This window comes from Alnus glutinosa, chromosome 12, assembly GCF_958979055.1.
Source record: "Alnus glutinosa chromosome 12, dhAlnGlut1.1, whole genome shotgun sequence".
Lineage (NCBI taxonomy): Eukaryota > Viridiplantae > Streptophyta > Magnoliopsida > Fagales > Betulaceae > Alnus > Alnus glutinosa.
In genome coordinates, this window is record NC_084897.1 from 13,972,475 (window position 1) to 14,044,563 (window position 72,089).

At 36.2% G+C, this 72,089-nt stretch overlaps 4 protein-coding genes across 5 annotated transcripts; 1 reads left to right on the forward strand and 3 right to left on the reverse strand.

Moving 5' to 3' along the window:
* The first annotated feature begins 10,758 nt into the window (after nucleotides 1–10,758).
* Nucleotides 10,759–13,445, forward strand: LOC133851542 (receptor-like protein CLAVATA2). The gene has a single exon (XM_062287982.1). It carries the CDS (start codon nucleotides 11,167–11,169, stop codon nucleotides 13,363–13,365), a length of 2,199 nt encoding a protein of 732 aa, XP_062143966.1. The 5' UTR covers nucleotides 10,759–11,166; the 3' UTR covers nucleotides 13,366–13,445.
* Nucleotides 13,446–20,265: 6,820 nt separating this feature from the next.
* On the reverse strand, nucleotides 20,266–34,582 carry LOC133851546 (protein TRIGALACTOSYLDIACYLGLYCEROL 3, chloroplastic). 2 transcript variants are annotated; one of them, XM_062287985.1, is made up of 11 exons: nucleotides 34,360–34,580; nucleotides 33,585–33,955; nucleotides 32,798–32,926; nucleotides 30,531–30,626; nucleotides 30,318–30,395; nucleotides 30,151–30,212; nucleotides 29,933–30,008; nucleotides 29,433–29,540; nucleotides 21,412–21,587; nucleotides 21,236–21,320; nucleotides 20,266–20,766 (listed from the first exon to the last, which is right to left on the reverse strand). In XM_062287985.1, exons 2-11 carry the CDS (start codon nucleotides 33,786–33,788, stop codon nucleotides 20,728–20,730), a joined length of 1,053 nt encoding a protein of 350 aa, XP_062143969.1. In that variant the 5' UTR covers nucleotides 33,789–33,955; nucleotides 34,360–34,580; the 3' UTR covers nucleotides 20,266–20,727. The 2 variants fall into 2 exon arrangements, with proteins under 2 accessions (XP_062143969.1, XP_062143970.1); XM_062287986.1 differs by lacking the exon at nucleotides 32,798–32,926 and having other exon boundaries at nucleotides 34,360–34,582.
* Nucleotides 34,583–56,989: 22,407 nt separating this feature from the next.
* On the reverse strand, nucleotides 56,990–61,204 carry LOC133851543 (probable glycosyltransferase At5g20260). The gene is made up of 4 exons (XM_062287983.1): nucleotides 60,877–61,204; nucleotides 60,612–60,769; nucleotides 58,839–59,193; nucleotides 56,990–57,744 (listed from the first exon to the last, which is right to left on the reverse strand). Exons 1-4 carry the CDS (start codon nucleotides 61,138–61,140, stop codon nucleotides 57,064–57,066), a joined length of 1,458 nt encoding a protein of 485 aa, XP_062143967.1. The 5' UTR covers nucleotides 61,141–61,204; the 3' UTR covers nucleotides 56,990–57,063.
* Nucleotides 61,205–65,477: 4,273 nt separating this feature from the next.
* On the reverse strand, nucleotides 65,478–69,122 carry LOC133851544 (probable glycosyltransferase At5g20260). The gene is made up of 4 exons (XM_062287984.1): nucleotides 68,839–69,122; nucleotides 68,558–68,709; nucleotides 66,966–67,314; nucleotides 65,478–66,273 (listed from the first exon to the last, which is right to left on the reverse strand). The coding sequence occupies exons 1-4, from the start codon at nucleotides 69,097–69,099 to the stop codon at nucleotides 65,593–65,595; spliced, it is 1,443 nt and encodes a 480-aa protein (XP_062143968.1). The 5' UTR covers nucleotides 69,100–69,122; the 3' UTR covers nucleotides 65,478–65,592.
* Between the last annotated feature and the right edge of the window lie 2,967 nt (nucleotides 69,123–72,089).

Sequence of the window (72,089 nt, forward strand, 5' to 3'; positions counted from 1 at the left end):
TCGCCTACCGACGCATGCCTTTTGGGTTATGCAATGCACCCGCTACCTTTCATCAGTGCATGATCATCATCTTTTCTGACATAGTGGAGTGTTTTCTTGAGATATTCATGGACGACTTCTCGGTCTTCGGTTCAACTTTTGAGGAGTGTTTGCACCACCTCACTTTGGTCTTAGTGAGGTGCAAAGAGAAGAACCTAGTGCTCAACTGGGAGAAGTGCCATTTTATGGTGAAGCAAGGGATTGTACTTGGGCACGTTATTTCTCATCGGGGGATAGAGGTTGACAAGGCAAAGGTGGATCTGATATCCAACCTTCCACCCCCACGTACGGTCAAAGAGGTTCGCTCTTTTCTGGGCCATGCAGGATTCTATCGGCGATTCATCCAGTACTTCAGCAAAATCGCCCTGCCCTTGTGCAAGTTGTTGGTAAAGGAGGCCCCATTTATTTTTGATGAGGACTTCAAGAAGGTATTTGGGGCCTTGAAGAAGATTTTGACGTCCACACCTATCATTCGGCCCCCCAGCTGGGGTACACCTTTTGAAATCATGTGTGACGCATCAGACTACGTGGTTGGAGCTGTTTTCGGGCAGCGCATTGATAAACTCCCCCATGTCATCTACTATGCGAGTCGAACTCTGAACGATGCCCCAGCTGAATTATTCAACCACTAAGAAGGAGCTGATGGCAGTCGTTTTTACTTTGGATAAGTTTCGATCCTACTTGTTGGGATCAAAAGTCATCATCTACTCGGATCATGCGGCATTGAAGTATCTTTTCTCCAAAAAGGATGCTAAATCTCGCCTCATTCGGTGGATTTTGCTTTTACAAGAGATCGACATTGAGATTCGGGACAAGAAAGGTTCCGAAAATGTGGTGGCCGACCATCTCTCGAGGATTACTGTAGATTTCACTCAAGAGGCCACCCCCATCTCTGAGTCCTTCCCTGATGAGCAATTGATGCATATTGCTCATATTCACTCACCGTGGTTCGCTGACATAGTAAACTATCTTGTCACCAGCCAAATGCCTTGGCATTGGGGGCGGCAAGATAAGTCCAAATTCATGGCCATGGTGAAGAATTTTTTCTGGGACGATCCTTATTTGTTCAAGTATTGTCCCGATCAGATCATTAGGAGATGTGTCCCCGAGCCCGACAAATCTAGTGTCATCTCCTTTTGTCACGATCATGCTTGTGGAGACCACTTCAGCACGAAGAAGACCGCTGCAAAGATTTTGCAGTGCGGATTTTATTAGCCGAACATCTTTCAAGACGTTCACACTTATTGTGTTTCATGCGAGCGCTGTCAGAAGCTAGGGAGTATTTCACGCCGAAATATGATGCCCCTCAACCCCATTCTTATTGTCGAGATCTTTGATGTGTGGGGCATCGATTTCATGGGACCTTTCCCACTCTCCTTCGGCTATCTGTACATTCTGGTTGCAGTGGACTATGTGTCCAAATGGGTGCAGGCTGCTGCTTGCAAGACCAATGACCACAAAGTTGTGGTCCAGTTTTTAAAAGACACTATCTTTGCTCGTTTTGGTACTCCTCGAGCAATTATTAGTGATGGAGGAAAGCATTTCTGCAACCGGATCTTCAAGCAGCTAATGAAGAAGTATTGCATCACGCACAAGGTTGCCACTCCCTATCACCCTCAGACAAGCGGTCAAGTGGAGGTTTCAAACAGAGAGATCAAGAGGATTTTGGAGAAGACGGTGAACCCGTCAAGGAAAGATTGGTCTCTTCGTTTGAACGATGCATTATGGGCGTACCGGATAGCCTTCAAGACCCCAATTAGCATGTCACCCTACCGTATTGTATACGGAAAAGCATGTCATCTGCCAGTGGAGTTGGAGCATAGAGCCTACTGGGCCATTAAGCAGCTGAATTTCGATCTCACAAAGGCTGGCTCACTGAGGAAGTTTCAACTCAACGAATTGGAAGAGCTGAGGAACGATGCTTATGATTGTGCTAGGTTGTACAAAGCACGGATGAAAAAGGTTCATGACCAGAACATATTGAGACGATCTTTTGAACCTGGTCAAAAAGTCCTTCTTTACAATTCACGTCTGCATCTGTTTCCAGGGAAGCTCCGATCTCGATGGACAGGCCCATTCATTGTTCGTTCAGTATTTTCTTATGGGACCACTGAGATTGAGGATCCAAAGAATGGCAGTACTTTCAAGGTGAACGGGCAAAGACTGAAGCCATTTTTGGAGTTGCAAAGCCCAGAGGTTGAGATGACCCTTTTGGAGGATCCGAGTTACTCGGAGTGATTGTTGTCAGGATAGAGAGTCTGGCTAAAAACTGAAAACTTAGCGCTTATGGGAGGCTACCATCATTATTTTTCCTTATCATTTGATCTTGTTTCTTTTGTTTTAGTTTTGATTTTCAGGACAGTGTCTGCCATTCAAGTTTGGGGGAGCATTCTCTTGCAGTGTGCCCAACTCACATCACCATTTTGGTATTTGTCTTCCAAAGAAGACTGTGAAGAAGAGGTAGGGGCTTGAGTAGGGGATTGGTATGATGGTGCTGGCTGGGATGGACGGCTTTGATGGTGAACCTAAGATGCACAAACTCTATCATGGAGTGAGAAAGGAAATAGCCTAAGATGCACAGACTCTTCAGAAAAATTTTGAAATTTGAAGGTGGCACAGATGTCTTTGAATTTCTTCACATGGCTATAAGGATTTTCGAGGTCCAAGCCATGGAATGCGGGTAGGAGTTGGATGACATGAGGCTTGAGGTCAAAGTGAGTGGCATTGGTTGGGGGTAACACTATACATGAAGGAGAATTTGTTGCAACGGGTGCAAACAAATCCCTAAGTGTCCTAGTATGATCAACGTTTTCTCCCCGATTCCTCTCATTCTCATTCGCATGCATGTTATCTCCCATCTCAACAGAATTTCTAAACCTTCTTCTAAGAGTTCTTTCAATTTCGGGATCTAAAGATGTCAAGTCTAGGTTCAATGATCTTCTACCAAGCATACACCAAGCATACACAAATGTTCAACCAAAAGACAATCAAAAATAAAGAAAAGAATTTGCTAATGGGGAACAAAGTTCTCCAAAGTACAATCTAGGCTAGTTCCCAGGTAGGTGAGGGGGGTCACACTGGACACACTTAAATCCCAAGACCTTTCCTTGCCAGAATTTACCTTGTCATTGCCTTTAGATAGCTAAGTAGACCCACACTAGCAAAAAATGTTTTTTTTTAAAAAAAAAAAATCAAAGAAAAATAACACAACTAAGATAAAATGTAAAGACTAACAAAAATGCATACAATTTACACAAAGATAGCAGCAAAAGTAAAAATAAGAATACTTACAAATTGGGACCAAAAAAGAAGTTTTGGTAAAAATTTCTGCTACTGATCTTATCCAGGAGCTGTCTTCTGAGTTGAGGTCGATCGATCGAATATAAAGTCGATCGATCGAAAGTGTAGTAGATCGATCGAATATTTGAAATTGTGCAGGAAAAGAAACAGGAACAAAAACAGAACATAAACTCTCTTTTTTTTTCTTTTTTTTTTTTATCTTTTGTTAGAACAAAATAAAACAAATTGAGGGTAATATGAAACACAAACTACACATAATTTGAACTAAAAGAAAATTAAACAAACAGCAAAATACTATTAAACAGAAACAAATTATGAACAAAAATCAACAAAATGGACTAAAAGAAGTACTGGAACAGAGATACTTACCTAGTTCTGAGCTGCTGCAGTGCAGAAAGTTCGTTCGATCGAAGTATATTTCGATCGATCGAAACTCGATCAATCGAATATATTTTCGATCGATCGACTTTATATTAGGCAGATGCTAACTCGACCGATCGAAACTCGATCGATCGAATTTATTTTCGATCGATCGATTCTTCAGGGCACCCAGTAAGTTGCAGAAGCTGCAGAACAGATCTGGGAAAAACAAAGAAAGAACTTCGAATGCAGAACAAAAGCTAAACAACAGTAAAATGAAACAAAAATCTATCTAACTAGTAGAAAAACAAAATCAATTAAACAAAAACCAATTTTTGAACCGATTTCCCCGGCAACGGCGCCAAAAACTTAATGTGTGTTTTAATGAGTACTCGCAAGCGCACAAATCGTTTGCAATATAGTGTGTGCAAGTGCGAGGTCGAATCCACAGGAAAATGGTTAAATGTTGGTGTCTAGTTTAATAAACCTCATTTTAACCTAGTTCCAAAGGTTTGAGGATTGATTCAAGAGCAAAAGGCTAAATAAAATAGATGGAATGAAATATGCAAATTAAAAGGAACTAAGGCTAAGGAATCTACCAAACCAAATCCAACAACTCACACTTCTTGGTTTCTACTTGAACACCCAAAGAACATTAAGCTTAGGATGTCATTCAAGTTTCTCAACCACATATTCTAGAACTATTAAATGAATCTAACTCAAAGATAAATCACAAAGAGTACCCATTTGAAATCAAATCATCCAATGTATCCATTCAATGAACAAATCACAATGGATATCATCATTCAAACCGATAAAACAATGTATCCATCGGTTGAAACACATTAAATGTCCTATATTTACCAACAACCACATTCATTGCAAAAGATAAAGCATTTAAATGAATGGAACTTGAATAAAAAATATGATATATCATCAAATGTGCAAGTATTATAACAAGAGTGTGAGTGTCATCAATGGAAAGGTTTCATCCTCAACCTTAGTTGAGGTTACTAACCTTCCATGACTAAGAACACCACAAGAAAATGAAGAACAACCATGGAAATAAAATGAAAGCTTTACAAAAAGAAAGTGTCTAAGAACAAAAGCTACTGGAATACACTACAAAATGCACGAAATTAAACCTAGCTACTGTTCTCTGAACTCTCTCAACAAGGAGGTATGGCTATGGCTTTTATAGAAGGAAATTACGGCTAGAAACCCATGTAAAATGACTCCTCTAACCTCCTCTAGGGTTCCTCTCTTGCTAGAGACAACCAAGGTCATGCAACCAGCGTGTTCTGCTGCGAAAATCAGAGGGAGAACTGCTTTTTGTCATGGAGAAGCTCCTGATTGGGTGTTCTGGCGCGTTTCTGCAAAAGTAAGTTCTGAAAAATTTCGATTGATTGACTTTTATTCGATCGATCGATCGAGTTCTTCAGAACTTCCGAATTTTCCAAGCAATTCGACATGAATTTTGTCATTCCTCACTTATTAACCTACAAAACATAAAAACACAAAAACTAACCAAAGCATCAGAAAATAACAAGGCTAAAGGTCTAACTTATGTAAATCAAGGGGTCCAAATACACAATATTTGGCACTCATCAGTATTGTATCTCTAGTCACATTGGGGACAATGTGTTCTTTTAGTTTGGGGGTGGGTAGACATTTCTGTCTGTTATCATTTATTGTATTTTTGTCTGTTATCATTGATTGTTTTTGTTTGATATTTTGTTTTGTTTTGTTTAAAAAAAAAAAAAAAAAAAAAAAAAAAAAAAAAAAAAAAAAAAAAAAAAAACCTTATTGTTAGTTGAGCATGGTTACATTTTACTATGGTGTACATATCATTGGTTTGTCTAACATGTTGAATTTTGCATGTCATTAAAATCTGAAATCTTTTGACTTATCTGTTGGATTATAGAGACTTGACATGTTTAAATCATTTATCACAAGCACTGTAGCATAGGATCTATGAGGCATGAAATTTGATTTGAAAATGTGTGTCTTGAGACTTGTAGGATGACTTGTTGATGAAACCTTGACTTATTATCAAAAAAAAAAAAAAAGGCTTAGAATAATATCACCAATTTGAGTTCTCATTGAGTAACCGGACCCCTTGCCTCACTAAGCATTGGGTGTTCATGTAAAAAGATGAGAATTTCAGGTTGGTTGTTTGTTTGGCTAGTTTGACTTCGTAGCCTTTTTGACTTGAGTAATTAAGCCCATAGGGATTTTTTACATCTAGTGCCCTAAAACCATCTGGTTTGGGAGTCACTAGCCCAACACTTGTTACATGGGTCAACTAGAAAGCTTAAGGGAGTCAAGCATTGCACAGCCGACACAAAAATAATGAATAAAAGTAATTGCCCATTTAAGCCTTGGTTATATTCATTTGAGGGAACTCCTGTGAGTTTTTGGATACACATGCTTTGAGAAAAATTGAAACCTCATGATTCTATGTTATTATCACCTTACACTTTTGAACATGTGCTGTCTCAATTTTCCAACTATGAGTCGATCGATTTTTGATAACATGATGATGTGATATTCATTTTGTTAAATATGTTCATGATGTGTGAACCATATGTTTGAATGTGGATTTTTGCTCAATTGATAATACAACATTTCAATGTTTGTGGGTATCATTTCTGAAAAACCCTCACGAGACTTCACTCTTCCAATAGGGAGTCCTAGGGGTTTAAAAGGCTTGCTGCATATGCTAAATGTAATCGTTTCTCCCACGAAAGAGGATTTATGTTTCATGCTTTAATTTTGTTTTTCATTTTGTTTTGCTAAGGGACTAGCAAAATGTAAGTTTGGGGGTATTTGATGAGTGCCAAATATTGTGTATTTGGACCCCTTGATTTGCATTAGTTAGACCTTTGGCCTTGTTGTTTTCTGATGTTTTGGTTAGTTTTTGTGTTTTTGTGTTTTGTAGGTCAATAAGAGAGGAATGGCAAATTTCATAAGGAAATACTTGGAAATTCGGAAGTCCTGAAAAGTCGATCGATCGAAATTTTGCCCCAAGTCGATCGATCAAAATTTCCCAGAACTGACTTTTGCAGACGCGCACCAGAACACCCAATCAAGGGCTTCTCCATGACAAAAAGCATTTCTCCCTCTGATTTTCGCAGGAGAACACGCTGGTTTCGTGACTTTGGTTGTCTCTAGCAAGAGAGGAACCCTAGAGAGGGTAGAGGAGTCATTTTACATGGGTTTCTAACCCTAATTTCCTTCTATAAAGCCATAGCCATGCCTCCTTGTTGAGCAGAGGAATTTTCAAAGAACAGTAGCTAGGTTTAAATTCGTGCATTTTGTAGTTTATTTCAGTAGCTATTTTCTTTAGACATTTGTCTTTGTAAAGCTTTTCTTCTATTTTCATGTTTGTTCTTCAAGTTTTTGTGATGTTCTTAGTTATGGGAGGCTAGAACTCTCAACTAAGGTTGAGGATGAAACCTCTCCATTGATGACACTCACACTCTTGTAGTACTACTTGCACATTTAATGTTATATCATTATGTTGTTCAAGTTCCATTCATTTAATGCTTTATCTTTTGTAATGAATGTGGTTGGTGGTAGAAATAGGACATTTGATGTGTTTCAACCGATGGATACATTTTTTTATCGGTTTGAAAGATGATATCCATTGTGATTTATTCTTTGAATAGATACAATGGATGATTTGATTTCAAATGGGTACTCTTTGTGATTTATCTTTGAGTTGGATTCATTTAATGGTTCTAAGGTTTATGGTTGAGAAACTTAAATGACACCATAAGCTTAATGTTCTTTGGGTGTTCAAATGGAAACCAAGAGTGTGAGTTGTTAGATTTGGTTTGGTGAATTCCTTAGCCTTAGTCCCTTTTTACATATTTCATTTCTTCCTCTTTAACTTAGCATTTTTGGTGCATGTTTAACCCTTAAAACTCTTGGAACTAGGTTAGAATAAGGTTGATTAAGCAAAACACTAACTTTCGACCATTTCCCTGTGGATTCGACCTCGCACTTGCACACACTATATTACAAACAATTCGTGCGCTTGCGAGTACTCTTTTAAACTCACATCAAATATCGAAGCCTTAACTTATTTTCTCATTATTTCAAGTCTAGTTTCAGAGCAAATATTAAAGCATCATAACATAGATAATCACCAAATGTCTGGGTCAAAAGACAAGTCTCCAAGATTACTAAATATTACAACTTAATACTGATAGTCATAAAATAACATCAAAGAAGTTAAGGCCTAGTCTTAACAAGGTAAAGCAGGTGGATGACCTTAATCATGCTATCACAGGTCTCTGTCTTCATCCCACATAAACTTAAGCCAAACCAGATCCAATTCTTGAAAAATCACCCGAATCACATCCTCCAGACAAACCATCCCGTTTTCTGTTGGCGGCATCTAAAAAGCTAACTACAAAACAACACATGTTTCATAAGTGGAAAAGATACAAGCATAAGTCCACAACTTAGTGAACAATAATACACATGATGAACATGTTATCATGTGAACTCAGAAGTTAAGGTATAAGTCACATACATAAATGTACAATTATAATTATTCATTTGATAAATTGAGCATGAATGCAGTATAGATATAACACACGTCATAACAAGAGAATCGTGTCATAGTTCAATTCCGTATGGTTTACCTAGAATTTTAATCCCTTCCCAGCACATTGGCTCTGTCCTGAGAGACCTGTAATACAGCACCAGTACCTGGATATTGTACACTACCGTCCATCATTAGCAACCTAACCAAGTTCGACTTCGGGTGACCACGGCGCTAATGACATTCGTCTATAGTGGCCACCACTAAAGTATGGTTGTGCCGGTCACAAAAACCATTGGATCCAATGTCAAACATAACAATAAACCTTTGACCATAAAGAACAACTTGTATAATAGTAAGTCCATTGCCGTATCCCACACATATTGGTGTACCATGACATATGATGCAATTTAATGTTCACCATCTTTTACATGCATACTTTTCAGAAACTCATCATTTTCATTATCTTGTTATTAATCACTCATTTTCACAAAATAGAGTTTACAGTAATCAAAAATATATTTCATGTGAATTGTAAACACGAATGTTTTGGTACACAAAATAATTATGATATGCGAAGTAAATAATAACAAGTATCCATGTGAGTTTTTACTCGCTTGAGTCATAGTTTTTCACTTGGTAATCAATTCTCCAAATACTCTCCATCCTCCAAATCTGACAGAAGATCAGTCATCAGCCTCTAAACCCGAGCTATACAAACTTTAAAACTGAAAACAAGCTTTCTGCCCAAGGGTCGAACGTTCAGACAAGAAGGTCGAATGTTCGGCCTCGACATCGAGCGTTCGCCCAGTACAAGGTTGAATGTTTGGTGCTATGGCAGAATCCCATTTCTGAACCTAAAAGCCACCAAACTACTTCTAAGCAAATCCAAAGGTCTCAACATGATCCCAAACTTTAATAACACGTTCATGCAACACTTGGTATGTTAAACTATCATCAAAACATTAATCCAATACTAAACTAATATTAAGGTCAAAACCAAGCAAAGATGCACAAGTAGCTAAAGATATGGCCTAAATAGTAAGCAAGAAGCATAACAACTATACTGAGAACAAACTAGGTTGTGAAGGCTACCTCCTTAGAATGAAAGGGCTCATTCCTTCTCCAAGAGACCACACACACACACACACAAGGGTTAGGCTAAGCCAAAGAGGGTGAAAGTGAGCTGAAGGGGCGTAGGTGTGGGTATTTATAGAGTTGGATTGCCTAAAGATAAGGATGACCTGGTTATTACACAACACAACAGATCACCGAACACTCGGTGTACTATATTACTCAGCAGTTTGGGTTTGATAGAACATTGGTGATCCTTGGTCGAAAGTTCAGTGTAACTTCTAACACAAAGCTGATGCCTAAACAGTAGCTTACATCAGGTTGTCGAACATTCGTTGATTGAGGATCCAAATTTTCGATGTAATGTGGTATTGAACGTTCAGTGTTGGACAAAAAAAAAAAAAAAATACCTCTTTAACCAATCCTAACCACATGTTAACACTTATTATGGCTTACTTAACCCTAATTAATGTTCGGAGTACTATAAACATAACCACCCTCAGTGCCATTGTGGCCTCAGCAATAACCAAATCAATGATGTGTTGTTTGGGAGCTATCAACGTCGCTAATACCTCCCACTCATAGTCTCGTATAGTCACCCTAATGCCCATCTTTCGGTTTTCCTTATCCACCACACCATCCCAATTAACCTTTACAAAGTTCATTGTAAGCGTCAACCACTTTTGATTCATAATAGTACCACTTTCTTTGTTTTCATACGGCCTTTCATTAGCCCTTTTGAACTCGCTAAGGGATTCCGAAACTTTCTGTACAAGTTGAGACAGGTGATTAAACACACCCCCTTAGATGAGAATTTCTTCTAAACCACAAATTGCGAGCTACTACCACCATATGTTTAAGATCTGCATCGTCTAATTTGTTTCACAACATCTCCACAATGTAGTCAGGATCAACAAATTTGGCGATGTACATGGAATGAAGAATTCTCAGTAAAAAGTACATACCACCTCAGTAAGATGCTCGTAGAAAAAAACTGCAGTGAATGCTCTTATGCTAGGAGCCAAGGCTCAGCTTGAAAACAACTTTAGAAGATGAAAGGTTCCTAATGCAGTGAATGTATTTATTTGGAGGGTGTGCAAAAATGCACTGCCTATAAAAGTAAATATTGATGAAAAAGATAATTGTTGAGGATCCTCTTTACCCTATATGTAGGTTAGATGCTAAAACAACGAAACATATTTTATGGAGTTGTCCATCGACTCGAGGTACATGAAAGTGTGGAGGAAGGAAATTAGAAATGAGGCTATCAAAATTAATAAGTCACTGAGATACGATCGATTGTAAACCATACAAGATAGATAGGTAGATAGATAGGGATTAAATTATTATTATTATGCGTGACAATCACGCGCCTTGAGAGGAAAGTCATTTGATACCATAAAGAGATGTTCTGAAAAGAAACGCATCCATGGGTCGCTCATTCGCTAAGAGTGGGAAAAGTAAAAGGAATAGAAAACCAGAGAGCTTTCTTTTTCACTTTATTAATTCCAACTTCCAAGCCCAAAGAATCTCACTTCTAATGGCAATACAGGAATAAAGAATGTCTGTTCCTCACTGTCTCAGAGGCCAGAACACTAGTGCAGTCACCCACATAGTTGCTGTCTTGCTTCTTCCTTAGCTGTAAGTCTCTCTCTCTGCCTCTTTTTGTGTCTCTGTGCGTGTTTTCACATTCTTGTACGAGAATTCCGTTCTTTTGGTAGTGATTTATATTTCTGCTTGCTCTTGCACCCAACCCATTTTCCAGTCATACGAAAATATGGGTTTCATCTTTTCATCCCTGTAGTATCCCCAAATAACACATTCGCCTCTTTTAGCTCATGGAGACGAAATGGGTTTCGGCTTTTTCCCCCGGGAAAACCCTTGGATTACGCGCACTGCTACTCCTGTTGTGGCTGCTGTTGTGTTCAAACCCTTGCCAGTGTGTTGTTGTTGATCTTGACCCAGGAGACAAAGCCTCGCTTCTAGCATTCAAGACATTGGTCGACCACCCTAACCAGAGCTTGTCCAGCTGGGTCGGGTCTAACTGCACCAGCTGGACCGGGCTCACCTGTGAGAACCGGACCGGCCGGGTGGTTTCGGTCATCTTGACCAACATGAACCTGTCAGGCCAACTTCATCCCAACTTGTGTGCACTTTCATTTCTTGAGTACTTGAACTTGTCCCACAACAACTTTAGCTGCCCAATCCCATCATGTTTTGGTAATTTGACTAGTCTCAAAGCCCTTGATCTTAGTCACAATAGGTTTCTTGGTGTTGTGCCTGACGCACTCATGAGGCTAGGAAATTTGAAAGAACTTGTTTTGAGTGGGAATCAAGATTTGGGAGGGCTTTTTCCTGGGTGGCTTGGTAATTTCTCAACAAATTTGGAAAAAATAGACCTTAGTTTCAATTCTTTTTCTGGGGAAATTCCTGAGAGCTTGTTGTATTTGAAATCTTTAAACCATTTGGATCTTGGGAACAATTACTTATCAGGTTATCTTCACGATTTTCACCAATCTTTGGTTTTTCTTAACCTTGGGTCTAATCAGTTTTCGGGTACTTTGCCTTGTCTTTCTGCTTCTGCTCAGTCCCTCAATATTTTGAATATAGCTAACAATTCTATCGTTGGAGGAATACCCACATGTATTGCTTCACTTCGAGCTTTGACACATCTGAACCTATCATTCAATCACTTAAACTATGAGATATCTCCTAGACTTGTGTTTTCGGAGAAGCTTCTTGTGTTGGATTTCAGTAACAATGATTTGTCGGGTCCTCTACCACGCAAGATTGCAGAGACGACTGAGAAATCAGGGCTTGTTCTTCTTGACTTATCTCACAATCACTTCTCGAGCGAAGTCCCATTGAGGATAACGGAACTGAAAAGCTTGCAGGCATTGTTTCTTTCACACAATCTTCTTACAGGGGAAATTCCTTCAAGGATTGGAAATTTGACTTATCTCCAAGTGATTGATCTCTCACACAACTTTTTATCGGGTTCAATTCCTTTAAACATTGTTGGTTGCTTTCAGCTACTTGCATTGATACTCAATAATAACAATCTTTCTGGTGAAATTCATCCGGAGCTTGATGCGTTGGATAGCTTGAAGATACTAGATGTTAGCAACAACATGATTTCCGGTGAGATCCCACAAACTTTGGCAGGATGTAAATCTCTGGAGTTTGTAGATTTTAGCTCCAACAATCTCTCTGGAATTTTGAATGATGCAATAACCAAATGGTCAAACATAAGGTTTCTCTCCTTGGCTCAGAACAAGTTCAATGGGAATCTACCCAATTGGCTCTTTACCTTCGAAGCAATCCAGACAATAGATTTCTCAGGCAATAAATTCTCTGGCTTCATAGCGGATGGTAACTTCAACATTAGTTTAAACTTTAACACTGGAGACATTGGTAGAATGCCTAAAGAGCCATTTTTTATAATACCGAATGTGAACATCAAAGTTTCAGTGGTTGTCTCCGACAGCAATGAATCAAGCTTCAATTACCATCTATATTCAACAGTTGGAATTGATTTATCCAACAATTTGTTACATGGAGAGATTCCAGAGGGTCTATTTGGGCTACAGGGCTTGGAATACCTGAATTTGTCCCACAATTTTCTTGACGGTCAAGTTCCAGGTTTGGAGAAGATGCGCAGTTTAAAGGCCTTGGATTTGTCGCATAATTCTTTATCAGGTCAGGTCCCAGGAAACATTTCCAGTCTTCAAGATCTGACACTGTTGAACTTGTCTTATAATTGTTTCTCCGGATTTGTTCCTAAGAAACAAGGGTATTGGAGGTTTCAAGGTGCATTTGCTGGAAATCCAGACTTGTGCGTGGAGAATTCCAGTGGCAGGTGTGACTCAGCGAGCCTTCCAGCAGCTCCTGGGAAGACTTTTCAGGATGCAATGGTGGAAGGGCCAATTTCTGTATGGGTGTTCTGTCTAAGCTTTTTTGTTAGTTTCTACTTTGGTGTTGTTGCTCTCTTCTGTTCAGCTCGAACAAGAAATTACATTCTCCATACTAAAGTTTAATGCAATGTATGTGAAAGTCAGAACTTTATCTTGTATATTCTTGTTGCTAGATCTATTTTATTTGCCAAGTTTACTTGTTATGATTGGATTGATCTTAATCAATCACTTCTCCATTTTAACTAATCTTGATTCGATATGCCCGAATGAATTCTTAGTTGCCATTTTTCCCGAGTTATCTGGAATAAATCTTTCGGGCCTCTGGATGCATTGGCCATGGGAGCATATCTTCATAGCAGAAGGGGTGTCCATCATTACTAACCCGGCAGCCCCCCTCAACATCCCCCCAATGAAGCCCATCACTTCCAGATTTTTGCATCTGTTGCCTGTGGCGTTATTTGGTTTACTTGCAACAGAGTCATCCACCAAAACTTCATCCCTGATGCCATGTCTCTATCTGGCCAGATCAAAAAGGTCTCACTGGAACACTTTTATGCCTGAAAGGTCATGGCTTCTGGCCCCTCACTACACTCGTGGACTCCTGCTCAGGTTTTTAGACTTGTGTCTCATTTGTTTCGACATAAAATGGTTTCCGTCACCAAATGGTTTCAAGAAAGTAATTTTTCAAGAAAATGTTTTTCGCCGAAAGTATTTTTCGGTATTTGGCGCGTACAAAAAATCATAAATATTTTTTATATTTTCATTAGATCATATTAACTTATAAAAATTAATTTTATTCACAACATATAAATATTAATGTAAAATAATATAAAAATCACCGATGACGAAATTTCGTCACTGACTGGTAGGATTCCGGCCACTTTCACCGGATTCCAATGAAATAAAGGTCAGGATCCAGATAGTTTCGTCGGAATTTGGTTGGCCTGATTTTGGCAAAAGTGGCCGGAATCTGGCCATTTATGCTGGAATTCGGCCAATAGCCAGAAGATATATATATATATACAGTTGCCCTCCTTACTGTCAATCATCCAAACATCTAACATCTTTCAAGTGAAGCTACTCTCTTTCTCATCTCCATGCTGGTATAGCCTAAAGATTTAGATATTTTAGTAGTTGTTGCTCTAGTTTCTATATTTTATATCTACTAGAAGTCATAATAACATCTGTGTCCAAAGATTTTCTGTTAAACATACACAATTTACTTTTCACAAAAATGTTGTGCTACACCATGTTTTCTATCAATAAAATTCAGCCAAGAGCTACACTATTTTCTATCGCATCTATTTCAAGGATAGGCCTGTAAATAAAATTAAGCGAGAGGGAGGGAGGGAGGGAGGGAGAGGATTTGAATCTGGAGAATAAGGTGTGAGCCTGTGCCTGCAAGGTGGCATGGCAACAACGTGGTCTTTAGTTCGGATCAAGATTTCTTATAATTTTAAAAAAAAAAAAAATCAAATTATGTGAATTTAAATCGTTTCATGCATCGAACGGCATGAAAAATGTTATATATTAAAAATGTGACATGTTAACAACGAAAATTGAGTATATTTTTATCAGGTTTTTATATTTTATGTCATTTAAAAGCTTTGAACAAAAAACTGTTTTTTGGTTTAGTAAAGAAGAAGCATTTCTTCAAAAGTGAAGAAAAAGTCTTTTGGAATGATTTTTTTTTTTGTCGCCTCAATAACCTATCATATCTTTAATATGTAATATTTTTCACGTCATTCGAGGTAAAACATGTCTTAAATTCACATAATTTAAGAATTTTAAATTTCTTTAAAATTGTAGAGGATCTAACCCCTTTAGTTCACTGATCACGGCAAGGGAAGAGTGGAAGTTTGAAGAAAAGAGATATGAGCAAAAGAGTAGGAGAGATGAACGATTCAAATGTGAGAGTTGAGATTGTGGGTTTTTTCTTTTCTTTTTTGGGGTTTAATATTTTAATGGAAAAAAAAATTGGAAGAAAGAAATGTTTTAATTTGTACGAATTATGCAGGTCACCCATGGATTAAGCAAGTTGACCTAAAATTGACCCACTTATTAATCGTGTCTAATCAGATCGATCCATTTTGATCCAAATTCTATTTTTTACTAATTTCGTATTAAATTCGTGTCAAATTCACAAATGTTACTTTATTTTCTTTATTATTTGGGTGACTTTAAGTCTTATCGAGCAACAAAAATCATCACCCTTTTCTTATGTCGTAAATGCGACCTAAAAGGAAAAGAGTAATATATATTAGGAAAAGAGTTTTATGTGTGATGCTTTTTGCGAAAATTTATAGCAAAACACACTTTGGTTTGGCCAATCTTATCATTATAGTTACTTTTAAAGCCGGCCCTAGAAGGCGATTTTTTCCTCTGAAGGCAAAAATATCTTTTCAGCGTGTTCATGGAGGAGGGAAGCCTTACGCTTCCCTTCTCCCTAGTGGTTTGTGGTAGTTTTGTTTATCAATAAATTTCTTTCTCTCTTCGGGCTTTGCCGGCTCTTTAGAGGTGAAGGGGTGGTGTTTTCTCGTCCTTTTCGAGATGGAGAAGTGGTTTTTTCTCGTCCTTTTCTGAATGGAGAAGTGGTTTTTTTCTTTCGATTTCTGGGGTCTAACGGCAGATGATTTTCCCCGTTTCCAAGTTTTGGTTCTCTTCCTTGGGCATCCGGTCTGATTCGTGGCGCCAGGGGTTTTTGGGCTTCGAATAGGTGTTTCTGAAGTGGTGATGCTGGATTGGAACGCCACGTCGGAGCCGAATTCTTACAGGAGTCTTTGTGACGGCACTGCTGGTCGGGATGGCCACGCCGGGGTTGTTTTCGTTCAAAGGTTTTTGTGGTTGATTGCAACAGCGGCGGCTTAGGGTTTCTACTGGAACGGCGGTTTAGTGCGCGGAGGGGCTTGGTTTTGGGCGGATCTACTTCTCCGGTAAACCGATCCATTCCTCGCCCGACACCTCCGGCCTCACTTGAAAAGAGCGCCCAAATTTCCGGTTCAAATCCGGAATTAGCGAACGAACCGTCGAGTCAAAAGGGGGAAGTGGGGAAATTGGTCCGCCAGTGCATTTGTAGTTGTTTTTTCTTTGTCTTTGTTTAGTTGTTGGTGAATGCAGCTGCTGAGTTGTCTTTGTAAGATCAAAATCTAGTACTTCAAAGCTATTTGATAGCTTAGTTTGTGTGTCCTCTCCCGGTTCAAGTAGGGTTTTATGGTGATGTAGAGGCATATTTCTGTTGTCTAGGTTTTTGAGCAACTGCATTATGTAATGGTCTTAATCTACTTTGCCTGGGTGGAGAAAACTCTCATCGCTGTGCCGTGACTTTGTGTATTAGGGATTCTTTAGAACCCTGGACATTTGACCAGTTGGTCTCTTTTATATATGAAAAGGGATTTTTTTTTTTTTTTAAAAAAAAAAAAAAAAAATCTTATCATTATAGTAGCAGTGACTAGCACTATTGGAATCAGTAAGGATTGGGCATTGTATGGGCTTCACTTGCAAATTTTAATAATAATAATAATAGAAATAAAAGTTTTAATGTAAAACATTTTTTCTGACAATATTTTTGGATAAATCACTAATTTTCTATTACTTAATTCAAATTCTAAAAATGATGTCAAATACATTTTCAACTATTTGACTCGTACCAAATATCATTATCCACTCTCTCACCAAAAATAACCTAAAACCATGGGAGTACACTTAGAACCGATTAAATACCCTCACATCCCTTGAACATAACTTGCAAAAACCACAATTTCATTCAAATTTCTACATCCCCATAACCGAACTTTGTGAGCAGCCTTTTATTACTATCATATCCGTCCTACCAAATCATTTTTAGGTTACGTTTGGTACATCAAATAAACCCTAGAATGGAATAACTATTCCGTTATTTGGTTAGTTTATTATTCCGCGGGAACAATTATTTATCAAAATAAGAAATAACTATTCTTCTAAAAAATGAGAAGAATAGCTATTCCGTTTCTCTTGAAAATAACACAACGATTATAATTCGCACAAAAGCCCTCAAGGACTGTCTCTCTCTCTCTCTCTATATGTATGCATGGGTTAATGAAATTTTCTAGGTTGTTCGATTGTTATTTTGATGTGGGTGTATTTTATCTCTAATGGGTATTTGTTCATTGTTTCTACTGTTAATTTCTGAGAAGTCGGTGAAAGTAAATGGATTGAGTAATGGACTCCATTTAATTTCCGAGAAAAAGTGAGGAAAGTGAATTAATTAGGATAGTCAAATCTAAATTTTTTTGGTCTTTTGGACTCGAAAAAGCAAAACCCTTTTCAAAGTGCACCTACTACAATTGTTTGGCTTATGTTGGGCCATTAATCCCAAATTTTCAAAAGTTTCTATTTTGTATGAATGAAAACTTATTGGAGTATGTTCATTTATTCAACAGTGATGATAAAGAATCTTCACCATGAGTATATGCATAAACTACCACTTCATACCTTTAATTTGTGATGAGCATCCCTAAAAGCTTACAACAGCTCAGTCTTTTTGACTAAGGCTTATAGCCTTTTTTACTAAGTTAAAAACAAGACAAGCTATCCTTAGTCTTTTGACCAACGGGAATTTTCTTGCTAGTTGGCAGGTTTTTCTGTCTCTTTTTTACAAATAATGTGACTTGACAGATTCTCATTTACCTTCGGCGGAAATGTTTATTGCAACGGTGTCGAATATATCCACCATCCCCTGCAAGAGCGATATTCTCCAACACACTGCAGCTCTCTCTCTCTCTCTCTCTCTCTCTCTCTCTTCAAAGATGCTTTGCTGTGATCGACCATTTCAATCATTACCTATTTGTTTGATGTTAATCCAGGAGATATTGCCCTTAGCAGATGGATCTATAAATGGATCTTAATGTATAGATTGTTCCTGCGATTTGCACTGTTAGAACTTAGAACCTATTTGTTGATTGCACTTATTTCTGGCTTATTGCCCACAAAAGTGATTGATTATATAATAGTGGATTCAGATTGTAAATAGGGTGGTGCGTGTAAAAAGGTTGGGCATTTCTCATTTCTAGTTTTTTCTGATCTTATGTTTGGGTTTTGGATGCAGATCTACTGCAAGTCTGCAATCCATCCACCTACACCAGCCACACGCCTCTTCATCACTGTCGGTCCCCGCTCCCATGCACCGCCGTGGTGTAAGTGGGCTGCACGCGCCATCCAGCATCTCTAAAGGTCCTGCTGCTCTGGCTCTCTTCTAGTGGAACCATTTTAGTGCAAAGAACATTCTAGATTCAGATCCAAACAACAAAAAACAATCATTCTTGTTATTTCCACCCTTTTAGTTACATCTGGTAGATCTAAAGGTTCTCTACCCTTGCTTCTCTGGCTCTCTTCGTCTTTGTTATTTGTCTTACAGTCCTTGAAGGAGACTCCTTTACTGCTTGTTTAGATCATCTCTTTGTCTGACCAGTTCCTTTAGAAGTTAGTCTAAAACTAAGAAACTTTTGAGTGCCTTCAACAGCACCCACATCTTCCACCATGGGCACTACAACCAGAATTGCTGCCAGCTTTCTCACTTGATTCTTGGCTCCTGTTTATTGTTGTAGTTCTTGTTTCATCTTATATATATATATATAAAAAAAAAAAAAAAAAGAAGAAGTTGAACCAACATACAAAGTGGTCAAGTTGAACCTGCCTCAACAAAAGAATCCGAAGTTCTAGAGACAGCATGACAAGTCACGCATGTTGCATTGAATAATTCTTGACTATTATTCTTGTCAACAGCAATGACCCAAATGACAACATGAATCTGGGAGGCCATACATTTAATATAATTGTTTGAACAGGAAGATAGAGTCAGCAAGCCACTGCAGGCTACCCCATTCCCAAAAACCTTAAACTCTGATCGAAAACCACCATGAACATCCACCAACGGTTCAGACCCCTTAACCCGGTACTCTCAACCCCCTCATCACTACCCACATTTACAGCTCTGCAAAGCCCCAAACACACCACCTGTAGTTGAAACATATGCACACAAATGCCCAACATTGCTGTGGCCAGCTGACGCCCACCAAACCATGCCTCAAAACAATCCGCCAGCCACAACCAAAGTGCCCAAACACCTAACACCATCAACCAAAGTGCCCAAATACCTAACACCATAGCCACTACAAATTTATCCTCACCCAACCACCAACGAGGCAAATCAGCCCTCAACTTCTACAAAACCAACACAAAAATGCGAGGAATGAACATATTTCAATTACCCAAATGACAAGATCTAGTCTCGTAGTCATTGAAGCTCTTCTCACAGACCAAATCCCAATGTCCTTGACTGGGATGGCGAGATGGGAGCTAAATTCAGATTCTTTGAAGAGGCAGATGAGCATAGGTAAGATCCAGTAGTGCAATACCCCTGCGCTATTGCACAGGAGGGATCTAACCCCACATCTCTACCTGGGACAGAGAGAGAGAGAGTGTGGGAGATCTTTTCTTTTCCTTTTTCTTTTTCTTTTTTTTTTTTGGGAATGTGAGGCTGATGGAAAATGGTTTCTGTAGACTTCGTAAAACATTTTCCGTTGACCAGTATTTTCTAGTTACACCAAACTATGGAAATTATAAAAAAATAAAAATAAAAACAATTTACACCAAAACAAACACAACCTAAATAAAAACCTCTCTCTCCACAGATACAGATGATTAAAAGAATTAAGCCAAACACTATAATGCCTTATAACATGACAGCAAATATGAACGATATAACGAGACATACGAATAGGCCTTTTAGCAGCTCAATAGCCATAATGGCACAGAATTAGTTCCAAAAACACAAACAGAAAACCTTTCGTATATAGTCAGAGGACACTGGAAGAATTGAGCTCAATTATCAAGAAATGAAACAAGTTCATGCATGAAAATTTGGGAATTTCAACATAAAACAGAATAGGCCTATCTCGGTTTTTAATTTTTATTTTTCCTAATCTAACTCATCAGCCAAATATTCTTAGTATTTCATAATGCCAGCAGCTGGTGACCAACAAAACCTTGAATGCAAGAGATAAGTGGAGTGAAACCTTTAGAACATGATCGCTTCTACAAATTTATGTTCAGGATGAATTCTCCCTTCTTTTTTTTAATGAATTTCTGTTAAATGAGTTTGTCTTTCTGGCAATGGGGCCAAAAGGGTTCCAACAAAAAAAAAATGAAGCTAAATTACCAAGAAATTGATGACAATGCAGATATCCTGCTGGCGCCCATTCAGCATGTATGTTTAAAAGCAGGCACTTCTGACTGAAGGTTGTAACTAAAGATGCAAGGGCACAACTTATCTGACAAGCCAAAAACTTCATTGGTGAGCTCCAAGATTGCTTGTCATAAAAGCCTGCAGAAAAGGTGGCCAGAGGCTAAATTTGCATGCCTCACCAGACCTGTTTCTGCCTGGAAACTCTGCCCACACCTAAGAATCAATGACTGTCTCGTCTAATATATACCACTATAGTATAAGTTCTAGTATCTTATTGGTCCATCCAAGCTCCCGGAAGCAAACTGAAAACACAATTAAAGATGTAAACCTGCTTAGAATAATTGTGAAGTTCAAGAACGTGAACTTCATAAACTGAGAAAAAACAATTAAAATTCCAACTAATATATAATTGATTATCATGTTAATAGAGAGAGAGAGGGAGATAGCTAATGAAAATGATAACCATATTGGGAAAGTGAACAGTCTTGTTGCTTTGGAACTAATGCAGTAACCAAGACGTTTATTTTCTCAGGATATCCAAAGTTTCTCCACCTTTTTGTTCACTACTACTACAAACATTACCAAGCCAGAAGAGGGGTTTTTTTTTTTGTTTTTTTTTTTTTTTAATAATAATAATAAAAATAAAATAAAATAACCTACTACCACCATCTCACTGATGTATAAAACTCAACATCGATACATGTGTGTGTGTTCCCACGCGCATATATCATCCCTTTGATTAAATTCTAAACTAAGAGTTCTTGTCATTACCTGTTGAACGATTGGATTTGTTGATGTTGTGAATTCATGAGTCATTCCTTGCCAGACAACCTTCCCCTCATAAAGAAACAGTAACCTACAAAAATCAAGTAACCTATTGATTTAGCACTGCAAAATCGCTTAGCAACAAACATGACAAAGAGTAAAGAGTTTGGACAGAGCATAACCTGTCGACAGCTCTTGTAATGGTACTGTGTTGGTGAGTAACAACAACATAGGAAGCAATCTGTCCAGGCTTCCCCAGTGCATCCTCACCTTTCAGATGGACAGAGCGGATGAGATCTTCAACAACAGTAGATGCAATTGGATCAAGTCCAGCAGTTGGTTCATCATACAACAGCACCTGTTCAGGAGTACAAAGGATTGTCAGGAGACTAGTCATTTCAACATTGAGGATACCCATGCTCTAAGGTGTTCATGTCCAGAGTCGTGCTACTGACCCCAGGACAAGAAATTAAACAAATAGATGCGTGTATGGTTATTTCCCAAAGTTGTTAATGATAAACCAAAAAGTAAATAAAAAATATTATGAATTCTAGTAACTAAAATGCCACATATGCCCCAACCCTTTACCCTGCAATATTAACACTCTTCCCCAGTATCATTGAAATAATCAAACATCAAACCACAATCAGTTCAACTGGAAAATTAATTCCTAATCATCAAATGATATTCTCAGAATGCCACACCTTTTACTTCCCTTTTCCAGAAAAATATTTTTTATATTCAATAAGATAGATGAGAGGAAAAAGGTAGAAGAGAAACTATGCATTAAAAAAAGGCACATATTCTAATGATTCCGGCACTTGAAGCATTAGACTGCATATACATTATTACACTCTAAAAACAAGCCTTAAACTAAAACCACCAAAACCTTGTCCATGAAAAAGACTGAAGAAATAGGACATTGCAAGTTTAAGGCTTACAAAAGTGCCAGCATGTTAACACCCAACATAACTCTCACATGTTGAGAGTTTGAGCCCACATGAGTGGAGTGTTAAAAGTATTAATTAAATGATCAAATTTACCATTTCCTATCGGCTTAAGCTTTTGGAATAAGTGGTGATTTAACAGAGTATCAAAGCCTAAGGTTTCAGTGCCATAGGATAGACTCTCGTACAAAAGCAGCTATACATCTGAAATACTAGAGAGAGGGGTTCTAATGATTTGACACCTTCAAAATATGTAGCTTCTACATCATACCTAGAATGATAGAAAGTAATAAATACTGAAAAATATCATATTTAACAAATATTTCAACAGATGGCATGAGAAGATTGGGAGAGGGAAGAGGCATGATTATGATTTCAAATGATATCCTCCAAACTACAGTTTTTTTTTTTTTTTTTTTTCTTGAAGATGGTATGAAAAGATATAGCAACCATATTGAGAGGCCCAACCCGCTAAGGCGCTATCTAAAGGGCCAGACCCGAATCGGTTTGAGTCCCGAGTTTCAACCCAACGCTAGTACAGGCCCAAATCCACTTTCAAGTGGAAAATCAAATCGAGAGTAGTGGGTTCTTGTACGAGCGAGGGAGCATGTCCAGATCCCCATTGTCATGCCCGCTGGTCCTCTGAGTGCACTGCCACTACCTTTGATGTCAATTGTCCTGGCAGGGGCTAACAGGGGAGTCAAGATTGTTCAAGGGGGATGGTTCTGCGATCTCTGCCAGCGGTTCCACATCAACTATGGTTCCCTCAATAACCCAACTAACGATGCCACCATCTATCAAAGTTCCTATTTGTGCCCCAGACAACGCTGACGATGACTCTGGTGTCGGATTGCGGGTTTTAGCTTGCGGTTTGATGGGCCATTGGTCCTGGGGTTCAGCTCCGGAAAACTCTGTTGATGATGAGGCAGGTATTCCTCTCCCTGGAGCTACAGGGCCCATGGGCTTTCCTAAGGTCATGATTGGACGTTAGATATAAGAGATGGAAGGAGAGTCGCGGTCCCAAGGTTAAAGCCTGGGCATTTTTTCCTCCTTTTGGGAAGAGCTTGGAGAAAGTAAGGGGAAGGAGCAAGAGCTTTTGCTGTATCCCTTGTCAGCAGGCAGTGATGCTGGGTTAGCCCTGGCCAATGACAGTGGGGTCAAGATGTCTCCTTCCTCATATTTGGTTCTCCATCCTAGGGAAGACCCAAGGGATAGCAAGCCCTTGAATATTCACCCCCTTGCAATAATTGAAGAGCCAATTTTGCCTGTTGCATAGGCTTCAAATTTGGTGGTTCAGAAAGTCAAGAGCTCCCATCATTTTGTGAAGTTATCCTGTAAGAGGTTTGAGAATGAGTTGATGCTGTTGCTCACTTTGCATTCACATCATGTCTAACAATTAGGTTCTAATTCTTTTTAAAACCCTAGGACCTTAATGAACCCTAGGACCCTAGAAAACCACGAAAATCCCTTGTGAAACCCTAATTTTCATGGCACTACATGGGTTGGGTCGATCGAGCATTGACTAAGGCTCTTCCTCTTCCATGACTGTTATTGCTCAATTAGGTACTGCATCTCATTGTCTTTTATCCTCCACTAGCAACCCGTGGGTCATCAATGCTGAAGAAGCTAAACATATGACTAATTCGGTCTACTTCCCTCTCTAATTATCATCCTGCCGATACACCTCAAAATATCACCCTAGCTAATGGTTCCCTCCCCAGAGTTGTCGGCTCCATCAGTACACATCTGAGTTATGATATTGAGTTATTGTCTATTTTACATGTTCCTAGTTTTCCTTTTAATTTGTTATCCATTAGTAAAATTACCAAAACTCTTAATTGTTTTGTTAGTTTTTACCCTTCTATGTGCCTTTTTCAGGATCTCGAGACGAGGAATATGATTGGTATGGGGCCTGAAGTTTGTGGATTATATTATCTAGATCTCCACCTCTCTCCCTCTCACGCTCTACAGTCACCAATCTTAGCTCTTCAGTGGCATTGTTGTCTTGGTCATCCTTCACTTTTTACAATGAAGTGTCAAATCCCGAGTCTTCGTCATGAGTTGTCCATGCATTGTGAAGCTTGTTAGCTTAGTAAGCATCATCGTGTTTCTTTTTCATCAAGCGTTGTTCCTAGGGTTTCGAGTCATTTTGAGTTAGTTAGTTCATTCTAATGTATGGAGACCAATTAATGTAGCATCCAAAAAATTCCTTTATTTTGTGACATTTGTGGATGATTTTCCTTGTATGAAATTGTTATTTTTAATGAAAAATCGTTTTGAGTTATTTTCTATTTTTGAAATTTTTCGTAATGCCATTAGGACTTAATTTGCTCAAAAAATCCGTACCTTGCATTCTGATAACGCCAAAGAATATACATCTAGTTCATTTTCATCTTATCTGTCTAAAAAAGGCGTTATCCATTAGACCTCCTGTGTTCACACTTCACAACAAAATGGTGTGGTTGAACATAAGAATCGTCATTTATTGGATGTTGCAGGTGCTCTCTTATTTCATATGCATGTTCCTAAACAACTTTGGAGTGATGTTCTCATTGCTTGTTATCTTATTAATCAAATGCTCTCCTCAGTCTTAGATGGTAACTCTCCTCATTCTCTCTTTTTTTCTTCTTCATCCTATTCTTGCCACTTAAGGTTTTTAGGTGTGTCTACTAAGAGAATAATTTGGGTCCTAGTTATAATAAGGTTGATCCTTGTGCTACTAAATGTCTTTCTTGGTTATTTCACAACCTAGAGGGATATTATTGCTATAGTCCTGTTCTTCGACACGGCTTGACTAGCGCCGATGTCACGTTTGTTGAGTCTACTCCATATTTTCCTGTTGTTATTGCTTTGGATGATTCTACTCTTGAGCCTGATGATGTGTCAATTCCGTTGCCAATTCCAACTCTATTTGAGTCTGCCTCTCCTTCTCCTCTAGTCTTGTTACCTCCACACTCGCTTGCTCCACTCCAAGTTTATACGCGTCGCCCTCGACCATCAGTCCTACACCTCCATTATCATCCTTACCGTCTACAAATCAAGTGTTCGTACCTACATCCGACTCCGAGGCTATTGCTCTGTGGAAAGGTAAACGTTCTTGTACTACCCATCATCCTATTAGTCAATTTGCATCCACTAGTTTTGTCTCTATCACTTTCTTGCTTTATTTCTCCTCTCTCTAGTATTTCTATCCCAAAGATAGTGCAAGATGCGTTATCTGACTCTGGTTGGAAGCAAACCGTGGAATTGAAAATAGAGGCCTTGCATCAAAATGGGACATGGGAGCTTGTTCCACTATCACATGGTAAACAAACTATTGCTTGCAAATGGGTTTACACAATTAAGTTTAATCTTGATGGTTCAGTTGAAAGATTGAACGCTCGTTTGGTTGCTAAGGGTTAGACACAGGCATATGGTATTGATTATGACGAGACGTTTTCTTCAGTTACCAAAATTTATTTTGTTCGTGTACATATTTCTTTGGCTACTAATCTAGATTGACCCTTGTTTCAATTGGATGTCAAAATTGCCTAATTGCATGAAGACATACATGAGGAAGTTCATATAACCACCTAGGTTTGTTGCTCAAGGGGAGAATTAGGGTAATCAATAAACTGAAAAGAGCCTTGTATGGTCTCCGGCAATCATCGAGGGCATGGTTTGGAAAATTCTCTTAGGCGGTGTTAGAGATTGGTCTCCAGAGATGTTGGACAAATCATTCAATATTTTACTTGCATACTAGTGCAGGCTATATTCTCCTTGTGGTATATGTAGATGATATTATTATTACTGAAGATGATTCAGGAGGCATTACTGGATTGAAACAGTTTTTGGAGCAGAGGTTTCATACAAAGGATTTGTAAAAACTCTAATTTTTTTGGGGATTGAAGTTGCTATTTCTCGGAAAAGTATTAATTTATCTCGGAGAAAGTTTGTACTTATTTGTTAGAAGAGATGGGTCTTTTGGGTGCTCATCCTATTGAGATTCCAATGGATCCTAATAAAAAATTACTAAAGGATGAAGGAGAATTAATTGAAGATCCTGGCAAATATCGTTGTCTAGTTGGAAAGTTGAATTATCTTACTATTACTAGGCCAGATATCTCATGCAATTAGTGTTATTAGTCAGTTATTGGTAGCTCCTAGGGTTTCACATTGGGAAGTTGCTGCTGATATTATGTTGTATTTGAAGAGAGCTCCAAGTTTTGGGATATTGTATAGACCGAACGGATTTCTCAAGGTAGAAAGTTTACTGATGTAGATTGGACATGTCCTCCCTCAAATAGACGGTGTACTACAAGATATTGCACATGTTATTAACCGAGCGAAACTTTAATACAACCTTTCTTGATCCCGCTGGAGGTGGAGAGCCCATATTATACCAGCATCTCTTTCGGCTCTTTGGTCATCCAGAGGTGTATATTCCTATTCTGCTTGGATCCAGTATCATAAGTCATATCGTTTCAACTTTTTCAGAAAAACTGGTCTTTGGGTATCTAGGCATGGTTTTTGCCATGATCAATATAGGAGAGTACATGGCAATGGCTCACACTACCAATGAGTTGACGTGGTTACAACATTTTCTCTAGGAGATAGGGTTCTATGATAACTAGGTAGCTTTACATATTGCATCTAACCCATGTTTTCATGAAAGCATATTGAGGTTCATTGTCATTTCATTCAAGATAAGATATTTAGTGAAGATATATATCTACACCATTCATGAAGTCTAGAGACCAATTAGCTGAAATGTTCAAAAAATCTTTGTGTCGTAAATGGTTAGAGTTTATTTATTATTATTATTATTTTTTTTTTTTTTTTTTTTGACAAGCAAGAAACCAATCTCATTAAAAAAGCATAAGGCGCCCCTTGGTACTCTGAGAATATATAAGGAAACGCCTAATTAGAAAGAGAAAAGCGGGCGAGAAAGTCGGCGAAAGTAAAAGACAAAGGGTGGACATAAGTCGTAGTCCAAAAGTACAAAGGTAGAACGAGGATAGAATCTCTTCCAAGGTACTTTCTAAATCCTCAAAACTTCTATTGTTTTTTTCCCTCCATAAGCACCAAAAGAGGCAAATAGGCGTCATTTTCCAAACCCCAGCACTCCTTGGCCTTCCAGAGGACCACCAATGAGCAAGTTGATAACCCATCTAGGCATAACCCAAGACATCCCAAAACGACTAAAGAGAGAACTCCACAAAGCAGAAGCTACACCGCAGTGAAGAAGGAGATGATCCACGGACTCCCAATCTTCTTACTCATATAGCATCTGTTTATCACGATAACATACCGTTTCCTAAGGTTGTCCAGCGTAAGAATCTTGCCAAGAGTCGCGGACCACACAAAGAAGGCAGCCCTTGAGGGAGCTTTAGTGCGCCAAACGCTTTTCCAGGGAAAGCGACTACTTCCAAAGCAAGCTAAGGAGTAAAAGAAGGACTTGACCTTGAACAAACGTTTTTTGGAGACCCACCACAACTTGTCTTCACTGCCTCTGCTCACTTTGACTGAGTGCAACACCTGGAAGAAGGAAACAAAAACATCCGCCTCCCAATCGTGAGCCTCCCTAATGAAGCTCATGTTCCACTGGCTGGAGTTGCCCAAAAACTCAAAATTATCTGCAACAGTGGCATACTTTACACAAGCAATACCAAATAAAGCTGGAAAAGCTACTTTAAGAGCCGTGTCCCTACACCACAAATCATGCCAAAAACTGATCTTGAAACCGTCCCCCACAACAAATCTAGTGAATCTAGAGAAAGAATCCCAACCTTTTCTGATGTTCTTCCACACCCGCAGCCCAAAGACAATTGTCGGCTCGAGAGAGCACCACCCACCCCATAGGCTGCCGTATTTAGAATCCACCACGACTCTCCACCACGCATCTCTCAGACCCAAAACGCCATAGCCATTTGCCTAGCAAGGCGTGATTGAACGCTCTCAAATTTCTAATCCCCAACTCTCCCTTAGAGATCGAAGAGCAAACCTTGTCCCAGCTAACCAAGTGATATTTAAAATCATCGCCTATCCCACCCCACAGAAAGTCTCTTAGGAGCTTCTCAATGCGATTGGCCACACGAGCAGGAATAGGAAAGAAAGACAAGAAGTTTGTAGGAAGGTTGGAGAGAATACTTTTGATAAGGGTAATCCTGACACCCTTGTACAAATACAACATTTTCCAACTGGCCAAGCGACGCTCCATCTTAGCCACGATACCATCCCAGATAGACTTAGCCTTGTAACACACCCCAAGCGGCATACCAAGGTACTTCAGGGGCAGTGAGGAAGTCTCACAGCCCAAGATGACAGCCAACTCAGCAGCATTATCCATGTTGCCAACAGGGACCGAGAGGGATTTGGCCAAATTGACCTTTAAGCTAAAGACAACTTCAAAACATAATAAGAGAACACGCAGGTAGAGTTTAATGTTACAAGTTAGGTTTATATGATATATATGCTACAACTTGAGGGAGAGTGTTAGAAGAGTTTCTTAGGGTTAAAAAAGAATATATTGGTGATAGGGATTTGTTATAGGGGTATTTTGGTTATTGTATTGAATTTTACAATCAATATATACATATATTGGAATAATGCTAAACGTAAGACCCATGTCACCCTTTGTGTCTCCCCAAAACTGATGTGGCTTTTAAAATTACCATTGGATCAAAATCCAATAGTGATCTATCACAAATATAATGGTGATTTTAAAAGCCACATTATTTTTGGGGGGATACAAGGGGACATGGGGATGACATTTATCATTACTCAAATGTATTGAGGTGAGAGGCTACGTAGAAAACATAACCTCCTCTTTCTCTATTTTCTTCCCATGGAAACCCTACAACGGAAGGAAAGCAGAAGGTTCAACCTTTTGGGACACAGGGATACATTTTTTGCCTAAAAAGCAAGATATGTACAAAACTCTGTGAGCAACCTATTTTAAATAGGACTCTTGATAATCAAAATTCAAAAAGTAATACGGAGTAGTTTGTGGGGAATATTGGTATCATGGTAGGTTCCAGTTTCATATGCAGCACCGCAGTCTAAATTTGTTAACCGAGTCAAGAAAGAACAGATAAAGGTATCCTACGAGTGAGACTTAAAATACTAAGGAAATAATTCCAGCAATAAAAGACTAAACATAATAAAATGAAATTTTCAGAAAATATTCTATCATCATTAACTACTCATGCAGGAAAGACCAAGAAAAATAATGGTAGGAGAGGAATACAACGAGTCTATTCAGTTCTTCAACATACCTCAGGCTCTATTGCTTCCTTTGTCGTATCAAAGATTAAAGACCGAGCTAAAGCAACTCGTTTCTTCATTCCACCAGACAACTCAGAAGGTAACCGATCCTCAACATCCTAAAAAACACTCAGATTTTGAATACATTTAAAAATTGAAGTTTAGGGTCTCTAAAGGCTGGGGAGGGGAGTGAAGAGGACGGGAGCTAGGATAGCAGTGATAGTTATTGGTGTAAACAGGTGAAAACAGTTTTTAAGCATTTACAAAATATCTACTGACTTCACAAAATTGGGAATACTTAAGGTACATCAACAATACCAATCTACAAATACAGTGGATAAGAAACTAGCACCAAATAGCTACAAGTAGATTGCTCAGGTTAGTACTTGAAATGATCAGATGATCCTAATTCATTAGGCCCCTAAATCTTCCCAACTGTTGTCAACTATTTGAAATTTGTAAAACCAGGATCTGATATTCAGAGTGATAACTTGACATTTGAAGTATATACCTTTAAGCCAACGGCAGCCAAGGTTTCTGTCACAAGCTCCGAAATTTTATGCTCAGGCATGCTTGAGTTTTCGTATCTAAGCAATTAATAGAAACTAATCATTTCTTGCTTTTAAAAAATACTATTAAATCAAAACTCCCACTATCTGCACGAGTCCTAAGGAGAAAAGGATACAACAGAATACTACATTTCTAAAGATTATCTAAAATGACTCTTACAAAAGGAAGCCAACATTTTCACGAACAGTCAAAGAATCAAAAAGTGCTGCACTCTGAAACACCTGTATGAAATATAGTAAATAAATTAAAACAGTCATCAACTTCAGAAGCCAAGATAACTAAAGTTATATACAGCTTAGAAGAAGTAGCTTAGAAGAAAACTTTACCAATCCAATTCGAAGACCAGATATCTCCTCATCGCTGATCAAACCAACCCTCTTTGTACCTCGTATGTAAACCTCTCCCTGCTTATTAAACAAAAGATAGTCAACTGAGAGCACCCAAGGAGTAGCAGATTGAAGGTCTATCCAATTGAGCTTATTAAATTTGTCAAACCAATCAAGCAAGGTACGAGCATATAAAAGACATCAATTATCCACCTTGTCTGGAGCAAGAAGTCCAGCAATAATTTTTAAAACTGTAGATTTCCCAGTGCCAGAAGGCCCAATTATTCCAACAGCTTCACCATGTCTAATCTTCAAATGGGAACAAGGAAACCGATAAACAGAAATTAGTGCAACATAAACCGAAAAAATAAATAAATAAAGAATTCAGCAAAAAAATCCTTCCCTAGTTAGGAGGCATAGACACTTCAAAATAGCCATTGTATCCCCATATTTGACACTTATCGATACCAGACTTGCCACAATAAGAAGGTATGTATTGGATACATATCTACAAATATGAAATTTAACTTTTATCACAGATGGATTGATACACAACATGGATATCACACGGATGCATTCGAAGGGTAAAAATAAGCTTTTTTAAGGGAAAAAAAAAAAAGGGGGGGGGGGGGGGGGGGGGGGGGGGGGGGGGGTGGGATGGGGATGGTATAGATGTAAAATATGTGGTCCAGTGCTTTAGAAAGTTAAGATCCTTTTTTTTAATAACCGGGGCTTCGCCCTGACTAGATCCAAGTTAGGATCCTTCAAATTCCCGAATTTCTATGAATGATAAACTGGATTATAGTTAATATTTATACATATTAAAAAACTTTGGGTGTTTTCTAATTATATATACAAAAAATAATTATTATTACCTTACACATTTAATCAGTTAACATATTCCTATCGTATCATATCCTAGATTTTGAATAATTGACAAAAAACCGTGTCCATACCGCATCATACCCTTTACAAAACGATATTGAAAATAAGTAACTTCTCCATATCTATAACATAAACCAACATAAACTCAAAGTAAGACCCTCAACTTTGAAACCTTTACTGATCAAATTCATTGAATTCAGCAATTAAAGCAGTCAACATGGTTGTAAGGAAATGGAGTCACTGATCAAAGCAATAACTATAAAACAGCACATTGCAAGTATGCAAGAGATGTCCTCCGAACCAAAATTCCCCAGTATTGATCCCCAAAAGCATCAAGACTATAAGATCCAATATTTAGTATGCTCTTAGTCAATTGGAATGAGAGAAAATTGTAAGTTATCTCAATATAGGCCGTACCCCTAACCCATATTTCATATAACAACCCAGCAAAATGTACCTTACCCACAAAAGATTTATAAGACAAGTGGACTACGACTCCTGACCCTAATCCTTATGCAGTCCTCATACTACCTATGGATCCCTGACGGGACAATTCTACAGCAGTCTAAATTGGACAACTTTTAAGTATACAAACTAGAGCTGCAAGAACTGCATTCCAGGAATCTAAGGGCCAATCCAACAGCCTATTTACCTATGGAAAAGCCAGGGCTTCATGATCAAAATTGAGGCCAGAATTCATGGCTCAGCCAGATCCATTTGGGAAAAAAGAAACCAGGGAATGAAATCACAAGCTCAATTATTCATGCTTAATACAATGTTAAGTGTAGGGGCATTGACAGTGAGCTCGCAAAAAAAGATAAGCAATAAATAATTCCTAGTAAAAATGGTATCTTTATCTGAAGCACTTTTCTAGTGATCTCTCTACAGCAACCTTCAGATAACCTGTAACGATTGTAAATGAGTAACTATTATATTCCAAGTCATATGCAGCAGATTTCTAGCTCCAAAAGAAACACACACATAACTTCAGATGGTGAATCAGTGGGCAATTCAAACACAAGAATAATCGTGACTAATTTAGCCTATACAAAAATCTGGATGTCACTGGGTGAATCTACTTATCACCTTCAAGGTAACAACTTTTTGGTGATAAAAATAAAAATTATATATATATACCTCCCAATGTAAAAATCCATGGGCTATGCAATGATGTGTATATATATATATATATATATATATATATATATATATATATATATATATATATATATATATATATAATCATGACAAATTAAGCCTATACAAAAATCTGGATGTCACTGGGTGAATCTACTTAATCACCTTCAAGGTAACAACTTTTTGGTGATAAAAATAAAAATTTTATATATGCCTCCCAATGTAAAAATCCATGGGCTATGCAATGATGTTCCTCATAGACAAATTGAATGTTTAATTTGGAATGTATAATATTCGTTCCAAACCTCTTAATCAACAAAGTCAGTAGGAAGGCCCCAAGTGGCGCCCGACATCAATTTCATGCAGTTTGGTCTATATTATTGGAAATGTACTGAATGGATGCAATCTCAAGATAGATAATATGAAATTGAATTAAAAAAAAAAAAAAAAAAAATCACCTTGAAGCTCACACCTCTCAATATTTGCTTCTCCCCAAATGACTTATAGACATCTCTACACTCAATGAGAACATCAGAATCATCGTCAGGCTCCCGTACTGTGCTTATACTCTCTGATTTAAATGAATCCTAGTAAGATCATCCTTGTCAGCCATCATAAAAAGGAAAAATAAAATAAAATAAAAACCCAGTACCATGCGACTTGAATTCGTGTATTCATACACATATACAAGTCATGAATCCAACTAACAAAGAAATGAAGCAAATATGTTGATCAAAACAAAAATTCATGAACAAAATGTGAAAATTCAAAACCATTTGAATGCTAAATATAGGAAGTAAAATAAAGACAACTGAATTTGATTATAATACAAAAATAATAAGATGTAATGTAACTAGATTTAACTGCAGCAAAAGTTATAAAACGCAATGTGGATTCTATCAGTTAAATCTAAATCCAATAATACGAGTTGCTCACGAATTTGACCAAAACTGAATGATCTGGTTATCATCCATAACATAGAAAATCCGAGAGAATGGACAAGCAATAGATATCAGTGTAAGCTACAACAAATGCGTAGATTTTACACAGATAATAGCACAAATTACATCTCCAAAGAAAACGATATCATGATGTAAATAAAACCCAATTTGATTGTTAGCATTTGAAATTAAACAATAGAACAAATTGTTTTTGCATATGAGCCAATCTGAAGGAACTACCAAATAACCACTAAAAAATCCAATACAAACTACAATGTTGAGAATTTCAAATGCATATAATTACATTGAATTTGGTAGCGGAGGATTCATCTCTTCTCAAGTTCCGTGGAGGCGCCATGCAAGCACAAACAACCTTTCTCTGCTCCTTCCCTTGCTTAAAACAACACGAAGTGATCCTACCCCCACCAGACACTGCAACTCTAGCGGACCGAGAAGCGCCATTCGATAGAGTCAGAGGAAATAACGCCGAACCCAACAATGAAACCATCCTTTTTCGAGGTGATCGGGTTCTGAATATCGCAAAATCGCAAATTTTTGAAGCAGACCCAGATTGAAATTCAAGCCAAAAACACCTCTTCGGAAGAAAATTTAGGTTCGGCGAAGCGGAAATTCAGAGTTTGAAGCAGACCCAGATCGATTTACTTGCCGAAAACCCTAATAGAAAAGAAAAAAAAAACCAATTGAATCTTAGCACTCAAGGTGAATTCGAGATGGGTTTTCATCGACCAGGGACAGTTAAAGGCTGTTTAGATGGAAGAAATTGGCAGGAATGCAATGCAGTCCCGAGACGCTTTTGAAGGAAAGGAAATTGTGTTCCTCCCTCCGTTTCTTAAGAAACGAATCAAAGAAAAAAAAAATTGCTTTTCAAACAGTTTTTAAAAATTCTTCCATCATGCTAAGAGAAGAAATAATATAATTTTTTTTTTCTTAAATCATTTCCTATTTATCTAACTTTTTTTTTTTTTTACTTTGCAAACTTGCAGGCTAAACGAACAAATTTTGAAGAAGAAAAGTTGAAAAAGGTATATGATAAGAACAAACAAAGGTAGATATCTGACTTGAGAAGTTTCAAAGAGAAAGCGTGTGACGCTGCTTCAGCTTCGTTCTTCTTCTTTAGCTCTCTCCTGCTTTTTCTTTGGAAACACCTTCCACTTTTCAGTCTCTGACTTGAGAAGTTTCAAAGAGAAAGCGTATTGAATAGAATTACAGGGGCGGGGGGTTTGTCAAGGAGGGAGTCTTTTTCAGAAGCCAAAGGAATGGGACTTTGGATTTTTTTTTGTCTCGATCCTCTCTGCATTTGCCTTTTGTTTCAACAAAAACAAAACGTGCCCAAAAGGATTATACGGAGAAATGCTATACGCAGGGAAAATTATTATAAGATTTAAAATTTATTAAAAATTAAATAATAATTTTTATTGTTATATTAAGATTATGCGCTTGAAGATATAAGAGCTTCTCTTATTGAATTCACATTAGTCAATTCAATTACCTCCATATTTTCTGGAAACCAAAGCATTCTAAGATGAAATCTCACTCCATTCTATGGAATATCTTTTACATATCTACCTTCATTGCAAAAAGCTGACCTTAGAGTTTTTTTTTTTTTTTTTTTTTTTTTTTTTTTTGGGTGTTTGGTAAATATTTTAAAAACTTTATTCATTTCTTAAATGGTAAAAACTCTTCTCAAATAGTAGTTATCTAAACGGCTTTTTAAACGTGTCCTTACCATTAACGCACTTTTTAAAATAAACAACAATTTTTTTTTCATAAAACAAAACATTTTGTCTTTAAAATACTTTTCAAAAAATAAAACACAAAATAGTTCTCAAAAAATAATCATCATAAATGTCTAGTAGCTCTACAATGGCCGCCATAAACTTTCAACGACATTGTAGGGGCCGCTAGGAACTTTCGTCGGCCCCACGACAGCCTCCATGAACTTTTGACGGTCACAAGGAATATATGGTGATCCCGTGGTGGCCTCCATAAACTTACAACATCCCGCACCAGCCACCAGCAACTTTTGACGACACCGCGTCGGCTGCCATGAACTTTCAGCGTCAACCTTGAACTTTTGGATGACCTGTGGCGGCCGCCTCGAACTTCCCACGACGATCGCTGTGAACTTCTAGTCGCCCTGTAACAACCCTTATGAACTTCTGGCAGCCTCACGACAACAGCCATGAACTTTCAACGACCCCAAGACGGCCACCATGAACTTTTAACATTGCTGCAGCAGCCACCATGAACATTCGACAACCCTTGCAATGGACGCCGTGAACTTCTGGAGACTCTGCCATCAAGGACTTTTGCAACCCTGCGATGGTTGCCATGAACTCTTGGCAGCCCCACAATGGCCGTCAGGAGCTTTCAACTGCCCAACAATGACTACTAAGAACTTCAAGAGGCCCCGCAATGTAGTGAACCGCAGACTTACAACATATATATATATATATATATATATATATATATATTTTTCTTTATATGCAAGTCACGTGTGCTACACTGTCACATATATGCATCTAATATCTCATAACATCATAATATCACTTCACATAAGAGATTACCGTCTAACAACGAAAACAATTAACATGATACATGAAGTAACATCATAGAGCTGACATTAAACATCTATGTTATAAAGCTTAGTTGTCTTTACATAATACAAATGTGGTTATACAAAAGTGTCACATGCGACACAAGCCACATACATCATATTTGTTTATAAACATGCCCAATAATGATGTACACAAAAGGAGGATTGTAATTCTAATCCACAAAAATAGACTTCAAGGCGACCCATGGCCTCAATCATAAAAACCCATGTACTTAGTTATCGGGTCCTCTTCAACGTCCTCAACACCAGCAACATCAACATAATCTATGCAATCATGGAATCCCACAATAACATATGCAAAAATGAGTGAGTCAACAATTCTCAACGAGTAAAACTCGATGACTTTTCGAAATAAGCCGACTTATCTTTTCCTACTATAAGTTTACAATAACAGCTACTTCTTAGCTTTATAACACTTTGAAACACATGACTGTAACTAATGAAGTAAACATTGTAGATAAGAAAACCATTTGAACGAACTATTCCATAGGCAGTGATATACACACACCCCTTTGCCCTTGCCAATAGTATGTGCATATTAATACTTCTAGAATGAGATCCTTCACAAATCATATCATAAAACAGTGTACATATACCATGATACCATACATGTTCCCATTCATTCGTTTCTTTCCAACATCATATTGTTAAGTCTTATACTTGATGTGTTGAGGATCATGCACATACAGAGTAAGCGTAGCAGAAATCGATTCAGGAAAATTTTTGCTTCAAGATAAACAAAGCTAGATAAAACAAATACACAAGTTCGGAGTACTTATAATCGAATTTGGCCTCTTCTAGGCATATAGGGCTATTTAACTCTAACTAAGATTCTCCTTGCATGTTGAATGATCAAGAACACGTTCTTGACGTTCTTGATGTTCTTGATTAAACTTTCAGATCTTCTCTTTAATGACTGATTATGACCGTGAGTATGAACTCACAAACGATTCTCTAATCAATAGAATAGGTAAAAGTATAACCTTGAGAAAATCAAATATTCTCACTTGAATATTTCTTGAGATCCTCTTTGCACGTTCTTGTGCATTTCACAAAAATATTTGTGAAACTTGAGTCTCACAGTTTTTCAACTTATGAATCGATGAATTCTGTCGATCAGTGAATTGGTAAAATGTACTTCACTATGGTCTTCTATTTATATACTTTGATTTACAATCATGGTTTGAGGTAAATTCGAAATCTTAGTTTTTTTAGATTTGTGTTAATTTTTTAGGGTTGAGTCTAATCTCTCAATTTTCTTTAGGTATTATGTATTTTGGAGTGTCATTGATCATCTCCAAACATTGGGTTTTATTTTTGGTGAGAAATTAAGTTAAGACCCAAAACCCTAGATTTTTCTTAGTGTTGTAAAACTTGTAATTTGTGTGTCTAACCCTAAAATAATCTTATGGGTTATTGTTACTGTAACACCATGCCTTTTACAAAAAGGCGTAAGTAATTATGTCTAAATAATTACGTGACATTACTACATCAGAGACTAGGGGTGATCAAATACCCACGAACCCGCCCTAACCCACATGCCCCGCCCCTAAAATCTCGGGTTTTAGTTTTTTTTTTAGGGTACGGGTCCAAAAATGATATACCCGTGCGGGGCAGGACGGGTTGCAGGTTAGGGTTTTTAAAAACCCCAAGGACCCGCCCTGCCCCGCTAACCATCTAAATACCTAAAATTCTAAAAACCCCTACCCATCATTTCTATTTTCTTAGCCAACAAACCCTTGCACTGCTGCCGTTCGTCTTCTTCCTTTTCTCCTTCACCCCCTTTCGCCCTTCGTCTTCTTCCTTCCATTTATGAGGAAGGAACCACAATGGAGACCTTCTCTTGCTTTGCCTTGAGCCTCTTGACGAGAATCTCCAAGTCGTTGACAATCTCCCACATGTTGTCAAAGACGATCCCGTCGTTGGGAGAGACCGCCCACGTAGCAATCCTCTGCTTCTTCTGGGCGAGACCACCCACGCAAAAGTCCCGTGGTTCGCATCGAATTGCTAGAAAATCCTCTTTACGTTCTCCGATCTGCTACTTCTCGTCGCCATTTTCCCTCTTTCAAGCGATGAAACCAAACATTCTCATGTTGTCTTTTCGTTTGTGGATTTTGGTAAAAATAGGTATTGAATCGGTCTTTGGTTTGATTTTTCTCATGTTTTGGCCTGAATCGGGGATACCCGCACAACCCACACAATCTGGCCCACACTGATGTAAGGGGATTTTAGCGGGGTGTGGGGCCAAAAAAGGGGCATCCCCCCCCCCCCCCCCCCCCCCCCCGCCGCGCGCGCGCACTTGCCCCATGCTCAGCCCTATCAGAGACAATAAATCTCGTAGCAGAAAATATGTATAGCTTCTTTTTTTTTTGGAAACGAGAAGGACAATTTCCTTATAATACATTAGAGCTTGACTGAAATACCTCAATATACATTAATATGAACAAAGTGTTTTCACATAATAAACACACACTAAGCTATAAGATATGTGACACATGCGACAGTGATATTACGTGACCATTGTTATGATACAAACCATAAAGTAAAACATTACTTATCAAAGGAATGCGTAAAGATAAGTCCCTAACTTAAAAATAAGAAAATAGACTACGCAGGGTAGTCCATCACACAAAAGATGCACTAGATAGCCTAATCCACGTAATCAGGATCAGTATAAGGATCCTGATAGTTCTGGTACTCCACTCCTTCCACACCTGCACATTCATCTATAAGATTATGGATAATACCCCGATCCCATATACATATAAGTGAGTCAATTGTTTTCAATGATATAATGAATACTGATTTATTTAGAGGCACTTAATGCAATGATATAATGACAATTTTATGCAAATCTTTATTTATTTTCTTCTTGCACTCCTCTCTTTTAAAGCCTTAGCTCGGTTAACGATTTTCCTTGGAGCCTTGTGCTCCTTCAACTATAAAGCTTATTGGTTTCTGGCAGTGGCCTTGTGCACACTTGGTTCATAAATTATTAAATCTTTCACATGACTTATATTCCCACTAGTGGCTTTTGTTCCCACAAGTGGCCTGTACTTACTAGCGTTGTTTATTAACCAATTAGGCCACAATAGTAAAATATGCAAAGTTTCATTCACGCACATGCAATTAAATAAAGCTGTAACATGATATTATAGAAATCAACATCACTCTCAGTAAGTATTTTATACTTACAATTCTTTACTTCCAAAGGTCTTCCCACACACACACACGTGATTACTGCAATACAATTTTATTCATACGATAATAAATTAGCACATAATGCTAAGAATATTATTTTATCATCATTGTTACTTTTGGCCTTTGAATAATTTACTGTAATTCCTAATGCTATTTTAAACATTAAGTTGGCATATAAAATAGACATGCAATATTACTACCTATAACACGAGTATTACCACGATATCTATTTTGAATGCTTTTAATGTGGGTATCATAACAACCATATATACCTTTTGTACAAAGTAAAGTAAGCATTATTACAGCATCTATTTAAAAGCATATATATATATATATATATATATATATATATATATATATATATATATATATACAATGTCCCCATAATGGGTTTTTATATTATAAAACAAATAGACGGCACAACGACATAAATATAAATAACGCTTAGTTTAATCATATATATATATATATATAAAAACTGAGTTTTCCTTAAGTTAGAGCCTAAACTCTGGACACGTGGCATGAACCGTGATTTTTAGTCACTGAACCGGAAATGTCTAAATGTGTGTTTCAATCAACGTTCTTATTCTTTGAGTTGTGCGTTTTGATATCTTGACCGTTTCTGTGTTAAAGACTTTAAAACCATGCAAATTATGGGACATGCGTTTTGATTTCTTCATTCATTTAAAAGTTTGTTTTCCTGTTACTGGATTTAAAACCATCCAAATTCGATTCACATCCTCTTAAAACTCACCACCTTCACTCTGTTTCTTCATTTACATTGTCTCTCTACTTGCCCCAGTAAATTAGATTTAAAATCCCTTCTCTCTGCTTGCTCTTCTACGTCGTCTCCCACACTCCTGAGTAAGTTTTCTTTGTTTTAGATTTCTTTATATTCTTTTGTGGTTTTATGTTTATCTGATGATTATGTATTTAAAATTATGTATTTTGCTGTGAATGTGCCTCCTATTTGTATCTCTGAGTTTTCACTGAAGAAATTCAAAACACTAAAATTTCAAGAGAAAATAGACAAATCATATGCTAAACTTTGCAAGATTTAGAGGTCAGAAACTTACTAGGAAACAAACCCGAAGCCACAGCCACTAATGGCATGTGCGAAAGCTCGAGATCAAAACATTTTTTCAAATGCTCTGCTCTTGATGGGAGTCACCTTAAGCTAGGGGGTATTCGCTCTCTCTGTTTGAGATGCTACTCCAACACTATCACAGATGTTTCTGTGCATATATAAGACCTTTCGTAGACTATTTGCTGCATTTAGTTTATGAAGAACTGAAGAAGAGGCGACACGCTTGAGGAGGACGACTTGATATGGGCGTTTTGCTCCCATTTCCTGATCTGGGTCTCCCGAGCTTAGTCATGGGAGAGAGGTGAAATGAAATATCTGGTCAAAGCTTTCTTCTGCTTTTGGAACATACTGATCGAAGAGATAGGAGACAGCGCATTAGTTAAACGAGAGTCTTGAGATAGAGTTAAATTTGTCTTTAAGGATTAAGGGTAAAATTCGAAATAATGTGATAATGAGCTTTCAAAGAAGAATTGAACGTTGCATTGTACAGTAATCGTGGCGCATGGCTTGAGACTGGGGACGCACGTTTTCGTGTTGTGGGCTTTCTGCAGTCACTTGCTTTTCTTATTACAAATTACTTGCTTTTTTTGCTTTGCTCGAATTTTGAATGATAAATTTATGGAACGTCCCATCACCTTTACTTATTCCAACCAACCCCTTTTGTTTTTTTTCTTTAGAGCTTACCAATAACCTTAGGAACCGAAGCTAAGGTGAAAACAAAAGGAGTGCCTTTGTTGGGATTATTCGCCATTGGAAATTTGGAAGGAGCTTAGAGGGGGTTGTGATTCAGTGTTTTGTCATTGTAGCGCACGCATGAAGTGCGGGTCCTTTTGGGCGTGGATCTGGAAATCAAAAGAAATTAGCTGAAATCCAGTTGTTAGATTTGAGGAATCTGTGGCTGGAATATTATTGGAATAAATTTTCATTAAAAAAAATGTTTATTTTTGTCTGTATTTTTCTTCCTAATGATCATAATTATTTGTGTTTTATTTTTATTTGAAATATAATAGGTATCACACTAAGAGATTCCTATTAATTTTGTATTAATACTTAGATATTTTTTTATTAACCATGTTTCTTCTTACTTCTTTTTTTTTCTTGGGGAAACTTCACAAAAGGGTATCAAACTATAACGCTTTTTCAATTAAAGGTACCGATGTAGCAAAACGTTCAATTGAGTGTATGCATTTATCAAAACCGTTCAATGTCAGGTATTCCGTCAGCCTCCGTTCTAAATCGATGACGGAAGTAGAGTCACGTGACTTCCACATGATTTTTAAGGGCAAAGTACCCGTTTTGCCCATCATCTAAAACGCAAGACAAAACACATAAAACGCAACATATTAAAATTAGCTTAAAACGACAAACAACATCACATGAAATGCAGCCCATCTCCACGCACCATTTTAGCCCATCTCCTTCCAAAAACTTCAACTCAAAGCCTGCTTTTCTTCTACCTCGCCATTCTCAAGCTTCAACCAAGACCAATAAAGACTTCAAGACAGGGTCGGCGTCCATCTCAGAGAAGGTCCACCTCAGAGACACCGGCGTCCATGGCCGTCATTCTCAGAGGACGCCGGCCATGGTGTATTTCTGGTCCTCTGTATTTCAGATCTCAGAGGATGCCGGCCAAGGTTCAATTTCCATCTCTCTCGCTCTTCGCTCTCTCCATTTCTCTTAGACAGTGTGCGGGGTGATCATCATCACAGCAACCCAAACATATCCCAGCCAACACACACACACACACACACACGGTCAAAACAGGGGGGATCATCTTCAAAATAGGGGAACAACCCAAACACATCACAGTACCCATAACCGCACACACCTGAACATCACACGGCTGGAATACCACACACCCAAAACATCATCAACCGAACCCAAAATACCCAATTTCATCAAGCATCACAAAATAATAGAGGATCCCCACAAAAATCAGTAACAATCCCTCAAATCAGTAAAATTACAGGAAAAACTCCTCAAATCAGTAACAGAGGGTCCCCACAAAAATCATCGGAATCAGCCTCATCAGCCTAAAGTTGGTCCCTAAACCGCCGAGAACTACATCTCATGCATACACTCAATTGAACGTTTTACTACATCGGTATCCTTAATTGAAAAAGCGTTATAGTTTGATACCCTTTTGTGAAGTTTCCCATTTTTTCTTTTTTCTTTTTATTTTTAAACCATGTATACCGATTTGAGGAATTTGTGGCTGAAATATTATTGGAATAAATTTTCATAAAAAAAAAAAGTTTATTTTTCTCTGTATTCTTTTTTTCTAATGTTCATAATTATTTGTTTTTTATTTGTATTGAAATATAATAGATATCACACTAAGAGATTCATACTAATTTTGTATTAATACTTTGATATTTTATTAAATCATATATTCTTCTTACTGTATTTTTTTTTTTTCAGAATTTTTTTTTTTCGTTTGTGTCTTACTCCAATTTCAACCATTTTTTTAAAATACGGAAATTTTATAAGGTGAGACCCAACGTTTTATATTTTTCCTTTATACTATTTATTTTTAAACCATGTATATTGATTTGAGGAATTTCTGGTTGAAATATTATTGGAATAAATTTTCATTTTTCCTTTATGTGTCTTACACTAATTTCATTTTCAGACAAATGATGGTGAGAGAGAGAGAGAGAGAGAGAGAGAGAGAGAGAGAGTTTCTTATCATTGTTTTTATTACAAGGTATGCCATTTTTTATTTTTTATTTTGTAATGCACATTGTTTGCATTCTTAATTGATGACCGACATTAGCTTTCAAGGTTTTATAATGTATTATGATTGGTGTTTATAGTTTTTTTTATGTTTGTACACCAACATAGTTCATTTCATTTTAAAAATCTATGAGAACAATTATATAACATGTTCCAATTTATAAGGATTAAAGTTTATAAATGTTTAAATTTATTTAGTACGTGCGTTTATACTATTGAGTAAAAAATTGTTGTTCAAAAATATCTTATGAACAATTTATATATATATATGTTAAATGAGTGAAAAAAAAAAATATTTGAATACTAATAATCCCGCTCATCAAGCAGGTTATAAGCTAGTTTTCATAAAATTTAGGCAGAGTAACGACATTGGTATATCTAATGCTAAAAATACTTTAAAATATTTGAGCAGTATAACAACGCTTTTTAAAATTTCAGTTGTCAAATAAATATGCCCTTTTTAAAAAAACACATATTTGTAGAATTATAAGTTATATACTAATGACTTAATAGTCTAGAAGCTTACCAAAAAGTGATGCACCCTTGCTTGCTGCCTATAGCTGACCGAGAGTGAGAGAGTGAGATCCTTTCTACTGGACCGGCCGAATGAGAGAGACAGAGTGTAAGTTTTCTCTTTTTTTCTTAACAAGAGTACACAACTAAACCGAGGAAACAAACTACACAAAGGAAAAGACCGTGGGTTTACCAAAAAAGAGAAGGAGCTTCTCTGTTCTAGGATCTGCTGAGCAAAGTAAAGGATTTCTTTTTCTATTTTGATGCAGACCGAGTGAGGGAGAGAAGAGATTTTTCTTTTATATTTTATGAGAAACAAGACACAGACTGAAAGACATGCAGAGAGAGTAAAACAACGTTTTATTGCTCTGTTCTCTGCTGCTAGCCGGAAATACACAAGAAGAAAATAGAGTTTGATTCTTCTCTGTTTTGTTAGGTTTTCGGCTGAGAGATAGACAGAGGGAAAAGGAATGTTTCTCTGGTTTTTCTACATTGAACCAAGAAAGAAAGAGATGTAGAGAGAGTTTCGATTTCCGGTTTTCTCTAAGGAATGAAAAATGATCGATGCAAGCCTCTTATTTATAGAAACCTTGAAGGGTTCAGATCACTTGAGGTTAAACGATCAAGGGCTAAGGAGAACACAGATGTTCGATGAATCAGCTTATCAAATAAGAAATAATCATTAGCCTCCCTAATATCTTTTATCTTTATGTAACTAGAATTAGGTTCTAACTAACTAAATACTAACTAAATTATATTTAATTAGCTTATTATCTTCATGATAGTTAGAAACTAATCATCCATGATCTGGGTTCATGCATGGACTGAAAATATCAAATGGGCAATGATGATATTCGGTAAAAATCAACGACAAGTGTTACGTGCATGCTACACTCTGCAATGCTATGTCGATCGATCACCATTTCTGGGAGATCGATCGCTAGGTGGATCAATCGTCAAATGTAGAGGATCGATCACTATCAATCTAAACGATTATTTCTCCTTTGATTGTATTATACACACAGACACACAATCATATATATATATATATATATATATATATATATATATATATATATATATAATTTATAAGTGGTTTATTTTCTTTTCTCGGGCATTACAGTTACTAGTTAATGGGTTGTTAAATGGAGCCCTATAAATTCTATGGGGTTTTTCATGGGTTTTAGTTCTTGAACAATTAAAAAGTTAAATGAGAATTTAGAGTTAGAAAACACTATGTGTTAGTATTAATTGTCATCACAATGTATTATACAATGATACATTGTGTGGCTTACAAAGATTTATTTATACCCAAGTGTCAAGTAGCCTAGGTGAGTATTCAACTTACTAGGAAAAACGATATTAAGTTTTGTGGTTTTATAATATGTAAAAAGTTATATTTGCTTAAACCCGAGTCGATGATATCTTGAGATAATATATGTTTTAAGACTGCTTTTGATATTAAGATATAATGTTGATGATGATTTATGCACTTTTGAGAATGTTTATGAGATTGAGAAAAGATATATGTTTCACAAGTTTGATGATGTGTTAAGGATTTCATGTTACGTTTTGTCAAGTATGAAAGTGAAATGTTATTGAGCAATGCATGATCATGAAAGCAAAATGTAAGATGATTTTATAGCAGAAAGCATGAGCATGAGTATGAATGAGAAAAGTGCATAAGAGATTAAAATATTGGAACGAGTCCCCAGCATCACACTAATGGACAAGTCCATGGGGGCGAGCCCTCAATGCTTTTAACTTAATGATGACGTTATGGATGACAAGTCCTCGAAATGAGTGAGTTGCGAGCTCTCACTATCTAGGGACAAGTCTCTCATGATGATAAGTATGTATGCGAAAGGATATCTTAGAAGCCTTCAGGACAAGTCCCAGAATGATGATAAAGAAATAATGTAAAAGATGTGTACAAGAAAACATGCATGGCATAGATTTATATGATGATGTTTTTATGATATGAGTTGAGTAAGATTTCATACTAGATGTAAAAATATGCCTATGAGTTTGAATGGAACAGAACATATGTATATCGTTACAAGTAGACTGCATACGATGGTTTTCACGCAATTCTTTGCTTAGATGTATTCATATGCTTGTATTTTTCATAGGTTTGGAAAGCTTGTATATGAGTGTAGCTAAGTCTATGATGTATAAATGTATAGCATGTGATAGATGGGTTTATATGTATGTTCTTCCAAGCGGGAAATTAGAACACGTATATATGATCACAACCACGTGGTATGATTCAATTTGCTTATAAGATACAAGTATTTACTTTATTAGCTACTAGATGTTTGAAGAAAAGAAATGGTTTACTACAAGTAACTGTTATTGTAAATGCTTGGTAAACAAACTAAATTTCGGTTCATTATAAAAACTTAGTGAGTTTTATGCTACTGAGCTTGTGGACTTATACTTCCACCTATACGGACGTGGCTATTGAAAAATAAAGACTCCTAAATAATCAACCGTAAAACATAAACCAAAATATAAAATAGTAAAGAGATAGACACATATATTTTGGTTACGAAGAGGAAACTCTTTGCACCAAAGAGAAAAAACACTCCGGGGCAGCCAAACCCAGACAAGCCACTGTTCAGAAAAAAAAAAAAAAAAAAAAAAAAAAAAAAAAAAAAAAAAACTACTTACAAGACAATCGTACTCACATAACTCAATGCAGTAGTCGTACCATTAACTCTGACACATACTTATACGTGAACGCCTCTCAACTAGACATATTATCTGAAGAGTTCATCAATGGATTCCTTTAACTTAGAGCTCCTCTCTAAGTTAGACTTCAAACGGTTGAAACAAAATAAAATAAAAACTCTAAGAGAGTTAGCATATCTAACAATTTTTGCCTAAACACCCTCTCTTAGCACAATGAGAATTCAGATAATGAATTCTTAAAAATATACATCCTATGATCCTCTTTAAATAGGCTTGAGAAATCCTAATTCTACTCTCTCGGATTTGCATAGGCGGTGTCTGGACCTAGCTTTTGGCGTTCAGACCTGCAATTAAAACTTCATGAAATCGCTGAACCACGCCCAGACCTGCATCCCTAGCGTTCGGACGGTTACATAAAGTACTTCCATTGTCTGCAGTCATCACATTTGCGTCCAGAACTTCATGCAGACAGGTGCTCTCTATGGCTCACCTCTGTTGGGCTATCTGGACTTTGACTTTGAAACTTCAGCGTTTGTTGTGCCGTTCGAACCTTCAAAGGACTTTGACTTTCTAAATTAGGCGTCCAGACTTTGGCATTTGGGCGTCCGGTCGGGCTGCAAGGAAAATCGACTTTCTGAGCTGTAAAGTCTCTTGAATATTTCCTTCAACAGGAAATTGCATTCTTAAGAGATATTTTGTGCAGATACTTGTCATGATCAGTCCTTAAAGTCCTTTGGAAAAACGGTGTCCCTGTTATAGAAGTCATTGATATGGAAGCGTTTTTGCCAACCAAAATGTAGCCAATTAAAATAAACCAACAGCTGTCACCACGACCATGTAGATGTTGATACTTTGGCTGTAGGTACTGCTAATGTCGGTGATAACCCAGTGGCTTTATATTTGGGGTACTACGACTGAAGCTTATAGCGACAGTTGTATGTTTCAGACTCAAAAATAGTCCATATTTTTTTATAGACTTTTGTATATGGCTTGTGTCACTTGTGACACCTATTTTGTATAGCCATTTTATGATGTAACTAATGTTTTAATTAACCCTTAAACAGATAGACAATTGTATGACTCTGATGTTGTATTTACTTATTTGAGTTATGAAGCTAGTTTCTGCTGCAATTGGGTATCTCTGATATATCATGCATATGTTATGAGATGCATTAAGTTGATGTTGGCTTAATGACTAATCGTCATGCCACTATAGTGATTCCGTTTTATAAAAAAAAAAAAAATTAAATTAAATTAAATAATTAAATTTAAAAAAAAAAGGGTTGTCACACTAGCCCATTCTCTCCTAGCCCAAAGTATGGGCTCGGGTTTTATCCCTAACCAATTTTTCTTCTATTTGGCTATGCATAGAAATCAAATTCCTTAGCCCAAATGTCTCCAAAAATCTGCCACCTAGGAATTAAATTCATTAGCCTATGTTTTATAAATAAAACAAGCCTTTAAATAAATAGCTGAAGTCGTATTACAATGGTCAAACTATATCAGCTCAAAGAGGGACCTAAAGGAAAAAATATAACTAGCTCCAATAGGCATGTGACACTTAATTAGAACTGATTCCATTAAAAAATTGTAACTATACTCTAGTTTATATTTTTTAACTTAATCAATTAATCCCGAAGACATACTTATTTACGAAATATTAGCCCTTCATAGAATATTTCGTAGTTGAATTAAAATCAATTAAGACTATCACTTTAATTTACTATCTCTTATCTTTGAGTTCCGAATTTAATCATATGATTATTCTATACCTTATGAAATCTCATTTCGCCATGTACATAAAAGCTTCAATAACTATTACCAAAACATTCAAGCCTAAGATTCAGAATAATCATTTCCATTAAATTTACATCAAGAGAAATATTACTTATCACTTTGATTTACACAAAGGATTTGGATTTCTTCTTGAAGATGGTGTTCTCACAATGCTATATGTGATTACCCAATGTACCGAGGTTTTGACCGTAGTAAAGGTTGCACTCCTAAAATGCATTAAAGTGACCTACACTTTACATCTGAGTTTAGAGAAGGAATCTCTCTTTCTCTCTCTCTCTCTCTTCCCCCCCCCCCCCCCCCTTTTTATTTTCTTTTAACAGTGTAGAAATGGAACTTTAAAAAATTTATAAAAAAACAAATGTGCAGTTTGAGCACAATTGTACAACTTTGGAGAAGGGATGTACTATAATCTTGTTTTGTTGTATCATTTGATTGAATGGGTAAAATTGTGTTGGATTTATTGTGTTATTTTATCCCCCCCCCCCCCCCCCCCCCTTATCTGATTTATAGGAAAATAATCCACTTACAATGGTGACGAGGATGGCTGCAAGATTTGTATCTTGAAGGTTTTCTAATGGTGGCAAAGTTCTTAGCGAGGAGGAAAAAGCTGCAGAAAATGTTTATATTAAGGTAATCTCTAGAGTCCTATATTTTCTTATGCTTTTCTTTTGAAACTGTTTTACTGCTTTTATGCTGTGAGACTTGGATGATGTTATCAAGTTGAACCTTTCTTTTTGGCTTCTTTATGTATTTTTTATAATCTTTCATCCTGTCGTCCCCAAGTAATTATCTTGAATTTTTGAGTTATTTGGTCATTTTCATTTGAAGATCTAGTATTTTGTATATATTGTTAAAAATGAGATTTTCATTCAAATTTATTTTATACTTAAATAAGGTCATTCTATAGTGCCATAGGGGAGGAGATGTCTTGAGTTCCCCCCCTCCCCCCCCCCCCCCCCCCCCCCCAAAAAAAAAAAAAAAGAAAAGAAAAGAAAAAGGGGTCTTGAATATGTTTGAGGATTCCAGCTGAAGCCTATTTGGACAATTGGTTCAGGCAAGGGGCAATTTGGACCTATTGAAACTTTAAAGTTTTATCTAGGACAGATTTCCTTCCTCCCTCCTTATCTGGATTACACGTTCTGTTTCTTCTTTCTCATTTTATTCTTCTCATTTTTCTTTTTTTTTTTCTTTTTTTTCCTTTCCTTAACATAGACCGTCTAGAACATAACTAAAAATGACTAAAAACAAGTAAATTTATTAATTTATAACAAATTCAAGAGGTTAGCATATTCTTATAAAAAGTCTTTACAACAACATGTTCTTACAGAAAGATATTGCAAGAACGCAGCGTCACATGCGAGGCCTTACTTAAGCTAGGTATAATCTTATCCTATTACATTGTTGATTCATATTTCTAATTTAAAAAAAGAAAAAAAGAAAAAAGAAAAGAAAGAAAAACGTGATCTATTGTTCCTGCAAAGAACAGGCAATTGTTGTTTTCTTACCTGTTTGCCTAATTGCTAAAGAATATAATAGCATAAGAAACATTTTATTCAAAGAGACTATAGATAAGGTATGTGTTTAAGTGCACTGTAACTTTTCTCTATGGATGTGGAAAAATAGTGGTTGGCAGTGCCACGGTAGGGCTCCACAATGTGTTAGAAGTCATAATACTAGCATAGTCAACTATTAATAAACATCAACATGCACTATTAATAGACTTTCGATCAAGCATGCATGTTGCATCCCGTAAGAATTACCAATTTGCATTACTGTATTCTATGAAATCAAATAGATCAAAATCAACCTCTTGATCTCATTATGTATCTCAATATCCAAAATGTATAGTGCTAAATCTTTTTCCTACTAAGCCATCATCAAATCCTTGATTTCCGCACCTTAGAACTATTTTTCAATTTTCATGAATCTCCGCTCCTTAGAACTAATATTACATAATAAAAAAAAAAGAAAAAAGAAAAAGAAAAAGGGAAGATCCAACATTTAGACCTCAAAATACGAACATAACCCAAAGAAAATGCAGAGTAAGCACCTATGAAAATTGGCCTTAATCCAAACTTGGTTTTGACCACGAAAAGAGGGTAGTTCAATCAATCAGACCTTGACATAACACAAACACAATCAACTCAAAAGGTGCATCAACATACCTGACAAAATTGGCATGAATTGGTTGTTTCCATCAGTTAGCCCCTCACACTTATCGCCAATCAAAGCAACAATATCTTCAACAGAAAATATAATTTCATTTTGTGTACATATTTGAATGAACATCAACAAAGTTCCATCAACTTTTCACATGTAATTCCATATAAAAAAAATTGATTTGAAAAGAAAAAGCTCACGCTGAGAAGAAAAAGAAAATTACTTTGGCACAACAATCTTGTTCAATATTGAGATTGATCCATGGTTTTCGACAATCCCAAGAGCTTAGACTTACCTTCCTAACACCAACTCTCAATATCGAAAACCTAAGCTTCGAACTCGGTGGCCAGATCCGAAGCCAGGTTTTCAATATTAATAACGTTACATTAATTGTCTTTTCATTCTTAGTACAAAAAATGATTGGGCAAGTTGGTACCCACCCCTACATGTTTGCCTAACATGCTGTCTCTATCTCTCCCGCTCCGCTCTGCCCCTCCCCCTTTAACCTTACTATTTATACAAGTATTCTCAATATCGAAAACCTAAGCTTCAAATTTGGCGGCCAGATCCGAAGCCAGGTTTTCAATATGAATGACACCAAATTAATTGTCTTTTCATTCTTAGAATGGCTGAAAAAATGATAGGGCAGGTTGGTACCCACTCCTACATGTTTGCCTAGCATGCTGTCTCTATCTCTCCCGCTCTGCCCCTCCCCCTTTAACCTTACTATTAAGCTTTATACAAGTATCTGCATTATTGTATTCTATTGAATTAAATATATCAAAATCAACATCTTGATATCATTATGTATTTTTTTTTTTTTTTGAGAAGTAAGAAAATATTTATTGAAAAAAGCGTAAGGCGCTCTTAAGTACACAGGTAGTATACACAGGAGAGTCAAAGCTAACCCACGAAAACCCAACAAAAACCACAGAAACTAAACCCTAGAAACCAAAAGAACACCCAAAAAACAATCCACAAAAGATCACCCAAGAAACAACCCTACAACATGTGGGCCTTGCCTTTCCTACACCACAAAAGATTTAGCATTATCCTAAATATATAGCCATCAAACCCTAGGTCTCTGAACCTTATATACTAGTTGGATGGCATATGCAATGCACGTGTTTGGTTCTCGGTGTTATGTATCACTATAGTAGTTAACATTATAAATATATATATATATATATATATATATATATATATATATATATATATATATATATATATATATATATATATATATATATATATATATATATATTTCAGCCCCCCAAATTACCACCTATTTTGCAATTAACTCCATAAACTGCCAACATTCCAACTTCGGCCCCCCAAACTATCAAAACCTTTGAAAAATGCCATATTTGGCGAAAGATCCCCATATTACCCTTGCCATGTACCCTTTTTCAATTAAAAAATAATATTTTTTTAAGAAAAAAACTATAAAACTAAAAAAAAAAACTTAAATTTTATTTTATTATTTTTTTAAAAAAATTAACGAAAATAGGGTGGCCTGCAAGCCACCCCAGGGGTCGGGGGTGGCTCGTAGGCAACCCCGGCCCCTGGGGGTGGCAGCGCGCCACCCTTTGACCCCTTAGGGGTAGCTTTCAAGCCACCTCGAAATCCATTTGGAGTGGCCCGAAAGACACCCCCGGCCCCTGGGGCTGGTTGCGCACCATCCCCTGACCCCCTAGGAAGCCACCCCGAAATCCAAGCCTAGGGGTGGCCCGAAAGCCACCCCTAAGGGGTTGGGGGGTGGTGCACGGCCACCCCTAAGGGCCATGGGATGGTGCACAGCTACTCCTAAGGGCCGTAAGCCACCCCAAATAGATTTCGGGCTGGCCCGAAATCCACCCCTAGGGAGTTGGGGGGTGGCCGCACGACCATAGGGGGTTGGGGGGGGGGGCGTGCGGCCACCCCTCTTCCCTGGCAGCCACCCCCAAACACTCTACTTTTTTTTTAAAAAAAAAAAAAAATAGTTTTTTTTAATTGAAAAATGACGCGTGGAAAGGGTAATATGGGATATTTCGTCAAATGTAGCATTTTTTAAATGTTTTGGTAGTTTGTGGGGCCAAAGTCGGAGTATTGGCAGTTTGTGGGGCTAGTTGCAAAAATGGTGGTAATTTGGGGGGTTAAAATGTAATTTTCTCATTGAACAAGTATATTATGAATTTTTGAAACAAATAAAGTAAAACTATAAAATTTAGTAAATATGATATACCAAAAGAAGCCCAACCAAAGTAGAAAACAAATAAATCACCAAAAGAAATTTAGCTAACCATCCTTTCATCAAACACTCAGCAAGTAACAAAATTTGAAAAAGCGATGGCAAACTTCATACTAAATACAACCAAGCTGTACAATAAAGTTACTTAAAGATCTACAACCATAGACGAACAACAAACGAATATTTTGGTGGAATATTAACCCTTCATAGAATATTTCGTAGTTGAATTAAAATCGATTAAGACTATCACTTTAATTCACTATCTCTTATCCTTGAGTTCCGAATTTAATCATATGATTATTCTTTGTACCTTGTGAATTCTCATTTCACCATGTACGTAAAAGTTTCAATAACTCTTACCAAAATATTCAAGCCTAAGATTCAGAATAATCATTCCCATTAAATTTACATCAAAAGGAATATTACTTATCACTTTGATTTACACAAAGGATTTGGATTCCTTCTTGAAGATGGTGTTTTCACAATGCTACATGTGATTACCTAATGTATTGAGGTTTTGACCGTAGTAAATGTTGCACTCCTAAAATGCATTAAAGTGATCTACACTTTACATCTGAGTTTAAGACTTTCTATTTAGAGTGACTATTACAAGTAATCATGAGTATACATCATTATATGATAGTGTTAATAAAAGAATGATGATTCATGTTACCCGTTAAGTGCATTGCATCCCTGTGCATCCACACTAACACATCAACCCGAAGTCTTTACTTTACATGATCAAGATGGATCATCATGGTTGATGGGTTATAGTCTTAATGGAATGCCTAGTTCCATCTACAACTATAAACAATAATTTATATGCTACAAGAAGTTATGACTAAGATCTTCTGTGTAATAATCCCATTACTTACACTAAAGTCATATTCAACGTAACACAAGGACCTTACATATACATGACAAAATAATAAGCAATTAAAGGTATACATGTAAACAGTTATATATGTCCAATGCTCATTAATATAAACAAATGTATTCTATTAAACCAAAAATTATACAAAATAATTGGAGTTTATGACATACTTCCTAATAGACGATTGTGTTTTTCTCCGCCTACAGCCTTACCGCAAGATCTCTATCTGAGTGCGATCGTCCATGAAGTTCTCGCCACGTTTCTACTACTCATATTAAGTATTGGAACGTATTGGTCTTGTTTCCTCTTACCTTGACCTTCCACCTGACTCTAAGATCCATCCAGCCTTCTATGTAAGGAAATTGGGCGAGCATGTATTCCCTTAACAACAACTACCAAATAGTACTTCGCGGGGGCTTCACATATAACACTCCGATAAATTAATTAATTAACTTCATGGTTCGTCTCCCAGTCATATTCGAGTAAGAATAAGACCACAAGGATCTATACTACTCAAAAAGAGAATACTATGCAGAGGCAATATAAGATATTCTATTAACATTAATTAAAACCAGAGCATCTATCAAGAGTCATTACATTAACTGAAATCACACTATACAAATCATCGATCAAAACTAAATCTTAATATACAATCGAAAATGAAATGCTAAGCCTTCAATCATCATAAAAAAGTACTAAATACCATGAGTGATCTTCAAAATCCTTCAATTAGTCCTCAAGCATAACCAGATCAATATCACTATGCCAAAAGGCCACATCTACCTCGAGGTCCAGCTCAAGTTCAACATCTAAAGGTAGTTTAACTATGAAACAACACATGTTTCATTAGGTGGAAAAGATACAAGCAAGTCAACGACTTAGTAAGTAATAATACGCATGTTACACATGTTATCATATGGTGAACTCAGTTTAAGATATAAATCACATGCAATAATGTAAATTATAAATCTTCTTTTGACAAAATGATCATGGATACAATATAGATATAATATATGTTGTAATAAGATAATCATGTCATAGTTCAATTCCATAGGTTTACCCAGAATATTAACCCATTCCTGGCAGGGTTAGCGCTGTCTCGAGAGACCTGTAATACAACACCAGTGCCCCTGATATGTATGATATTGTCCATCATTAATAGCTCGACCGAGTCCAACCTTAGGTGTTCCTACACTGCTAATAACGTCCATAACTGTGACCCCCATTCAATCATGGTGTGCCAGTCACAAAACAACCATTGGATCTAAGGCCAAACATTAAAATAAATAAACCTTTGACCATAAATAATAACCCATATAATAGTAAGCCCATGACCCTTTTTCCGTACGAGAAGGTGTACCATGTCATAAGATGCAATTTAGTCTTCACCGTATTTTACATGCATGCTTTCATAATCTCATCATTTCATTATCTTACCATTAATCACACATTTTCACAAAATAGAGTTCACAGTAATCAAAAGTGTATTTCATGTGTTTTCTAAACATGCATGTTTTGATACACAAAATAATCACGCTATGCGAAAAATGATAATAACAAGTATCCATGTGAATTTTACTCACTTTTATCGCACGGCTCCTCCAACAAATCTCCTTGAGGCTTCACAATCTTGAAATCTTAGAAAAACCTAACATCAGCCTTAAACTAAAGTTAAAAGAGGCCTTAATTCCTAAACAACTCAAAATAGGCTTTTCATTCGTCTGGCGATCATTTGTCCAGCGAATAGTGAATGTTCATCTTAGACATCATTCGTTCGTTCAGTGAAGAGCGAATGATCAGTGCTCAGGCAAAATCCCAAATTTGAACCAAAAAGCCATAAAATTGGTTCTAGCCAAGTCCTAGGGTCTTAACATGATTTCTAACAGTGTCCTAACCTTAATATCATTTCCATGCAATACTTTGTACGTTAAATCTCCTCAAACTACTAATCAAACACTAATCTAGTATTAACACTAAAAACTATGTAAGGATAAAACTAGCCAGAGATATTAACAAAACAGTAAGCTAGGTCACGAAAACTAACTACACAACTTAAGAACCATCTGAGAAATGAGTTAGGTTAAGAATATTACCTCATTTGAAGATCAAGAATCAAGAGAGCTCTTTATCTCTCCAAAACACTCTCTCACTCTCACTCTCACTCTAGGATCACACTGAAGGAATGAGTAGAAATGAGGTGAAAAGGGCGAGAGTGAGGGTATTTATAGGAGAAAAAGTTGAAATGGATAAAGATCAACTGATCTGGCTTTTGGAGAATGTTTGTCAAATGTATCGCGAACGTTCGTGTAAAATCTAAGGTTAGGCAATGTTTCGTCGTACAGCAGTAATCGTTCATGGTACGGTCTGACACACATGCTGAAGGCGTTGTATGTACTTTCTGACACACAGTACAACACATCAACGATCATTTATGGTGGGGACCACGAACATTCCTTGTGGGAACTGCAAACGTCCCTGGTTCGGTCAAAGAAAAAGTCAAAAGATCCTAATTTCATAATTAAGACTCAATTATCCTTTGATAATTATCTAGGGCACTACAACACTCAACCCACTGCCATTTTGGATTGTCGATTTGTTAAATGGCATAATCAGGCTACCACTTAAGTTATCATTCAATGGGACCACCTGTCACGAGAAGATGCGATGTGGGAACCTTACGAAACTATCAAAGAGTGGTTCCTTGACTTCCTAGGTACCCAAACTTGAGGACAAGGTTGTCTTTAAGGGTGAGAAAATATTATGATTTCCCAATCTTTCCCCCTTATTTCTCTATAATATTTTGCTTGATTATTACGCTTATGCTTGATTGTTACGCTTATAGCTTTCCAAAGATATGATTTTGCTTGATTGTCATGCTTATAGCTTTCCATATTGGGCTTGATTTGCCCTTATAAATAAGGTCTCATTTGGTTCGCAAAATAGACTCCTTGAATGGAATAGTAAGGGTCTATTCCTTGAAATAGTTATTCCTATTGCAATAACTATTCCCTTACGAAGAGAAATACATATTCCTCTAAAAAATGAGAGGAATAGATTACATTTTTCACCAAAAAAAAAAAACCACTGATTACTTTATATTTTCTCTCAATTTTTTATTTCAAATGTTTTTTTTTTGGTTTTTTTTTTTTTTAATAATTTGAGTTTTTTTTTTTAACTTTTTTTTAAAAAAAATAATAATAATGTGAAATTTTTTTAGTAATTTTGATTGGATTCCAATTAAAATATACTAATTGTTACCAAACTAAAGAGTAAGAATAGTCATTCCATTTCACTCTCTTTTTATTCATAATAATAACTATTCAATTTTTCAATGAAATACTCATTCCGCAAACCAAATGATGCTAAAGTTGTGGATGTCATATGGCTGATCATCAAGGAATAATACACATTGTTTGATCAATAGTTAGAGGCCCGATTACCTCGAAGAGATCATCCATTCTCTCTTTCATTTTAATTTTCCTGCTCTTTTTGGTGTTGCCAACGATAAAATCCCTTTGGGTTCTATGGTAGGTTTGTGAGAGGATAGATGGTGGGGGTAGCATAAGGGATATAGAGAGTGACATATTGTTTTGTTTTCGTTGAAGAGAGATGCATTTCATGATTACGAGGATGAGGAGGAGAAAGGTTAGGAATCATAATAGAAATATAAATTACCTTATTTAAATTTTTTTGGAGCAATAACTTAATTGGTACAAATTTGCAAGAAATAAATTGCTAAAAAAAAAAAAAATTGTGAAAGTGAATACAAAACTATAATATAAATTTACCCAAGGTAAAAAATTTGACTTACCATATAAATGATTAAAATATGTACATGATTAATGCAGATTGATTAATAAACATTCTGTGTTAGCTTAAAGTTAAGCCTTCTGAGCCACACAGAATGAAGCAGCATGTGAATCACATCAAATGGCTTAGCCGGCCGGTTCAGCTCAAAATGCCTTGCTACTTGTGTCACCCTCTTTTGCAACGTTAAATATCTCTTCTCTGAAATACCCTCCAAGATCGTCTTAATTTCCGGTATTCTTTCCGGCGGAATAAACACCGCAAACTTGCTCCAGTCAAGAACATCACTGAAGGGTAACGTGTAGAAGTCGGAAATAATCACCGGAACACACTGTTGGTACATTGCCTCGACCACTCTCGGACTTGCCACTTCCGACCCACTCGGACACAAGCAAAACTTTGTTTGTCCCATAATTTTGTGGTAGTTTTTCTCCTTTGGAAGATTCTCGTACACTTGGACTTGCGCATCCTTGTCCTTCCAATGCTGGAATAGCATGTTCCTTATGTCTCCGTGGGCGGCGCCCGCGAAGAAGGCAAGGATTGTGCGCTTACTAGGCTGCAGGCCAAGGCGAGGCGGGCCGAGGCTGTTCTCATGATGACCTTTCAAGTTATATTCTGGCAATGAGACGTCTCTTATTGGCTTGAATCCTTCAGATGTGTTGGCATTGCATAGCACTCTTATGAAATTCCGGTATAACTTTGGGTCGTATTTTACGAGTGTTGGTGCCTGAAAAAAACAAGCAAAAAGATTGAAACTAATATCACTATGAAAAAAAAAAATGTCTCTTAAGATTAAATATAATAAAAATTAAACAACTTTTATGATTAAGAGACATGACAATGGATCCCATAATTTAGGTGATTGGATTACTCAAAATTAAAATTTGAAGATATACCAAGGCTGATCTTATTTAGATCGATCGATCCTAAATTGTGGACCAAAGGAACGTGATCCAAGGAAACATAATTTTCAATTATATAACTATTAATTTAACGATTTTTAGACCACAAGAAAAAAGGATCAAGATCCCCATAATTTCTAGGGTCACTAAATATTTCTTTAAAATAAATGTTATTTCTTCAATTTCTATTAAACTTTAATTTTTTTTTAAATAATAATTAAATAAGTAGGTAGGAATTTGATAAGTAATACTAGAAGTCATTCTTTTGTCACTATTGTGTTTTTTCACAAATGAGAATAGGATTCTCTTCATTTTATTTGAAATGAATACTATCCATTTTATGCTCAGGATTTAAAGTTGATTCATCTAATAATGTACATGATTTCACATTATTTCAATTTTTAAAAGACGTGCCAGTATTGATTTCATTTATATCATTAGATATATCAATTTTAAGTTTTAACCTTTAAAATGAAATGGAGAGGATCATATTTCCTAAAAATGATGTGGCTTTTAAAATCATCAATTAGCTTGTGATTGATCACTATTGAATTTTGATCAAAGTGTTGATTTTAAAAGTCACATAATTCTTGAAAGGACACAAGAGTGACAAAAGAGTAACTTTTAGAATTATTCAAAAAAATAAGATTCAATAATGATTTGAGTAATTCTATTTACAACTAGTAATGCTAGAAGTCTCTCTTATGCTCTTTTAAAAATGAGATGACTTTTAAAATTACCATTGAACGTGTATTGATCACTATTAAATTTTGATAAAATAATAATTTTAAAAGTAACCTTATTTTTTAAAGGACACAAGAATACGACTCCTCGCCCCCACTACATTCCACTATATTGAGACAGAAGATAATAAATAAAATAAAATAACAGAGGAAAAAAGATAATAAAATAGGCATACCCAGTCATGGCAAGAGAGCATGAAATGGTCTCCACCGGCGCTCCTATTCCAGTAGGGATATTTGTCGGCTACGACGGTGATGTAATCGGCGAAGATGCGACCCAAACGGCGCTTAAATCCGTGGGGGTCAAGCCGGTAAAAGCAGTCAACAATCTTGCTGACGCTTAGAGGTATAAAAAAGGCATGTGCGTCATCAGGATGAGGGGCCATGAAGGGGCTCTCCCCTCTCTCCATCTCGTCCATGAACTGTCCCCCGATGGAGTAGATGTAACTCATGGGCCCAATGTGGGCCATGGGTAGCTCTCCTTCCCTGTACACCCACACCTTGAATTTCTTTACCATCTCAACGTGACTCCTGATTAATCCAAAACAACATTATTTTTAATCATGCAAATATAATGATCACCGATTAATTTACTGTTTAACTTCTAATTTGCCGTGCAAGGAACGAAGAAAGTACGTCCCAAATGGGCATGCATAGATCCAGATTAATTATATTATAATTAATATTAAATTTCACAGCATTTAACTAGATATATATATATATATATATATATATATATATATATATATATATATGTTACAAGAATGTTACAAGAATCAAAATTTTAGATGAGGAAATAACATTAAAAAAATCAAGATTTTTTTGGGTAAAACATTAGTTTTGAGGGTCCAACTTAAAATAATAAAAAAAAAAATTAAAGAAAAATTTAAAAATTTTGTGGGTCTTTTGCCTTAAAGTCACGTATAGTTCGTACCTGATTGTCAGGTCATTTAAAACTTTTAAATGATATAATATCATATATATATATATATATATATATATTATTAAATGCTGTAAAATTTAATCCGAAATCTGCATTCTAATAATTAAAATGATTCATCTACATTCTACTTAAATGGACAAGATCCTATATGCAAGGTACCCCAATGAAATTTATTGCCCGTTAAGATGAAATAAAGTACCATATCAAGAAGTGGCTATTACATCGTCTCTTTTAGGGTAGACAAGTATTTGGAAGTTCCTCTTTCATTATATATCTATATACGAGAAATGTTTGGTCGTATACATACATACATTAGATTAGTAATTAGTAAATTATAATTTGTTTGGGTTTGCTATTTAAAAAAAGTGAGCTTAAAATGTGCGATTTAAAAATGTAATTTTTAAAAACGCAGTTTAGTGTTTGACAAAATCATTGTTTAACTTTTAAAATCGCATGTTAGCCTTTAAAATATTGCGTTTTCAAATCGCAATTCCCAAACAATTCATTTTTTGTGATTTGGTTTAAAATTGTATTTTTTATCTACGAAATCGCAATCTCAAATGCACCATAATAAGAGCAATGTTATTTAGTAGACTGCTATAAGATTAATATACAATTGAGATGATGTGACAACAAAAAAAAAAAAAAAATCTTTACAAAAATAAAATTAAAAGAAATTAAAAGAAATTAAATATTTATTTTCACTTCCATGTTATTTCAAATATATAACTGTGTATATATAGTAAATAGAATTAGAACTAGTATTACAGCAGTCTGGTAAAGATTAATTGGTGCAAGCTAACAAGCAAAGAATTTGTGGTATGGAGTAAGCGAGAAGTAATTTGGATGAACATATCTACTATGCATCAAAATTCAAAAACAAACAAAAAGGATAGGGCAATGCTTGGACCATTTCAAATATGGACGTTTCGATCTGGAAACAAAAGCTTGAAAAGATTTGTTTTGTTTTAAAAGAGAAGTCATCCATGGCGGAACAGTACTTAACTGGTGGAAAGCGTAGGCATTTCTGTAAACGGATCCTGTGGGAACGTAAATCTCCTCCTTATCAGATGTACAGTTTTGTGCGCGAATCGCTTCACGAATAGCCGCCCGTGCTCTTGCCAAATCTTCTTCAATCCTCTCCGTCCCGCTCATGCTCTTCTTCTGCTCACACAATAACAAATTAATTGAAAGAGCCAAACAAATAAATCATCCATAACCATATATAAGCATAAATGTATCGTCAAAAGGCGTAAATTAATATCGGTCACCTTGAGATGGATGGAAGTGTTGTTAGCGGGTTTAGTTGTGAAAGTTATGGGCGGAGCCGATGCCGGTGCTGGTGCATCCAGGGCCGGAGCAGGTGCGGGAGAGAGTAGTTGTGATGGGGTTTGTGGAATAGTGGAGGAAGAGAGATGGAGGCCGGTGAGAAGGTTTTGGGTTAAGGGAAAGATGTAGGCGAGAAGGAGGAGGAGGAGGAGACAAGTCGGAATTAGCAAAACTGGTGAGCGGAGACGGAGACTGAAGCTTGCCATGGCTCTTCGATCTTCTCTTCTTTGGTTGGCGGAGAAAGGAAATTACATTTCAATTAGGCTTCTAGTACTCTTTATTTTTTAGTCGGCCCCTTTATTTTTTTTCTTTTTCTTTTTTTATTTTTTATTTTTATGGAAGATGATATTTCCGCACCAAATTGTAGGCATCCATCCAGAGAAATGCTTGGTTGTACACTCTCATCCCACTCCTATCTCACCTTTGCCTACTTGGACCAATAATATTGTTAAAAAAAATAGGTCCCACTACACTCTCTCCACCATCTCTTACATTATTGGTCCAAGTAGACAAGAGTGGGATAGGAGTGGGATGAGAGTGTACAACCAAGCATTTCTCATCCATTAATCCCTCCCCCTCTTATTCTTTCGTAACAATAAATTAATGGGTAAGGTTATAAATTACATTTTTGTTTTATAAGTATTTTACAATAATAATGTGATTGTTCTAACTTTTAGATTAGTTCTTAATAAATAAATAAATAGATCTAATAATTGGTTGGGAGTGCCACATGCAGCTGCATTGTGAAATAGTTATAAGATAAAAATATGGGTAAATAGCATTTATTTATCTAAATTAATTGAAGTTATCATTTTAGCGATTTTGACCAAGCGTTTCCACATTGTCCACAGCAGCATCCCAATTTATCTTATAATATCCTTCTGGATGTGCTTTCCACTTTGTGTGAATAGATTGATGTAGAAGTGATCGTTAACTTTTGATTTTTTCTTTAAAAATAAAAAAAACCAATGGTTGATGGACACTATCTTATCAATTCAATAGGATGTGGGTGTAGTATGCATGATCAGCTATACTACTATCATATAACGTAATGATGTCGTAGTGAAAATCAACCCTGTCCCCTAGGCTTGGCAATTAGGGTTTGCGGGTCAGGTTCGCGTCAACCCGACTGACCCGATGAACCCGTGCCCACCCCAAAACTGAAAACCCCAATTCGGCAATTAGCGTGCAGCATGTCCACCGGCCACCCCAGAACAGTAGAACCCAGTCAGAGGAGAAAAGTTAGAAAACCAAACAACACAATCCGCGTGCCAACTGGCCAGGCGGCCACCCCAGAACAGTAGAACCCCAATTCGACTGGGCTTGGAGTCTTGGACGGTTGGATCGGACCCTGAAAGATGGAGATCGGAGGAAATCATTAGCAGGGCTTGGACGGTTGGACAATTCCCTAATTCGACTGGGCTGAGGACGGAATCAACGGTGGTGGAGATCGGAGGGAAACTGGGAAACAGCCGTTGGGGACGATCAAACGATGCCATTTTGGATGGTTGCGTGGTGGAGCTCGGCTTCAACTTCGAGAGCTGAACTTCGACGGTTGTGGCTGCGTGAACGATGTACGAGTAAAAATGAGGAGAAAACGAGTGATTGTGAAAGTGAAAAGGCACGGCAAGTTGAGTCGGCTAGGTTTCCTGAACTAAAGGCTGAACTGCTTTGGCGGGTCACCCGCGGGTTGACTCGCCAGACCCGATTATAAACGGGTATAATCGGGTTGACCCGATTATGACCCGAACCCGATAATCATGAACCCAAACCTTATATTTTTGTGTCGGATTCACGGGTCATGTCAAAAATTGCCAACCCTACTGTCCCCAAGGGATAACTCAATCGGCTAGGGACCACGCCTCATGAAGCAAATATCTCTAGTTCGAATCCCCTATCCCCCTTTTGTATAGACATGTCAAAAAAAAAATCAACCCTTAGATCAACACTTAGTAAAAAAAATAAATAAAATAAAATAAATAAAATAAAAAAATCAATTGTAAATTTTTACTGTCACGTCATCCCATTTATATAACAATCATGTAGAAGTCTACTAAATAGCATTTATTATATTTAGGGTACGTTTGAGATTGCGATTTCGTAGAAAAAAAAGTGCGATTTTAAATCAAATCGCAGAAAATGAACTGTTTGGGAATTCAATTTTTTAAAAATTGCGATTTGAAAAAGCAGAAAATTGTTTTTTTCAAATTGCAGGCAATGAGGTGCTTTTTTGAAAATGCAGAATTTTAAAAGGCTAACCTACGATTTTAAAGGTTAAACTGCGATTTTGCTAAACGTTTAATTGTGTTTTTAAAAATTATTTTTTCAAATTACATATTTTAAAATCACTATTTTAAAATCGCACTTTTTAAAATCGCAAATTCAAACAGAACTTATTAAGGGTTTGTCATGGGGTAATTAAACTTAATTATAATTCAGTATTTTATGAGAGGAGTACTCTGAAATATAATTTGGTCTTATCGTACAATCCTAATTATGTTAGTAGGGTATGGAAGGAACACAGTTTGTTAAAGAAAATATCGTCGATATATATTTTTTTTCCTTTTTTTCTTTTTTAAAAAAGTTTTTTTGTTAAATATATTTATAAAAAAACACACACACACAAGAAGTGGACAATGAACAAATTCGCAAACTCGCCAAAAATTAGTCGCTATTTTTTTTTTTTTTCTTAAGCGCAGAGAAAAGTATATAATAACGACACTCGTGTTTCAGCAATTTTGACATTTCCGCTATGTATCAGTTTATCTACTTTCGTATTATGCCATTCATCTTCTCCTTGGCCGCCGCTACTGTTTTCTGGTTGTATTTTTACTTTGAATAAGAGTTTTCTTCTCTTTAGATCTGTCTTCATAGGCAATCTATGAGATGAAGGTTAATCAGGTGTGAAGGGTTATCTCTCATAACTTAGATAGTTTGGTGTGCAGGGTTATCTCTCACGATCAGTTTAAATATATTTTTAAGATATTTAGTTACTATTGTCTTAGATCTAGTCTGCTCAGAGCAGATATGCTATTTTTATACATGGATTAACGGAAGATGAAAGTCATAGATAACATTTTATTGTAAGAATTTCGCTTGTATATATGCCTATGTAACCTCATAGCATGTGGTTATGATTTTGTTAAACTTTATGCTTTGTAATGTAAGAGCTTTATGCTTGTGATCTTTGATCAATAAAATACTCAGATCTTTCATTAAAAAAAAAAAAAAAAAAAAAATTTGCTCCATTTTACTGGTTGAGAGGAAAATAATGAGAATAATAATAATTAAATTAAAAACTTAAAAAAAAAATTAAATTAAATTAAATAGCCAACATTAAGTGTGGGTGCGGGAAAGGAAACTGCCAAGGTAATCGTCCGTCGTTTCGTTTGGCACAGCTATGACCACAAATATCTTTTTAGGAATGTTGAGCAAGAACAGAAAATAAATTTGCTTAATTAACACATTTCAAAATTTGAATGTCTTTAATACAATAAAAAGTAATTTCCTCTTAACTTTATCAATTTAAATATGATCTTATCTCTTGGGATGTCCTAAATATATGCTCATTTTTTAAAAGTGAAAGTTTTTATTTTATTTTGTTTGTTTTGCATCTTATTTTTTAACAAAAAAATAATACACAAACAAAATCTTGTTTGAAAACTCTACCATCTCTAATATGAAGTAAACGGCATTTAAGAAACATCATTTTCTATTTTTATTAGGCGTTGTGCTTACATGGACACTACATGCTCTAAGAACACGTGTTATGACAATTTGGTAAATCGATTGGATTGAAAGAAATTCTTACAACCCTGTGTAGAAAAAAAAAAATAAAGAAAAAACTTTATCATATTATTTAGGGTAAAATCTACATATACCGGACCCTCCCAAATTACCTTCCAATTGATAATGTCCTTCTAAACTACAAAAAATTGTCAATGTTTCCCCTTAATAATGAAAATATACTTAATAAAAGTATGATAAAAAAAAAAAAAAACCTAAAACTAAAAAATAAATAAATATATAAAAACCAAGGGTTGCCAAATTTAAAAATTAAAGGAAAAATGAAAATTTTTTCATTTTAAAAAAAATGTTTACTTTAAAAAGAAATTAAAATTTTCGTTTTTTTTTTAAAAAAATTCAAATTATTATTATTTTTTTTTTAAATAGAAATTTTTTTTTTAAAATAATTTTTTTTTTCATTTTTTTTCAAAAAAAAAAAAAAATTATTTTTTTTCATTTTTCGTTTTGTTTTATTGAAAAAAATTTAAGGTCATTTTTGTATTTTTTTTGGCAGTGTAAGACATTGGCAATTTTTTGATAGTTTGGAAGGTCATTGTCAATTTGATGATAATTCAAGAGGCACGTGGACTTTTCCTTATTATTTATGATTTTAATAAAATAATATTATTTATGATCTAAAACAGAAATCTTAGTTCTAAATGGTACGTTTATAAATGAAAATGCAAAAAAGAAAAATTCTAAATAACCTCTTAAAATATTTTTCATTCTAATATTTAGATGTGGACGAAACTTTTCATAAGAATATTGTTTATTTCCTTTAAATTGTAGCAATTGAAGCCATATAAATATGTGAATTAAAATAAAATAAAATAAAATAAAAGAATTGAAAATATGTAGACAATTAATGCTTTTCAGTAAATATTATGTGGGAACCGGATGTTAAGCCTTCTGAGCCACACAGAATGAAGCAGCATGTGAATCACATCAAATGGCTTAGCCGGCCGGTTCAGCTCAAAATGCCTTGCTACTTGTGTCACCCTCTTTTGCAACGTTAAATATCTCTTCTCTGAAATACTCTCCAAGATCGTCTTAATTTCCGGTATTCTTTCCGGCGGAATAAACACCGCAAACTTGCTCCAGTCAAGAACATCACTGAAGGGTAACGTGTAGAAGTCGGAAATAATCACCGGAACACACTGTTGGTACATTGCCTCGACCACTCTCGGACTTGCCACTTCCGACCCACTCGGACACAAGCAAAACTTTGTTTGTCCCATAATTTTGTGGTAGTTTTTCTCCTTGGGAAGATTCTCGTACACTTGGACTTGCGCATCCTTGTCCTTCCAATGCTGGAATAGCATTTTCCTTATGTCTCCGTGGGCGGCGCCGGCAAAGAAGGCGAGGATTGTGCGCTTACTAGGCCGCAGGCCGAGGCGGGGTGGGCCGAGGCTGTGCACAGGGTGACCTTTCAAGTTAAATTCCGGCAATGAGACGTCCCTTGCAGGTATGAATCCTTCAGACGTGTTGGCATTGCATAGCACCCTTATGAAGTTCTTGAAGTACTTACGGTCCTCCTTTATGACCTCCGGTGCCTGAAAAAACGAAATAGACAATACGTGCAATAGAATTTCAACTAATTAAGGCAAAATAGATCGAGCATCTAAGAAGCAACTCAATTTGTAAGAAATTTTTGTTATGATCTTTAAGTGCAATTTTAACGTGTATATAAACTTTTGAGTACATTAATTTCCTTTACAAGCTAGTTTGTAAGGGTTCAAGTCACGGAAGGGGCGGCCTATGGGATAAAATGTACCACTGTAAACGTCGGTTGCAAAGCATAATAGTATGTTATGTTCCGTAACGGCCTATGGAATAGAGTGTATCACTGTGAACGTCGGCCGCGAAGCATGATGATATGTTATGATCTTAAATGTCCTATATAACTTAAGTATAATCTTAACCATGTGTATTAATGAAGCGCACACGATTTAAGTGGTTGTATGTTATAACCGCATGCATGGATGGCTGCGGAGCCGGTTTTCAATGATAAATTATACCTTTGTGACTAAAAAATTAGTAAGGTGCATATGCATGCTATTACCCTTTAAAAGGGGTAATCAAGTACTCCAAATCAGTCTCATTTCCATGCAGTTCCTAAAACCAAGCAAGAACTAAAGCTGAAGGCAAGTTTAATTTGTCAAATGGGCAATTAAGAAAATTTTCAGATTAATTACCAAGTATTAATTAATTAAGATAATGTAATTGGCAGAAAATTAAAGCATACCCAATCATGGCAAGAGACCATAAAATGGTCCGCTCCACCGCTTCTATTCCAGTAAGGGTATCTTGTTGCAACGACGTTGACATAATCTGTGAAGATTGGGAGTAAAGGGAAGTGGTAGGGGTCAAGCCTGAAGAAGAAGTTGACGATCTTGGTAATGCTAATAGGCAGGAAAAACGCATGTGCCTCATCAGGATGGCGAGCCATGAAGGGGCTCTTCCCCCTCTCCATCTCGTCGATGAATTGGCCCTCGATGGAGTAGATGTAACTCATGGGCCCACGGTGGACCAATGGTTGCTCTCCCTCCCTGTAGGTCCACACCTTGAATCTCTTCACCATCTCCACGTGGCTCCTGGAAAAATAATTGCAATTGTTAATTACTTTAAACGCTTGCGAGTAATTAATAAATTGCCAAATGTATTGGGATCGGGATCTGGATAAACTAGTCCTACAACCGCCTTAAGTTTTCGGTCGAATAGGTAATGTGAGAGAGCTCATATAGAATTTATCTGTTTAAATAGATGACCGACCAAAAATAAGAGATGTTACGTTCAAATCTCTTTTATAAATCCATCATTGAATATGTGGTTTTACATATTTAACGGTAGATTTGTTCATTTCTTGTATGGAGATAGACCAAAGATGAAAACCTAACATTTCTCTACCAAAATTACTAGCAATTTAAGCAGATAATTATTGTTGATCTATAGAAACAAAACAAAAAAAAAAAAAAAAAAAAAAAAAAAATTGCAGTACAATATTGTCCAAAGGATTTGTTTAGATATTACATCAATCTAGTGATATAAATGCCATGGTGTTGCCTATATTAAAGATATGGCCAAAACAAGAGAGAATTTGGACTCAACTTCAACCACCATCTCACGAATGCAAAGAAACAAACAACCACACAGCCGCTCACAAACAGAAAGGATAAGTTCTATCTATAGCAGGAATTAATGTGAACCGCTCAAAAAATAAGATCCTATTAAGCCCTCTGTTTTTTAATATTTCAGAAAAATAAATAGAACATGTAATCAAATATAATTAAAGGGAAATTTCATAAAATCCCTCTAAATTTTTACTCGATTTGAACTGATTTTTTTAAAGTTAAAAAGCTCTCAATTTCACCTCTCGAATTTTTTTCCTTCAGTAGAGTTTGGCGCTAAATCAAACGGTAAAATAAGTAAAATGGCCTTTATGCTCTTGAAACTTTTATAAAATTTCAAACTTACCCTTTTTAATTTCAAATTAAAAAATAAATACTCATGGGTACCCAAAGTTTTTTATTTGGAAAAAAAAAAAAAAAACGAAAATAAAGGTATTTTTGTCATTTTCAAGGGTGCCGTTAAAATTTAACGCTAATCCCTAACGGACCGGGGACATTGCATGAAATTAGAAATTCGAAGGGTGAAATTAATTGAGAGTATTTTAACTTTAGAGAAGTTATTTCAAATGGAGTTAAAGTTTATGAGGGTTTTGGGAAATTTTTCCTAAATTAATTATATATTTAAGTATAATGGCATATGAAATGTAAAGAAAAATGAAAAATGAAAAGAAAAAAAAAAAGCAATATTTGTAAGGTCTGAAAACTTAACTGATGAAAGGCAAATGCATTTCTATAAACGCATCCTGTGGGGATGTACGTTTCCTCCCTGTCAGAAGTGTAGTTGTGTGTACGAATCGCTTGGCGGATGGCCGATCGGGCTCTAGCGAGACCCTCTTCAATCCTCTCCGTTCTACTCTTCTTCTGCTCACACAGTGATCGAACACAGAGATCGAATAAGGAAAAATCGTGCATGAACCAACCAAATCATAATTAACGCTTTCAAATAAATTAAAAGAAAATACTCCAAGAATCAACATGAACGTTGCGCACCTTGGTATGACTGAGAGAATCGTTACTGGGTTTAGTCGAGGAAGAAGGCGAGGGAGGTGGTGCATCTGGAAGAGATATCTGTGGAGAGGGTGCCGGTGAAACTTGCAGCGGTACTGTTTGTTGATGGGTTTGTGGTGGGGTGGAAGGAGAAGAACGGAGAAGGAGATGGTTTTGGTTTAAGGGAGAGATGTAGACGAGAAGGAAGAAGAGAAGAAGGGCAAGGAGTAGTAAAAATGGTGAGCGGAAACTCAAGCTTGCCATGGCTAGCTGCCGACCGTTGGGTTGCAGCTGGCTAATGCCTAATAAGCAACTGAATTTATGACGACAACCTGTTTTTTATTTTGTTTTTTATTTTATTTTAATTTTTTTTGTATTTTTATTTTTCATAAGTTAATGTATTTGGTGGGTAACAATTAGGCCTTTCATTTCTCTACTGTTTCTCTCTTTTTTTTTTTTTTTTTTCATAAGTTAATGTATTTGGTGGGTAACAATTAGGCCTTTCATTTCTCTACTGTTTCTCTCTCTTTTTTTTGTTCTTTCTTTTTCCTTGAATGTAGATAATGATAGGATCCCATAATATCTTCATAACATTTTGTTTAATATTCTCTCATAATTATAATAATTACATATTCTTTTATATATATATATATATAAGACATACTATGCAGTACAATTGTGTCGTATCCCATGTTTGTGTCTTACCGACATAATGGTTAATTCATTTTCAAAATTAGAGAATAAGAGAAGAATAAAAGAAAGCATTTCTTTTTTTATAATATTTTTATTTTTAAAAATTATTTTGTAATAATTCCATAATTGTAATCTTCTCATGCATAGTTAGCTAGTTTCTTAAAATAAGCTGTGATCCGTTTTATAAAATAATGTAAATGTCTTATGACAATTCATCAATGAAAACATCAATTACTTAAAGGAAGTTTTGGAGGTTGATTTACTCGAATTGATTAATTGGAGGCTTAATTCCTCGAAGCGGTCGATTTATCCCTTTATTTTCCTAATTTCCTCTTATTAAGCAATAGTCACATAATTTTATGAACGATAATAAATGTTTGGAAGGTTAATTGATATACTATTTAGGCATAATACGCAAAAGAGAAATGATTCATGTACGTTTTTTGTACATCTCTATTCTAAATTAATCTTTAGATCTGTAGGATCTACAAGAACCCACATGTGAATCCTACAGATCCAATAGTTGATTTAAAAAAGAAATGTACAATAGACATACATTAATGTGCCTTTTTTTTTTTTTTTTTTTTTTTTGCGAAAATATGTGTTAATTAGAATTATGAATATGATATGATTTCTTCCCTCTCAACAAAATTTAATGACAAAACAGTATTAATATTTGTATAATAAGGGTCCTGGGTGCTATAGAGATACATAAATGGTAGATCTTAAGTAATTAATCCCTTAATTCAGATTTATGTTGTCATATATATATATATATATCTTTAAAATGTTGATATTTACATGTCAAAAAAAAAAAAACACAAAAATGATGATATTTAAAGGAGATCGTTTTTCTTAATTCCTGGGCTGATAAGTGACGGAGACCACAATTTATGCGTCCACACCTACTCATCATTTACCCATAATTTTCCAATTGTCTTTTTTAATTTTACTGCTGGCATGAGAATTATTTGAAAAGGTTTTTTTTTTTTTAAAAAAAATAAAAAAAAATAAAAAAAATCTGTGTTGACTATACATAATGGACAATTATTTTAAGGGAACAGTGAATTTTTGAATTAATTTAATAAATTATGGACAAATTTAATCTATAATTCAAAAATTATTTTAAGGGAACAGTGATATTTTAGTTGGATTGATTCAAAAATTTGGATTAATTTTTATGAATTTGGATTAATTATGGACAATGTATGAATTTGGATATTATTTTAAATTAGTCCAACTATTAGTTAGACCACAATGAATGAATTTGGATTAATTTTTAATAAATTATGGACAAATAGTTGGATTAACTCAAAAAAAATTAAGGGGGCCTATACGTAATTAATCTATCCATAATTTTCTTGGCATGTATAGAGATGATATTTAGTTGGATTAATTTAATAATTTGCTTATAAAAATATATATATATATAAAAAAGAAAAAAGAAAAAAGAGAAATGCTATACATTCTCACTCCTACTCCTACTCCTACTCCTACACTCTTTGACCTAGTACTGAAAATCACTATTGAATTTAAAATTTAATGGTAATTTTCAGTGCCACGTTAAAAAGTGTACACTTGAGACTGTAGGCTTGTAAACGAGTTGAGCTCGGGTAAGTAGTGGTTGCTCAAGCTCGGCCCGTTTAGAATGTTCATGAGCTCAAGCTCATGACGAGTATCAACTATTAAGCTCGGCTCGACTCGCCAAGAATAAATTCTTGTCAGAGCTCGAGCTCACGAGTTAAACGAACCGAATGCCTTATCGGGCACTCGGCTCGTGAGAAAATATCAATTATATTAATTAAATTATCTAAAACATGAATTATAACTTACAAGACATTTTTTTACAATTACAAACAAAATGGGGTAATTACCTTTTTCCCCCATGAACTACCAAAAAATGCGCAATGCCCCCATGAACTACCAACTCGACCAAAATAGAGCATTCAACTACCAAAGACAACCATTTTCCCCCCTTCCGTCAGTCAAAGGGGTTAAAACAAATGGTCAACGGGTCATGTGCCGTTTTATATGGGGGCATGTTGGAAGATGATGGTAGTTCATGGGGGGAAAAGAGGAAGATGGTGGTAGTTCATAGGGGGAAAAGAGGAAGAAAATGAGGGTAAAACGGCGTGTGACTGACGGAAGGGGGGAAAATGGTTATCTTTGGTAGTTGAATGCTCTATTTTGGTCAAGTTGGTAGTTCATGGGGGCATCGCGCATTTTTTGGTAGTTCATGGGGGGAAAAGGTAATTACCCCAAACAAAATTATACATAAACAAATTAAACAATCACAAATCAAATGCAAATGGTCAAATGCAATTACAAATCAAAATTATCAATAACTTCTCAGTCTTCTCCAGTTGTGCTGAATTGCAAGCTTATCTTTATAAGCTATCTTAACAAGTAACAACCAAAATCCTAATGGCTAATGGTTTTAGAGTTGATAACAAAAAAAATGAATTATAACTTACCAAGACATTTTTACAATTACAAACAAAATTATACATAAACAAATTAAACAATCACAAATCAAATACAAATTGCCAAATTTAGCAAAA

Excerpts from the sequence above, each read along its gene's own strand:
- LOC133851546 (XM_062287985.1), bottom strand. The coding sequence starts at position 33,788 with ATGGTTTCATTGTTGGGTTCGGCGTTATTTCCTCTGACTCTATCGAAT. Across the intron at positions 30,396-30,530 it reads GACTTCTTGCTCCAGACAAG|GGAGAGGTTTACATACGAGG; the intron begins GTGGATAATTGA and ends TTTAATAAGCAG. Across the intron at positions 30,213-30,317 it reads CTGGTCTTCGAATTGGATTG|GTGTTTCAGAGTGCAGCACT; the intron begins GTAAAGTTTTCT and ends TATTTCATACAG.
- LOC133851542 (XM_062287982.1), top strand. The coding sequence starts at position 11,167 with ATGGAGACGAAATGGGTTTCGGCTTTTTCCCCCGGGAAAACCCTTGGA.
- LOC133851544 (XM_062287984.1), bottom strand. The coding sequence starts at position 69,099 with ATGGCAAGCTTGAGTTTCCGCTCACCATTTTTACTACTCCTTGCCCTT. Across the intron at positions 68,710-68,838 it reads ATTCTCTCAGTCATACCAAG|AAGAAGAGTAGAACGGAGAG; the intron begins GTGCGCAACGTT and ends CTGTGTGAGCAG. Across the intron at positions 67,315-68,557 it reads AATGCATTTGCCTTTCATCA|GAGCCACGTGGAGATGGTGA; the intron begins GTTAAGTTTTCA and ends TTATTTTTCCAG.
- LOC133851543 (XM_062287983.1), bottom strand. The coding sequence starts at position 61,140 with ATGGCAAGCTTCAGTCTCCGTCTCCGCTCACCAGTTTTGCTAATTCCG. Across the intron at positions 60,770-60,876 it reads ACACTTCCATCCATCTCAAG|AAGAAGAGCATGAGCGGGAC; the intron begins GTGACCGATATT and ends TTGTGTGAGCAG. Across the intron at positions 57,745-58,838 it reads TGCTCTCTTGCCATGACTGG|GCACCAACACTCGTAAAATA; the intron begins GTATGCCTATTT and ends TGTTTTTTTCAG.